Source organism: Oncorhynchus gorbuscha, linkage group LG20 (assembly GCF_021184085.1).
Source record: "Oncorhynchus gorbuscha isolate QuinsamMale2020 ecotype Even-year linkage group LG20, OgorEven_v1.0, whole genome shotgun sequence".
NCBI lineage: Eukaryota > Metazoa > Chordata > Actinopteri > Salmoniformes > Salmonidae > Oncorhynchus > Oncorhynchus gorbuscha.
Genome location: NC_060192.1, coordinates 24,386,648 through 24,458,736, shown reverse-complemented (window position 1 = coordinate 24,458,736; position 72,089 = coordinate 24,386,648). Strand labels below are relative to the sequence as shown.

General features: G+C 43.0%; 1 protein-coding gene across 2 annotated transcripts; it reads left to right on the top strand.

Annotated features, from left to right (window-relative positions):
• The first annotated feature begins 20,912 nt into the window (after nt 1-20,912).
• Nucleotides 20,913-68,126, top strand: LOC124007242 (gamma-aminobutyric acid receptor subunit beta-4-like). 2 transcript variants are annotated; one of them, XM_046317660.1, is made up of 10 exons: nt 20,913-22,028; nt 23,363-23,457; nt 41,841-41,908; nt 46,705-46,925; nt 53,963-54,045; nt 61,413-61,550; nt 64,618-64,770; nt 65,172-65,428; nt 66,067-66,156; nt 66,518-68,123. In XM_046317660.1, the coding sequence occupies exons 1-10, from the start codon at nt 21,949-21,951 to the stop codon at nt 66,869-66,871; spliced, it is 1,539 nt and encodes a 512-aa protein (XP_046173616.1). In that variant the 5' UTR covers nt 20,913-21,948; the 3' UTR covers nt 66,872-68,123. The 2 variants fall into 2 exon arrangements, with proteins under 2 accessions (XP_046173616.1, XP_046173617.1); XM_046317661.1 differs by lacking the exon at nt 64,618-64,770 and having other exon boundaries at nt 66,518-68,126.
• Nucleotides 68,127-72,089: the final 3,963 nt, after the last annotated feature.

The window sequence follows — 72,089 nt, the reverse complement described above, 5'->3', positions numbered from 1 at the left end:
AGTTTGCTGAGTAGAGTGTTGGAGGCTATTTTGTAAATTACATCGCCAAAGTCAAGGATCGGTAGGATAGTCAGTTTTACGAGGGTATGTTTGGCAGCATGAGTGAAGAAGGCTTTGTTGCGAAATAGGAAGCTGATTCTAGATTTAATATTGGATTGGACACCTAGGTATTTTGACCAGACACCTAGGTATTTGTAGTTGTCCACATATTATAAGTCAGAACCGTCCAGAGTAGTGATGCTAGTTGGGCGGGAGGATGCGGGCAGCAATCGACTGAAGAGCATGCATTTAGTTTTACTAGCATTTAAAAGCAGTTGGAGGCCACGGAAGGAGTGTTGTATGGCATTGAAGCTCGTTTGGAGGTTTGTTCTCACAGTGTCCAAAGAAGGGCCAGATGTATACAGAATGGTGTCATCTGCGTAGAGGTGGATCAGAGAATCACCAGCAGCAAGAGTGACATCATTGATACATACAGAGAAAAGAGTTGGCCCAAGAATTGAACCCTGTGGCACCCCCATAGAGACTGCCAGAGGTCCGGACAACAGGCCCTATGATTTAACACACTCTATCTGAGAAGTAGTTGGTGAAACAAGCGAGGCAGTCATTTGAGAAGCTAAGGCTATTAAGTCTGCCGATAAGAATGAGGTGATTGACAGAGTCGAAAGCCTTGGCCAGGTCAATGAAGACGGCTGCAAAGTACTGTCTTTTATCGATGGCGGTTATGATATCCTTTAGTACCTTGAGCGTGGCTGAGGTGCACCCATGACCAGCTCGGAAACCAGATTGCGTAGTGGAGAAGGTACGGAGGGATTAGAAATGGTCGGTGATCTGTTTGCTAACTTGGCTTTCGAAGATTTCAGAAAGGCAGGGCAGAATAAATATACAGTAGTTCTATAGCAGTTTGGGTCTAGAGTGTCTCCCCCTTTGAAGAGGGGGGTGACCACAGTGGCTTTCCAATCTTTGGGAATCTCAGACGATACAAAATTGAGGTTGAACAGGTTAGTAATAGGGGTTGCAACAATTTCGGAAAGTGAGGGTCCAGATTGTCTAGCCAAGCTGATTTGTAGGATCCAGATTTTGCAGCTCTTTCAGAACATCAGCTGTCTGGATTTGGGTGAAGGAGAAGCGGGGAGGGGGCTTGGGCAAGTAGTTGCAGGGGGTGCTGTGATGTTGTCCGGTGTAGGGGTGGCCAGGTGGGAAGCATGGCCAGCCGTAGAAAAATGCTTATTGAAATTATTGATTATCATGGATTTATCGGTGGTGACAGTGTTTCCTAGCCTCAGTGCAGTGGGCAGCTGGGATGAGGTGCTCTTATTCTTTGTGGACTATACAGTGTCCCAAAACTTTTTGGAATTAGTGCTACAGGATGCAAATTTCTGTTTGAAAAAGCTAGCCTTAGCTTTCCTAACTGACTGAGTATATTGGTTCCTGACTTCCCTGAAAAGTTGCATATTGCGGGGACTATTAGATGCTAAAGCAGAACGACACAGGATGTTTTTGTGCTGGTCAAGGGCAGTCAAGTCTGGGGTGAACCAAGGGCTATATCTGTTCTTAGTTCTACATTTTTTTGAGTGGGGCATGCTTATTTAAGATGGTGAGGAAAACACTTTTGAAGAGCAACCAGGCATCCTCTACTGACGAGATGAGGTCAATATCCTTCCAGGATACCCAGGCCAGGTCGATTAGAAAGGCCTGCTCGCTGAAGTGTTTTAGGGATCGTTTGACAGTGATGAGGGGTGGGCGTTCGACCGCGGACCCATAACAGACGCAGGCAATGAGGCAGTGATCGCTGAGATCCTGGTTGAAGACAGCAGAGGTGTATTTAGAGGGCAAGTTGGTCAGTATGATATCTATGAGGGTGCCCATGGTTATGGATTTAGGGTTGTACCTGGTAGGTTCATTGATAATTTGTGTGAGATTGAGAGCATCTGTCTTAGATTGTAGGATGGCCTGGATGTTATGCATGTCCCAGTTTAGGTCACCTAACAATACAAACTCTGAAGATAGATGGGGGGCAATCAATTCACATATGGTGTCCAGGGCACAGCTGGGGGCTGAAGGGGGTCTATAACAAGCGGCAATGGTGAGAGACTTGTTTCTGGGAAGGTGGATTTTTACAAGTAGAAGCTTGAATTGTTTGGGTACAGACCTGGATAGTATGAAATAACTCTGCAGGATATCTCTGCAGTAGATTGCAACTCCACCCCCTTTGGCAGTTCTATCTTATCGGAAAATGTTATTGTTAGGGATGGACATTGTAGGATTTTGGGTGGCCTTCCTAAGCCAGGATTCAGACATGGCTATGACATCCGGGCTGCTAAAGCAGTGAATAGAACAAACTTAGGAAGGAGGCTTCTAATGTTAACATGTATGAAACCAAGGATTTTACAGGTTACAGAAGTCAACAAATGAGAGCGCCTGGGGAATGGGAGTGGTGCTGGGGGCTGCAGGGCCTGGGTTAACCTCTACATCACCAGAGGAACAGAGGAGGAGTAGGATAAGGGTATGGCTAAAGGCTATAAGAACTGGTCCTCTAGTGCGTTCGGAACAGATAGTAAAAGGAGCAGATTTCTGGGCGTGGAAGAATAGATTTAAGGCATAATGTACAGACAAGGGTATGGTAGGATATGAGTACAGTGGAGGTTAACCTAGGCAGTGAGTGACGATGAGAGAGATTTTGTCTCTAGAGGCACCATTTAAGCCAGGTGAGGTCACTGAGTGTGTGTGTGGGGGGGGGGGGAACAAAAGGGCTAGCTAAGGCATATTGATCATGGCTGGAGGCTCTACAGTGAAATAAGACAATAATCCCCACCCAATTAGCAATAGACAAGGCATATTGACATTAGGGAGAGGCATGTGTAGCCGAGTGATCATAGGGTCCAGTGAGCAGCTGGACAGATAGGCTTCCGGGGACATCGCAACGGAAGAGCCTGTTGAAACCACCTCGTACGGCTACGTCGGCAGACCAGTCGTGATGGATCAGCGGGGCTCCGTGCCGGCAGTAAAGGGTCCAGGCCAATTGGCAAAAGAGGTATTGTAGCCCAAGAATTGGCTAATGGACCTCTTCGGCTAGCCAGGAGATGGACCTAGCTCCAGGTTAACTGGTGCTTGCTTTGGTACAGAGACGTTAACCAGGAGTAGCCACTCAGATAGCAGCTAGCTAGCTGCGATGATCCGGTGTAATGGTACAGAGCTTGCGGTAGGAATCCGGAGACGTGGTAGAGAAAAAGCAGTCTGATATGCTCTGGGTTGATATCACGCTGTGCAGACTAGCAGGAATTGACCAGGCTGAGGCTGGCTGATGTCCGAGTTAATGGTGATGACCGCTAGCAGTAGCTAACTGACTACTAGCTAGTAGCTAGTTAGCAGGCTTGCTTCTGATGGGGGTTCTGGTTCTAAAGTATAGAAAATAGCAGATCCGTACCACATTGGTTGAGGCGGGTTGCAGGAGAGTAAATTCAGTCCGTGGATTGAAATTGAGATTAAAAATATAAAAAATATATACAAAGGAAAACGATATATACACGGGACAAGACCAAACAGCTACGCCACAGTTAGGAATGTGGTGTGAGGTCAGGAAAGTGGAGTAAGGTTAGGATTGTGGAGGAAGGTTAGGAATGCGGTGGAATGTTAGGAAAGTGGAGGAATGTTAGGAAAGTGGAGGAATGTTAGGAATTTTTTATTTTAATTTTACCTTTATTTAACCAGGCAAGTCCGTTAAGAACATATTCTTATTTTCAATGACAGCCTGGGAACAGTGGGTTAACTGCCTGTTCAGGGGCAGAACGACAGATTTGTACCTTGTCAGCTCAGGGGTTTGAACTCGCAACCTTCCGGTTACTAGTCCAACGCTCTAACCACTAGGCTAAGCTGCCGCATGTGGTGGAATGTTAGGAAAGTGGAGGAATGTTAGGAATGTGGTGGAATGTTAGGAATGTGGTGGAATGTTAGGAAAGTGGAGGAATGTTAGGAATGTGGTGGAATGTTAGGAATGTGGTGGAATGTTAGGAATGTGGTGGAATGTTAGGAAAGTGGAGGAATGTTAGGAATGTGGTGGAATGTTATGAACGTGGAGTTCTGCAATTCACCAGAGGGATGGGTTTTTACACAGAACACACTGTGCTCTGTCCCCTCACCCACAAACCCATGCTTTGCCAGACAGTACCAGTCCCTATGGACCTAAAAAGCTTTTAAATTAATTTCAAAATATTTATGAATCCAAATACATTTATATTGCTATAAGTACTATACCAACGTTGAATGCTGTAAAAAAATATAGGGCCAGATTTGCAGATTGAAGCATAAAAGTCCATTTGGGAAGCATTAGATATGATTAACATGCCTTTGGCACTTAAAGTTGAAAACATGTGTTCTTCTGCCTAGAAATGGTACCAGGTGAGATGGTTATGTGCAGGTCTGATTCCTGTCTCTCATCTCCATTGTACAGTCCTCATCTTTCTTTGTATTTACTTGATGTGATCTATGGCACAGGAAACACACATTCAAGACTTTCAAAATCCACTCAGGACTGTCAACTATGGACTCTTTTTTTATTCAGATGAGATTTATGTAGAGCCACTATTGTTTATTTATAATGGAACCCTTAGGAGTATCCATCAAAGTAAAGAATAACAAAAAAAATGTGTGTGTGTGTGTGTGTGTGTGTGTGTGTGTGTGTGTGTGTGTGTGTGTGTGTGTGTGTGTGTGTGTGTGTGTGCGTGCGTGCGTGCGTGCGTGCGTGCGTGCGTGCATGTGTGCCCGTGCGTGTGTACATGCATGAGTGTGAAAGAGAAGGAGGGAGAGAGAGAGGGGGGGGGGTGAACGTCATCACAGCTCTCCATCTCTCCGCCCCTCTTCACTCACTCTGACCGCCAGGCACATTCCCTAACGTCTCCCTCATAGCCCATGAATTCATTTATCTATCAAGTATTCTGTTATTATTGGCCATGTGTATGAACGCTGTAATTCCACAGCCTATAGTATGCCCACAGACTATAGTATGCCCACAGCCTATAGTATGCCCACAGACTATAGTATGCCCACAGCCTATAGTATGCCCACAGACTATAGTATGCCCACAGCCTATAGCATGCCCACAGACTATAGTATGCCCACAGACTATAGTATGCCCACAGCCTATAGTATGCCCACAGACTATAGTATGCCCACAGCCTATAGCATGCCCACAGCCTATAGTATGCCCACAGACTATAGTATGCCCACAGCCTATAGTATGCCCACAGCCTATAGTATGCCCACAGACTATAGTATGCCCACAGCCTATAGTATGCCCACAGCCTATAGTATGCCCACAGCCTATAGTATGCCCACAGACTATGGTATGCCCACAGCCTATAGTATGCCCACAGCCTATAGTATGCCCACAGACTATAGTATGCTCACAGACTATAGTATGCCCACAGCCTATAGTATGCCCACAGACTATAGTATGCCCACAGACTATAGTATGCCCACAGACTATAGTATGCCCACAGACTATAGTATGCCCACAGACTATAGTATGCCCACAGACTATAGTATGCCCACAGCCTATAGTATGCCCACAGACTATAGTATGCCCACAGCCTATAGTATGCCCACAGCCTATAGTATGCCCACAGACTATAGTATGCCCACAGCCTATAGTATGCCCTCAGACTATAGTATGCCCACAGACTATAGTATGCCCACAGCCTATAGTATGCCCACAGACTATAGTATGCCCACAGCCTATAGTATGCCCACAGACTATAGTATGCCCACAGCCTATAGTATGCCCACAGACTATAGTATGCCCACAGCCTATAGTATGCCCACAGACTATAGTATGCCCACAGCCTATAGTATGCCCACAGACTATAGTATGCCCACAGCCTATAGTATGCCCACAGACTATAGTATGCCCACAGCCTATAGTATGCCCACAGCCTATAGTATGCCCACAGACTATAATATGCCCACAGACTATAGTATGCCCACAGACTATAGTATGCCCACAGACTATAGTATGCCCACAGCCTATAGTATGCCCACAGCCTATAGTATGCCCACAGCCTATAGTATGCCCACAGACTATAATATGCCCACAGACTATAGTATGCCCCACAGACTATAGTATGCCCACAGCCTATAGTATGCCCACAGACTATAGTATGCCCACAGCCTATAGTATGCCCACAGACTATAGTATACCCACAGACTATAGAACAAAGCATTATGTCCCACCTACTTCTCCACTGCCTGGACCTCGTATTGTGAATGCACTTTGGGTATCTCCATGGTTATCCCCGCATACAGCTACAGTCGCAGTCGCACACCTCTGAATCTGAAAGAGACAGAAATGGAGAGGGGGTAGGAGGGGGGAGGTAGTCACTCATGTGGCTGATGCTTCTGAGTTTTTTTCTTCTTCTTAAATGCAGTTATGTCTGCTGGAAAGCCTATGCTCACTGAATTTTAAAATACCTCCAGCACCATTGTTTTTTTCCTCCTGTGTGTACCGAATACAAGCTGCAAGCAGTCAGCAGCTGTTTCCATGGCAATATCTATCTGTGAGAGGAATTCATTAACCCTTTCTTGCAAGAATACAGTTAGGCAAACAATAGGCAGAGAAGGTTCTATTTACAGAAGCCTTCTCACATTTGATATATTCTAGTACATTTGATACATTCTAGTACATTTGATACATTCTAGTACATTTGATACATTCTAGTACAGTTGATACATTCTAGTACATTTGATACATTCTAGTACAGTTGATACATTCTAGTACATTTGATACATTCTAGTACAGTTGATACATTCTATTACAGTTGATACATTCTAGTACATTTGATACATTCTAGTAATAATAATAATAATAATAATATGCCATTTAGCAGACGCTTTTATCCAAAGCGACTTACAGTCATGTGTGCATACATTCTAGTACAGTTGATACATTCTAGTACATTTGATACATTCTAGTACAGTTGATACATTCTAGTACATTTGATACATTCTAGTACATTTGATACATTCTAGTACATTTGATACATTCTAGTACAGTTGATACATTCTAGTACAGTTGATACATGCTTAATTTTTGGACATGACACATTGCTGACTTCCTTTGATTTCATCAATTTACATTATATTAGCATATAAACACCTTGATGAATTTGCTCAAAATCAAGCTTGAACAGGAATGAGAGTATGATAACTATCTTTAGTCTAAATGTGATTGAAAGGAAATCCATTAGAATTGTCTTTATTTAACATGGCTGATCCATCCCTTGTGAAATGTGTATCAAGACCAACAGTGTGTTAAACATGCCAGCTGTGAACAGAGGGTTAAGAGGATGTCCAGATGTAGCTCATTGCCCCTTTAAGTCAGGTTCACATCACAGTTAGAGCTCAGCATGTATACTAAACAAAGGGCTGGCTGAAATTCAGCTTGTCAACGAGAGCGAGAGGAGAGAGACTGAGAGAGAGAGGAGAGAGACTGAGAGAGAACTGAGAGAGAAGAGAGAGAGAGAGAGAGAGAGAGAGAGAGAGAGAGAGAGAGAGAGAGAGAGACTGAAAGATAGAGGGAGAAAGAGAGAGGAGAGAGACGGAGAGATAGAGGGAGATAGAGAGAGACTTAACAAGAGAGAGGGAGAGAGACTGAGAGAGAGGGGAGAGAGACTGAGAGTAAAGCCCTTAAATTGAATTGAATTGAGAGAAGAGAGAAACAGAGAGAGGAGTGAAACAGAGAGAGAGAGGAGAGAATGAGAGAGAGGATAGAGACAGAGAAAGATAAAGAGAGGGAGAAAGAGAGAGGAGAGAGACAGAGATAGAGAGAGACTTAGCAAGAGAGAGGGAGAGAGACTGAGAGAGAGGAGAGAGACAGAGATAGAGGGAGATAGAGAGAGACTTAGCAAGAGAGAGGGAGAGAGACTGAGAGAGAGGGGAGAGAGACTGAAAGTTAAAGCCCTTAAATTGAATTGAATTGAGAGAAGAGAGAAACAGAGAGAGAGAGGAGTGAGACAGAGAGAGAGGGGAGAGAGACAGAGAGAGAGGATAGAGACAGAGCAAGAGAGGGAGAAAGAGAGAGGAGAGAGACTGAGAGATAGTGGGAGATAGAGAGAGAGACTTAGAGAGAGTGGGAGAGAAAAATGTTTCCACAGAAATCACAGGCACCCACACAGATAGGTATGTACACACACACACACACACACACACACACACACACACACACACACACACACACACACACACACACACACACACACACACACACACACACACACACACACACACACACACACACACACACACACACACACACACACACACACACACACACACACACACACACACCTGTCACTTCACTGATGATTGTGCAGCAGTCCCCTGCCTGTTCATCTGGGTCAATAGCCAGTCAGGTGTGTGTGTGTGTGTACACATGAGATTTGGCACTTGAGCCTGTTTGCATGTGTGTGAAGTAACTTAACATTACTTGAGTTTGTACTTATACCATTGTGCAAAAAATGTGCTCTATCGACACCACGCTGGATTCTCTGAACATGGTTAAATAATCATGGACCATTGCAAAGATTTTCCTTCTGTTTGCCCTTTACAAACACTTAATTATTTATGTATTTTGAGTAATGAAAGGTTAATAAATTGTTAGGGAACGAGTTGAGTAAAGGAAAGACCCCACAGACATACCATTCTGCACGTTTGCATTGTCTTACTCATTCTCTGTCACTAACAAGAATCAAGTGTTAGGCTGTCCCAGCTCATTTCTGGAGTAGGTCACATGTCACGTGATGCTGTGAGATGTGCAGTGTCCTGGCACAGAGGACAGCTGAGTGTTTGAGGCCAGGTAGTGAGATGCCTGGAGGGAGCTGGGCCTGTGGTCAGGCAGGTATGGGGAAGTACAGGTGGACTAAATGTTGTCTGGAGGGAGCTGGGCCTGTGGTCAGGCAGGTATGGGGAAGTACAGGTGGACTAAATGGTGTCTGGAGGGAGCTGGGCCTGTGGTCAGGAAAGGTATGGGGAAGTACAGGTGGACTAAATGGTGTCTGGAGGGAGCTGGGCCTGTGGTCAGGCAGGTATGGGGAAGTACAGGTGGACTAAATGGTGTCTGGAGGGAGCTGGGCCTGTGGTCAGGCAGGTATGGGGAAGTACAGGTGGACTAAATGGTGTCTGGAGGGAGCTGGGCCTGTGGTCAGGCAGGTATGGGGAAGTACAGGTGGACTAAATGGTGTCTGGAGGGAGCTGGACCTGTGGTCAGGCAGGTATGGGGAAGTATATAAAAATATCATTTTTAATGACTTCATGTTTTTTGTGCTCCCATTTGGAGCCTATTGAAAATAGTTAGATAGCATGGTAGTTGAATAAATTAATTAGATAGCATGGTAGTTGAATAAACTAAGGAGTGAGATAGCATGGTAGTTGAACAAATTCATTAGATAGCATGGTAGTTGAATAAACTAAGGAGTGAGATAGCATGGTAGTTGAACAAGTTCATTAGATAGCATGGTAGTTGTATAAATTAATTAGATAGCATGGTAGTTGAATAAACTAATGAGTGAGATAGCATGGTAGTTGAACAAATTCATGAGATAGCATGGTAGCTGAATAAATTAATTAGGTAGCATGGTAGTTGAATAAACAAAGGAGTGAGATAGCATGGTAGTTGAACAAATTCATTAGATAGCATGGTAGTTTATTCAACTACCATGCTATCTAATTACTTTATTCAACTACCATGATATCTAATTACTTTATTCAACTACCATGCTATCTAATTAACCTTTATTTAACTAGGCAAGTCACTTAAGAACAAATTCTTATTTTCAATGACGGCCTGGGAACAGTGGGTTAACTGCCTGTTCAGGGGCAGAACGACAGATTTGTACCTTGTCAGCTCGGGGGTTTGAACTTGCAACCTTCCGGTTACTAGTCCAACACTCTAACGACTAGGCTACCCTGCCACCCCATGGTAATTGAACAAACGAATGAGTTAGTTAACATGGTAGTTGCACAAAGAAATGTTTTCATCTGATTGAGTTAAAAGATCTTCAAAAGGCCTCATGTTCAACAAAATAAAGCAACCAAACAGTGCACTGCACCTGATGACTGGAAAGAGACACCTTTTTATTTGTTGTTCTCCGTGGCGATTTCCTTCATTACCCTTTCTGCTCACTTTTTCAAAACTTGCTCATCCATTTGGTTCCGATTTACTGTATTTTACTGTCATCTGCCCCTTATTTGGTTCCGATTTACTGTATTTTACTGTCATCTGCCCCTTAACACTCTCTCTCTCTCTCTCTCTCTCTCTCTCTCTCTCTCTCTCTCTCTCTCTCTCTCTCTCTCTCTCTCTCTCTCTCTCTCTCTCTCTCTCTCCTCTCTCTCTCTCTCTCTCTCTCTCTCTCTCTCTCTCTCTCTCCTCTCTCTCTCTCTCTCTCTCTCTCTCTCTCTCTCTCTCTCTCTCTCTCTCTCTCTCTCTCTCTCTCTCTCTCTCTCTCTCTCTCTCTCTCTCTCTCTCTCTCTCTCTCTCTCTCTCCCTCTCTCTCTCTCTCTCTCTCTCTCTCTCTCTCTCTCTCTCTCTCTCTCTCTCTCTCTCCATCAAGTGACATTGTTTGGCTCACTAAGACTATTCACAGTACTGTACATGACACTTGATGTCCAAGTAGCATCTCATAGCATGTATTAAATAACACTGTGGAAATGTGTCACTGTGGTCATTTATTTTGAATTGTAATGTTATTATTCAGACTCAGTCCTCAAAAGGTATTTCATTTTGCAGCAGTCCAAGTACATGCAGACAAGATCAAGTCGAAAGTAATTTCTCTCTGTCACTTTGCTTCAGTTCCTCTTTATTGGCACTAAACATTTTGCCGTACCATTGCATTTATAGCACTCAAACTAATGACCTGATTCTAAACCTCTTCAAAGCAGGTTTTAAGGTCACAGCTACAAGGAAGTCCCCTTTAGAGCAGAGCCCTATGGGGGGATTCAGCTGGCTGTGGCTGTCAGGTGTACTGCAGGTTGGCCTACAGTACACCACATTGTTTATGATTGGCCTTTACCATGTCTGTTCTGTCTAACTAAAGTCAACTGAACCCCTCATGTCCCATCAGGCCTTGCAACAGGGACCAGGGAGAGACTAGCGGGGTCAGTGAGTGCATGTGGAAACTCATCAGTGAGATAATACCCTGAGCAGAAAGCCCAGAGCATACATCAATTATACAACCATTGATTTTCACATTACTCTCTTTCTTCCGCCCAGGCGCTAGTTGTCAGGTGTGACTTGAGAAAAATCTGTGTTTTTCAATCCCTGTTTCAATCCCTGTTGCTCCATAGAGGTCTACTGGAACTCTCTGTTCCTTATGGAGGAGAGAAAACTGTAAGACAAATGACAGTCTAACCCTGGAGAGGTGGACTAGAGCCCTTTACACAACAATGTGACCTTGCCTATTCCTCTATCGCGCCAATGTAACCCTGCCTAATCCTCTATCGAGCCAATGTCACCCTGACTATCACTCTATCAGGTCAATGTAACCCTGCCTATTCCTCTATCGGGCCAATGTCACCCTGCCTATCCTGCTATCGGGCCAATGTCACCCTGACTCTCACTCTACCAGGTCAATGTCACCCTGCCTATCACTCTATCAGGCCAATGTCACCCTGCCTATCACTCTATCAGGCCAATGTCACCCTGCCTATCACTCTACCAGGCCAATGTCACCCTGCCTATCCTGCTATCGGGCCAATGTCACCCTGACTCTCACTCTACCAGGTCAATGTCACCCTGCCTATCACTCCATCAGGTCAATGTGACCCTGCCTATCCCTCTATGTATCCCTCTATCAGGTCAATGTCACCCTGCCTATCACTCTATGTATCCCTCTATCAGGTCAATGTCACCCTGCCTATCCCTCTATGTATCCCTCTATCAGGTCAATGCCACCCTGCCTATCCCTCTATCAGGTCAATGTCACCCTGCCTATCGCTCTATCAGGTCAATGTCACCCTGCCTATCACTCTATCAGGTCAATGTCACCCTGCCTATCACTCTATCAGGTCAATGTCACCCTGCCTATCACTCTATGTATCCCTCTATCAGGTCAATGTCACCCTGCCTATCACTCTATCAGGTCAATGTCACCCTGACTATCCCTCTATCAGGTCAATATCACCCTGCCTATCCCTCTATCAGGTCAATGTCACCCTGCCTATCGCTCTATCAGGTCAATGTCACCCTGCCTATCACTCTATCAGGTCAATGTCACCCTGCCTATCACTCTATCAGGTCAATGTCACCCTGCCTATCACTCTATGTATCCCTCTATCAGGTCAATGTCACCCTGCCTATCACTCTATCAGGTCAATGTCACCCTGTATCCCTCTATCCCTCATCAGGTCAATGTCACCTGCCTATCACCTACCAGGCCAATGTCACCCTGCCTATGTATCCCAATGTCACCCTATCAGGTCAATGTCACCCTGCCTATCACTCCATCAGGCCAATGTCACCGTGCCTATCACTCTATCAGGCCAATGTCACCCTGCCTATCCTGCTATCGGGCCAATGTCATCCTGACTCTCACTCTACCAGGTCAATGTCACCCTGCCTATCCCTCTATCAGGTCAATGTGACCCTGCCTATCACTCTATGTATCCCTCTATCAGGTCAATGTCACCCAGCCTATCCCTCTATGTATCCCTCTATCAGGTCAATGTCACCCTGCCTATCACTCTATGTATCCCTCTATCAGGTCAATGTCACCCTGCCTATCACTCTATCAGGTCAATGTGACCCTGCCTATCACTCTATCAGGCCAATGTCACCCTGCCTATCCTGCTATCGGGCCAATGTCATCCTGACTCTCACTCTACCAGGTCAATGTCACCCTGCCTATCCCTCTATGTATCCCTCTATCAGGGTCACCCTGTCATCCCTGCCTATCCCTCTATGTATCCCTCTATCAGGTCAATGTCACCCTGCCTATCCCTCTATCAGGTCAATGTCACCCTGACTATCCCTCTATCAGGTCAATGTCACCCTGCCTATCACTCTATGTATCCCTCTATCAGGCCAATGTCACCCTGCCTATCACTCTATGTATCCCTCTATCAGGTCAATGTCACCCTGCCTATCACTCTATGTATCCCTCTATCAGGTCAATGTCACCCTCCCTATCACTCTATGTATCCCTCTATCAATGTCACCCTGCCTATCACTCTATCAGGTCAATGTGACCCTGCCTATCACTCTATCAGGCCAATGTCACCCTGCCTATCCCTCTATCAGGTCAATGTCACCCTGCCTATCACTCTATCAGGTCAATGTGACCCTGCCTATCACTCTATGTATCCCTCTATCAGGTCAATGTCACCCAGCCTATCCCTCTATGTATCCCTCTATCAGGTCAATGTCACCCTGCCTATCACTCTATGTATCCCTCTATCAGGTCAATGTCACCCAGCCTATCCCTCTATGTATCCCTCTATCAGGTCAATGTCACCCTGCCTATCACTCTATGTATCCCTCTATCAGGCCAATGTCACCCTGCCTATCCCTCTATCAGGTCAATGTCACCCTGCCTATCACTCTATGTATCCCTAGATCAGGTCAATGTCACCCTGCCTATCACTCTATGTATCCCTCTATCAGGTCAATGTCACCCAGCCTATCCCTCTATGTATCCCTCTATCAGGTCAATGTCACCCTGCCTATCACTCTATGTATCCCTCTATCAGGTCAATGTCACCCTGCCTATCCCTCTATGTATCCCTCTATCAGGTCAATGCCACCCTGCCTATCCCTCTATCAGGTCAATGTCACCCTGCCTATCACTCTATCAGGTCAATGTCACCCTGCCTATCACTCTATCAGGTCAATGTCACCCTGCCTATCACTCTATCAGGTCAATGTCACCCTGCCTATCACTCTATGTATCCCTCTATCAGGTCAATGTCACCCTGCCTATCACTCTGTATCCCTCTATCAGGTCAATGTCACCCTGACTATCCCTCTATCAGGTCAATTTCACCCTGCCTATCCCTCTATCAGGTCAATGTCACCCTGCCTATCACTCTATCAGGTCAATGTCACCCTGCCTATCACTCTATGTATCCCTCTATCAGGTCAATGTCACCCTGCCTATCCCTCTATCAGGTCAAAGTCACCCTGCCTATCCCTCTATCAGGCCAATGTCACCCTGCCTATCACTCTATGTATCCCTCTATCAGGTCAATGTCACCCTGCCTATCACTCTATCAGGTCAATGTCACCCTGCCTATCACTCTATGTATCCCTCTATCAGGTCAATGTCACCCTGCCTATCCCTCTATCAGGCCAATGTCACCCTGCCTATCACTCTATGTATCCCTCTATCAGGTCAATGTCACCCTGCCTATCCCTCTATCAGGCCAATGTCACCCTGCCTATCACTCTATGTATCCCTCTATCAGGTCAATGTCACCCTGCCTATCACTCTATCAGGTCAATGTCACCCTGCCTATCACTCTATGTATCCCTCTATCAGGTCAATGTCACCCTGCCTATCCCTCTATCAGGTCAATGTCACCCTGCCTATCACTCTATGTATCCCTCTATCAGGTCAATGTCACCCTGCCTATCACTCTATGTATCCCTCTATCAGGTCAATGTCACACTGCCTATCGCTTTATCAGGTCAATGTCACCCTGCCTATCCCTCTATCAGGTCAATGTCACCATGCCTATCACTCTATCAGGCCAATGTCACCCTGCCTATCACTCTATGTATCCCTCTATCAGGTCAATGTCACCCTGCCTATCGCTCTATCAGGTCAATGTCACCCTGCCTATCCCTCTATCAGGTCAATGTCACCCTGCCTATCCCTCTATCAGGTCAATGTCACCCTGCCTATCCCTCTATCAGGTCAATGTCACCCTGCCTATCCCTCTATCAGGTCAATGTCACCATGCCTATCACTCTATCAGGCCAATGTCACCCTGCCTATCACTCTATGTATCCCTCTATCAGGTCAATGTCACCCTGCCTATCGCTCTATCAGGTCAATGTCACCCTGCCTATCACTATATGTATCCCTCTATCAGGTCAATGTCACCCTGCCTATCACTCTATGTATCCCTCTATCAGGTCAATGTCACCCTGCCTATCGCTCTATCAGGCCAATGTCACCCTGCCTATCACTCTATGTATCCCTCTATCAGGTCAATGTCACCCTGCCTATCGCTCTATCAGGTCAATGTCACCCTGCCTATCCCTCTATCAGGTCAATGTCACCCTGCCTATCCCTCTATCAGGTCAATGTCACCCTGCCTATCCCTCTATCAGGTCAATGTCACCATGCCTATCACTCTATCAGGCCAATGTCACCCTGCCTATCACTCTATGTATCCCTCTATCAGGTCAATGTCACCCTGCCTATCCCTCTATCAGGTCAATGTCACCCTGCCAAAACAGATGTATCACAGGAATCATTGAGTAGCTTGAAAGAGAAGATCAACACAAGTTAATCTGTGCTGTTTGTTGGAAAGAGAAGAAAAGTATAGCTTTTTAGCTAATCAAAGACAGCTTGTAGAAATGTCCCCTATTTTTTTATCAAGCATGATCAAGGGACCTCTCTGTAAGGAATGAGATGTAGTAGCATGTAGATGTTGCCTAGTTTGAAGGCACAGTGCAGTCAAAATTAGGTTTTGCCTGTGTCATGTATCATACTGTACAGTGTTATTTCCTCATAGTTGCTGGTTAAAAATACAATTTAGTTTACACATGACTTCTAATCAGCATGTTTTGCATGGGTGGTGTTTTGGCTTGCCTGGTTTTGGCTTGCCAGGTTTTGCATGGGTGGGGTTTTGGATTGCCAGGTTTTGGCTTGCCAGGTTTTGCATGGGTGGTGTTTTGGCTTGCCTGGTTGTGGCTTGCCAGGTTTTGGCTTGCCAGGTGACATACTACCAGGCAGTATAAGTTAATAGACCAATAACAAAGAGATAACGTCTCGTTTTCAGGTTACTATCCCTCCTGTTATTCCCCTCCAATTAGGTTCCTCGCTCAGACCACACCCAGACAGAGTCCTAGCAAAATTCTTAATGAGAAATTGTTTTTACTAGAAAGTTATTTTTCTTGCAATTTGACCATTTTAATGTAAAACTATTAGAAACATGAAAATGACTGTATTGGGCCTTTAAAAAATGATGGAGGAATTGTATTCCCCTATTCTTTACAATTCAAAAGCTTAACGTTGGAAAGCAATTGGGATGACACAGGCTAGAAAACAGATCAAAGTTCAAGGGAAGCCTTCCCCTTCGTTCTTTTTGCTTCTTCCTTCCTGATTAGGCGTTCCTGTATATACAGTGGGGCAAAAAAAGTTTTTAGTCAGCCACAAATTGTGCAATTTCTCCCACTTAAAAAGATGAGAGAGGCCTGTAATTTTCATCATAGGTACACTTCAACAAAAAATCACATTGTAGGATTTTTAATGAATTTCTTTGCAAATTATGGTGGAAAATAAGTATTTGGTCAACAACAAAAAGTTTATCTCAATACTTTGTTATATACCCTTTGTTGGCAATGACAGAGGTCAAACGTTTTCTGTAAGTCTTCACAAGGTTTTCACACACTGTTGCTGGTATTTTGGCCCATTCCTCCATGCAGATCTCCTCTAGAGCAGTGATGTTTTGGGGCTGTTGCTGGGCAACACGGACTTTCAACTCCCTCCATAGATTTTCTATGGGGTTGAGATCTGGAGACTGGCTAAGCCACTCCAGGACCTTGAAATGCTTCGAACGAAGCCACTCCTTCGTTGCCCGGGCGGTGTGTTTGGGATCATTGTCATGCTGAAAGACCCAGCCACGTTTCATCTTCAATGCCCTTGCTGATGGAAGGAGGTTTTCACTCAAAATCTCACGATACATGGCCCCATTCATTATTTCCTTTACACAGATCAGTCGTCCTGGTCCCTTTGCAGAAAAACAGCCCCAAAGCATGATGTTTCCACCCCCATGCTTCTCAGTAGGTATTTTTTCTTTGGATTTTTCCTTGTCCTCCAATCACGACGAGTTGAGTTTTTACCAAAATCTTATATTTTGGTTTCATCTGACCATATGACATTCTCCCAATCTTCTTCTGGATCATCCAAATGCTCTCTAGCAAACTTCAGACGGGCCTGGACATGTACTGGCTTAAGCAGGGGGACATGTCTGGCACTGCAGGATTTGAGTCCCTGGTAGTGTAGTGTGTTACTGATGATAGGCTTTGTTACTTTGGTCCCAGCTCTCTGCAGGTCATTCACTAGGTCCCCCCGTGTGGTTCTGGGATTTTGTGATCATTTTGACCCCACGGGGTGAGATCTTGCGTGGAGCCCCAGATCGAGGGAGATTATCAGTGGTCTTGTATGTCTTCCATTTCCTAATAATTGCTCCCACAGTTGATTTCTTCAAACCAAGCTGCTTACCTATTGCAGATTCAGTCTTCCCAGCCTGGTGCAGGTCTACAATTTTGTTCCTGGTGTCCTTTGACAGCTCTTTGGTCTTGGCCATAGTGGAGTTTGGAGTTTGACTATTTGAGATTGTGGATAGGTGTCTTTTATACTGATAACAAGTTCAAACAGGTGCCATTAATACAGGTAACGAGTGGAGGACAGAGGAGCCTCTTAAAGAAGAAGTTACAGGTTTGTGAGAGCCAGAAATCTTGCTTGTTTGTAGGTGACCAAATACTTATTTTCCACCATAATTTGCAAATAAATTCATTAAAAGTCATACAATGTGATTTTCTGGATTTTTTTCCTCTAATTTTGTCTGTCATAGTTGAAGTGTACCTATGATGAAAATTACAGGCCTCTCTCATCTTTTTAAGTGGGAGAACTTGCACAATTGGTGGCTGACTAAATACTTTTTTGCCCCACTGTATTTCCAGGGATTCTTGGCTGGACTTAGACGTCGCTGTCCATTATCTTGTGGTGCTGAACTTCGGGAGTCCCATTGTGGCGCTGTCCATGGTGCTGAATCTCTGATCGCCTCCATAAATTGTTTGTTCCCTTCAGCACCATCAGACCTTTTTCTCTTGTGACAAAGTCACCACCGCTAATTCCACAGAAACATTGCAATTGAACAGTTTATAGATGAACACACCATAGTAAAGGAGATGTTGAGAGAGAAGTGCAACATGGTTTTATGTAAGTCATTATGCCTAGGCTAAATTTAAAGTGCAATTAGCAAAACACAGAGAGAGGAATATTACATTCATTCCTCTCTCCACAGGGTGGTAAAAGCAGAAAACCGCACATAATCTACCTACCTATCTAATCTACCTTAGGTGATTCCACAGCTTCAATATTTCATTAAGATGCTGTTTGTGTTGTTTTGGTGTGATTTGAATGTTTGGAACAGATGAATAACAAGAGAAAAAGAGAGAGCAAGTACCTGGAAGGCCGCAATGCATTAAGAATGTGATTCTATTTATATCGGAGGACTGGGGTGACCCAGTAACTCACATGCCTTATGGAACATGTGAGAGAAGGAGAAAACGAGCAGAGATCATACATATCTCGAGGCTTGGATGGCCCTACCAGGTGCTGTGGTCAGGTGACCCCGGAGCCCAGGGTTCCAGCCTGCATGGATGTGCTTGCGGGAAAAGACAAGTGGACAGAAGCGTTGATTTTGTGTCCCCCAGAGACGTTGCCCAGGGAGATCCGTCTGCCACATTGTGTGAGATGCTCTCTCGCTCTTTCCACATACTAGCGCTCCAGCGATGCTGACTCTCAACCTTCCTCTGCCACAGCACACAACCCAGCATGCTGAAGACCTGTTAAGGGTTGTCTGAAAGGACATAAAAGGAAAATCAATTTAAATGTATTTTAAATAGTTATTTTCCACCTTTTCATTTTTTGGGGGGTTCAGGAGCAATATAATTTTCAATGAACTAATCATCTCCTTGCAAAATATCATGGAATAGTGTGTAACAAAATGACAAGGATATTTTCTTTTTACCGCATATAGTCTACTATATGCCAACCCTAAACATATACCAGCACATACAGTAGTAAAAAACTCATAGGCCTAAATGTAATAAAACACTTGTTGAAAATGTTTGACATAAAAATGTTTGAGATTCAACAACCAAAATGTGTGATGTTTACTAAGTGAAAGTGTGTTGACAACAATGCATTTCAGTGATGCATGTCTAAACAGCAGGCCTGACTTTGTTCATTGGGTCAGGAAAAATAAGTACCTTGCCTTCTTTCGCTCTCTCTCTCTCTCATTTTTCTTCAAGAGTGCCTCTTAAGTTGATATTTTTACAATCATATAGGAAAATGAATTAGTTAAATGTATTTTATAAACAATATACATATTCAATATCTTGGTCTCTTCAAGACTGTATAGCTGAATTAAATTGTTCATGCAACAAATATAATTAACATTTAAAATGTAAATGTAGAAGCTGAAATGAAAAGTTACTGAAATGTTTCCAGATGTATTGCCATGGATTAAGGCGGCCTAAGTGTATAAAGGCTTGCTGCTAATCAAGATCTGCGTCAGCTATTGACACATCTGACAATGCGCAGTTCACCACAGGAGGCTGCTGAGGGGAGGACGGCTCATAATAATGTCCGGAACGGAAGGAATGGAATGGCATCAAACCATGTGTTTGATGTGTTTGATACCCTTCCACCCATTCTGCTCCAGTCATTAGCCCGAGCTCGTTCTCCCCAATGAAGGTGCCACCAGCCTCCTGTGCTGTCCACTAATATTGTTTAGCTGTTTTAACATTTGTACTTGATCATCACTAATCAAGTTGATGATGCTGAGAAAGCCCAAATAGTTGCTGGTTTGACCTCAACATCCATCCATCACCACTGACAGAGTGTCTCTCTAGCACAGATCTTCAATACGAAGTCTTGTCCTACTTGGTGTGCACATAATATATATGCCATTTAGCAGACGCTTTTATCCAAAGCGACTTACAGTCAAGTTACACATACAATAGTTTGTTCTATTATTTTTGTTCTATTTCAAAGCTCCCCCCATGTATTACACCATGTTACTGTCATGATGATGAGGTGAGATGTGGAGTTACAAACTGCTTGGTAGCCATAACAGGGGAGGCCAACTAGTTTCATTATTGTGCAATCAAATAACAAGTTTGTCTCTGTTAAAACACTGACAAAACACAAAAGTCTGGTGAGGTTTGAAAACAAGCCGAGACAGAAAGGTGACTGAAACTGTAGCCATCGCAGCGAGTTTAGTCATCTCTGAAATGCAGGGGAGGCTAAATGGGGGAATTACTGCGCAGTGGGAAAACAAGTTTGTCTCTGTTAAAACACTGACGAAGAGAACAAGATGTAATTAAATGAAAATATCATTCACAAGGTATTCCTGACCCATCACATCACTGAACCCTAATTGTTAGTTCAGAAATATGTTAACATTTGGAAGTATGGTTCACACAGGGGCCTATACATCAGTCAAAGTCACCCTCTCTGTCCCAGAGACCACACGGTAGTGGCAGAGGTCCTTTAAATGAGCCTTTGCACATAGCCTTCAAAACACCACAACTGCATCAGTGGTTGCTGGGTTGCTTAGCAACTGGACAGCACATAAGATCCCTGCAGAAAGCTTACTCTTCTATATAAAATACATATTGTCTGATTGTAGCATGTGATGTGCATATGAGTAATGATATGGTTATCATTCAAATAAATACTTTATGCAATTGTTTCATGCTATTAAAAGTATTGATGCTCAAGGGGCTGCACGAGTGTGTGTTTCCTTCAGCGAGTAGCCTATGAGTGTTGCTGTGTGTTCAAATATCTGGTAACGTGGTATAAATGTATGAAAACGCATCGGGACACACTCGCAGCATTCTAATGGGTTGCAGGGGGAATATAATCATATGGGCATCATATCTCTTCATTCATTGGCGATTCAGTGGATAGGCTGCTGCTGAGATTTCTCCTTCGATTTCAGATTTGTTTTATTTCATTAAACATGAGGATTTTATACAATGCACTAGGAAGAACTTATTTCCACGAAATAGTGTAGGCTACAAGGGAATTTCAACACTTGTTTTCACCAACAATGCTCTTGTGGGTGTTTCTCGATCTGTGTCATTATTTGCTCAGCGCTTCGAGGAGAAGATGAGCGAAACATGTTAAGGTATTCAATCGAGAGATAAGGTTGGAGAACGGAGATGACTGGGCTTTTCAATAGGTTATCCTATTTGACATTAAATCCGATGTTGTGATACATGCACTGGCCGATATATATGACGGGTCATCCATATTTCTCTGGATCTAATTTTTTCACCAGAGGGGTGATATAGCCTGCTCTGACGTCTGCATTAGATATTGCCCAGTGCATTTGTTTCTTCTTCAGTGACTTTGAGTTGAGAGAAGCAACTCTACATCATCATCAACAAAAAGGGAATGAAGATTTCATTTGTCATTTTTTTTACCCTCCGCTGCCCCTCACCCCCGAACGTTTACAGCTAAAACAAATCCTTAAACACATCATAGCCTACATTGTGGAACAATCTATAGAGCCGGAGAAACGCTGGGACCATGTTTATTCCGCAGGTTTGGACTGGGAAATTGCAACTGCCAATTTAATCAACAAGGCGCTGCTGTTCTTTATAAATCGTCTCTCATTTTTGCCGGACTTTTTAGTTTTTAAGGAAGACGACTTGTTATCACTTTTTGAAAGTCTTCTGTAGGCAGTTTTGAGCAAGATGTCGGATCTTCTGGTGTTGGTTGAGGGGGTCTGTGACCTGCACGGATTTCCATAGCTTGGGAAAACAGCTGGGACCAATTACGAGGTTTAAACACACGCATGTTTTTTTATAAAGCCATTACATGACCAAATGTATTTTTTCAGCAAATTATTTGAATTGCTTTTTTAAAACTTTATTTTCACAATTTTCTTTGGACCACAGGCGGTTGGATTATTGAAACTATATAAGGATTTGTGGAAATGTTGGGTCCTCAAGAAGATAAATTATGTGGAATTTTCTCTGCTTTGGCGGCTCTGTCCTTCGTTTGCTTTGCTCAAAGGTAAGCGAGCATTCTAAGATGTATTTCCATAAGAGCAAAGGCTTATCATAAAGATGTTTTTCTATGCACCGACATTAAGGCGACATCACTCATATTGCACTTATACGAAATCCTTTTCTGCGGCGCACGCGCTTGTGTGTGGGAGCAAGAGGTGCGCGTGCATACTGTCTATTGTAAAATGCACTCCTTCATCCAAATTGTAAATAGCGGCTAATTGGCTGGGGCGAGTATCAATCCTATTAAATAGATAGTCATACTGAACATACCCGATAATTAGGCAGTATTAAGGCTGGATCTATTAAATTAGCCATATCATTGATCAATCAGCATGACTAGCTGTGAATGTTGCCAGAGGAATGTAAGCCACGTCCTTACCTTCATTTAAGACATGAATATTAACTATAGACTGTATAGGCCTACTACCAATTCATAATTGATCAGCTGGAGAAAATCAAACCAAAACGCCTGTCACTCATTTAAAGTAGGTCATCATGACTTCAACACATAAGGTGTTTTTAAATGAGATGAAACCTTTTAAATTCAATATTCACACTACTCTCCAGTCCTTCAATATTGCGTATTTTGAGCACCTGTAACCGCCCTATGGGAGATGGTAAAGTAGGCTTAGCTATAGATGGACGATTTCTTGACCAATATAGGCTTTGTCATGTTCAGTGTAAATGAAGACATACATGTAGGCCGATAAATACAAGGTCTATATTCACCACGTTACCATGGTATATTCCCAGCTGGGCTACAATGCATTATTTTTTAAAGAGACTGATAACATTCTCCCGCTAATCAAGTAGAGTGGGCCCCAAACTGGGTCTTCCATTTTGCCATTTCGATTTCATAGAGGCCTTTCATGACAGGAAATATACGAGAAGTTCGCATTAATTACACTTCACACGTGCATACAAGCATCGACAAATCTGCTCTTTGATTTCATACTTGTTATTGCCTCATGAATCATGTGGTTAAGTACATTCTTATTCAGTGTTAACAACTAACATATCAGGACTTTCGTTTAATTAGAGCTATTATCTCAAAATACTTCTGTTTTCTCATGGTCCTACTGACACTGACATGCATTTAGATAGGATAGAGGTGAATAAGAGTGGAATCTTTAGCATGCTAGGTGTTGCCAAATTCAGATCCCTTCAAGACAACAGGCCTACCAATTAGAAATGTTGAAATCATCTTTTAGGTTTGGTATTGAATATTGAGCACGTTGAAGGCTGCAAGTGAATTTTGAAACTGGCTAACTGAGCTTCGAGTTGAATTTCCACTCAAGGCTCCTGACAGGGTCTCAAAACTGTGATGTCTTTCCTCAGCACCTCCACTGGACAAACTGGAATATCTGTGGCCAAGGCCACAGTGGACAAGTTGCTGAAGGGGTATGACATCCGTCTAAGGCCTGATTTTGGAGGTATGTGCGATATACTGTACCTGCCCTGTGCTGTGCCTGAAACTGAAACCCCACTCCCCCTTCATCAACGATGTAGGCTAATGGTCATTATTTTCCTGAATCCAGTTGAAATGTTGCCTTTGGAACAGCAAAGGCAGATGCTTTGAGGTGACTGCAACCATCTCATTGCTATGCATCTATTCATCACCACGTGTGGAAGATGTATACTTCTCTAGAAGTGGGGCACACGCATAGAGAACCAGTCTAACACTATGTTTCTTGGCATGGAGCTATATTGAAGGATTGTGAACCAAGGGTTGCCCATGTACACAAAGTCTTTGGAATAGAAAATGACAACAAACTTCAGAAAGAGGCTTTGATGCAGCTCGTGCCAAGAGCAATTAATAGTAGGGTCTCGTATACTGTTATAACCATAGAGAACAACATAATGGGTTGAAACACTAGTCTCTCTCTCTCTCACACACACACTCTCACTCTCTCTCTCCTTCACTCTCTCTCCCTCGCTCCCACTGTCTCTCTCTCTCGTTCTCGTTCTCGTTATCGTTATCGTTCTCTTACTCCTTCTCTCATTTAGCCTGCTGGTCATTAGTGGGAGCAGAACCTTTGAATGATGCTTTGCTTAATGGTCTACACTTGAGATCACCATAAAACCAGTGCAGGAAGCTTTTTCTCATCCAGCTCTGTCCCTGCTTTGCAGCCCTAGTCAGTTCCTATTGCTCCTCCACACTGCAGCACACTAAGTTGTTAGTCTGAGTGTCCCGGGCAGGCAGTGGCAGCGCCTCTTCCTCCAGCCACGGCTGCCTCAGGCCAGGGAGCTGTAGTCCATCACATCCTGATAACTCCATCATCAGTCAGCCACTTCTCTCCTGACACAACTGCTGATCAACTTCAGCTCCGGAGAGCCAAAAGAACTTGGCCTGCCTTTTAACTGGTGCCCCATGCTGGACTCTGACAGTGTGGCTATTGTGTTGTAAGTCTGAACCAGAATAGAGAACTCCCAGTCCGAACCAGAACAGAGAACTCCCGGCCCAAACCAGAATAGAGAAAATTGGCTTAGAACACTATCCTTGTTGAAGATAGAGCTTGTAGTTTAAACGGTTGCCCAGGGTGCTGCCGTGGGAACCAGTTGATGTGTGGTGGCCTTAACTCTGGTAGCTCCGCATGAAAAGCCCAGGCGGCACTCACTCCACACAGCCCCCTGTCCTCTCTCCTCTTCATTGATCTCTGAGCCAAACTGGAATTCAACTGACAGAGCCCTAAAATGGTCAACACAGCCCAACGCCAGGCTTTCACACACTATCCCCCCACCACCACCCCAACAACCACCTCCCTCCACCACTATTTCATTCTCTGTGCTTTTGTTTAAGGACAAACTAGTAAACCTTGACGTTGTAGTTGAATGACAACTGAGGGGGTGAAGGGTTACTGTGACTTTTCTCTACCCGTATCTGGGTCCAATTTTGCAGTTTATTTACATACAGTCCAGAGTATGATTAGCAAGGTAAGCAAAATGGCGAGACCACAGTATGCTAAGATAGTATTATGACACAGCCTAGAAGGTCGTCATGGTAAATAAGAATTTGTTCTTGACCGACTTGCCTAGTTAAGTAAATAAAACAATTGTACTCCTTTATTTTTTTTTGTGTAGATGATTGGCTTTGGCTCTTACTTCTCAACAAATAGCCCGTGGATGTCGTGTACTGTCTGACTGAGAACGAGCCTTTGCTAAGCAGAATGCAAACCACCCTGGTGCTCTGTTGAATCTGATTATGCATTGAGGTAACTAGACAGTGCTTGATGATGATGATGATGATGATGATGATGATGATGATGATGATGATGATGGCCATGGTGGTATGGTCAGTGGTTGGTTTATAGCTGGCATTCAATTCATTGTATTGCTATATTTCTATACATTTTTCTAGATTTGGCTTTGACTAATATTACTTGACGATATATAGGAAGGAATATTTAGAGAAGGAAATGAAATAAAGCGATAGAGAGAGAGAGAGAGTTTATGATGGTAATCATCTCTTGTCTCTGTCCCTTCTTAGAGTAGAAAGTGAAGTGCGTTTTAGAAATGTTGTTCATTTCTGTTGTTTCAAGCCTCTTCATTCCCTTTTTAAAATGCTACCAAGTCCATGGGCTATTTGTTTTCACTCAACCGTAAATGCTGTTGTGTAGTCAATATGCAAATGTGGGCCATTGTCAACTGCTGTTTTACATTTAGACAAGAATCTCTTAAATCATAAAGTACACTGCCATCACTAATTGAACACATGTTTTTATGCACTTATGGACAGATATTGTATGGATTTATATAAAATTCCCATCATACAAATGAAATGGAATCAGCTATTGTCTCAGCGATGCTGCCACTAAAGTGATTACCTTCTATAAAGGCTTGATTTACAACCTCTATTATCATGTCAGCTTTCAACAACCTTGATTTTTATGAGATTGTGGTTTCTCATTTGGAGCCAGGCCTTTCAACAAAGACAGCCCCATGTGACCCCACACACGGGCGGTCTCATGATGACAGAGACCATTTAAGGTCATCTCATACACAACATATCCCAAAGTTTAATTAGTTAAACTGAAAAGGGAAGCAGTTGCCTGGATACCCAACATGTCACACCCAAGGCCAGGATACACAAAGTGGGATTTTCACCCCTTTAGTTTTGTGGTTTGAAAATAGGGTCTGTGAGAAAGGTGTGGTGTGGTTTCCACAGTGACTAATGTGTTGCACTGTAATATGTTTTAATTTCAACGATGTGAGGACACGTCACCATCCCTCTGTCACTGTAGGGACTTCTAGCGCTGGGAGCATGTGGACAGTACTAAAGCCCCTCCCACATAAATGCAGGCACTCTCTCTCTCTCTCTCTCTCTCTCTCTCTCTCTCTCTCTCTCTCTTTCTCTCTTTTTCTCTCTTTTTCTCTCTTTTTCTTTTCTCTCTCTCTCTCTCTCTCTCTCTCTCTCTCTCTCTCTCTCTCTCTCTCTCTCTCTCTCTCTCTCTTTCTCTTTCTCTCTCTTTCTCTCTCTCTCTCTCTTTCTCTCTTTTTCTCTCTCTCTCTCTTTTTTCTCTCTCTCCCTCTCTCTTTCACTCCCTCTCTTTCTCTCTCTCTCTCCTTTTTTTTTCTCTCTTTTTCTCTCTCTCTTTCTCTCCCTCTCTCTCTCACTTTCTCTCTCTCACTTTCTCTCTCTCTCTCTTTCTCTCTCTCTTTCTCTTTCTCTCTCTTTTTTTCTCTCTCTCTCCCTTTTTCTTTCTCTCTCTCTTTTTCTCTCTTTCTCCCTTTCTCTCTCTCTCTATCTCTCTCTCACACACACACAGAGAACTAACAGTCTAATTCTAACCCTTTTCATCCCCATCTTAGTCACCATACCATCTCGTTCCCTCTCTCACATAAATACATGCATGCATACACACTCCCTCATACACACTCCTGACCACTCTCTCCGTCACACGCAGGGAAGCACACACATGCATACACATACACACATATGCACACAGAAACATACAGACACACACGCACACACGCACACTCACGTACACACACACAAGCAAGCTCTGACTGAATGAGAGGCTATACCTATAACTTTGCATCAGAGGATAATTTTGTACGTCGATCTCCTTCCTAGTCGGCTACCACCAAGATTAGAATCTAAAGTGTACATCCCAGATGGCTATATCTCACTTTTCAGTCAACCTTAACCAGGGGGATAGAATGCTACTGTAGCTGCTGAAGTACAGTACATGTTGTCTTTTGGTGGTTTTAAAATATGTTATGATGAGACACACAATGCAAGTTCAATACTGTTAGGAAGCCAGGACTTCTGACAAACCATTAGGCCTGTATTATTTTTTTTAAACGTTGTGATCTTCATTGAGGACAGGACAAAAAAAAAAAAATCATTCAAAATCCATCCAAATTCGAAGCTTGACATTGTCTCATAGTCAATAATAGCACGATGACCACTTATTAGTTGTCTTAATAAAAATTCCAAACAAGGTTGTCCAGTCTGCCAAACCATCATGTGATCACAGTGGTCAGGTGGTGATATCAGGAAATAAGTGCTGAATAATTAAGGCGATGGTTAAATAGGGAGAGCCCGTAGAAATGACACCATGAACTGAAAACCGCTAATTACATTATCTTTGAGCTGCTCACCATCGGGAGCTTTAAGTGGCCTCAACGGACTGTGTGAAATCTAATAAAAACCAGTGGTCTGTAAATGTACCAGTAAGTGTTTTTCTCTATGTTAGCTACATCCTCTACCATTTGAGCGCCATTGGCAGTTACTTTTAAAAAGCTTTGTAGAGTCATTTATAGGCATTTTTGTATCTCACTCTTTTTACATGTCCATCTTCAATATCATTATGTATGTAGACAGACTTCTGTGAAACTGTGTATAGGAATGGATATGGTATTTCTCTACCGTACCATGTTTTGTCAACTTGATTCTGCTGCAGGGTTTAGCTGGAGGTTGTTGAACAGCTTGGTCTGTTGTAGTAATATGTGTGTGTTTATAGGAATGTGTTGTCGTACTATACTTCATGCTTCCATATACTGTAGATAACTGTGTACTATTATCTCAAGGTTGAATGAAGAACTTAGAACTTGGGCCATACGCATTTGTTTTATATGTCAATTTCCGTTGCAGGACCTATATAGTAACCGGAAGGTTGCGAGTTCAAACCCCTGAGCTGACAAGGTACAAATCTGTCGTTCTGCCCCTGAACAGGCAGTTAACCCACTGTTCCCAGGCCGTCATTGAAACTAAGAATATGTTCTTAACTGACTTGCCTGGTTAAATAAAGGTCAAATTTAAAAATTAAAAATATATATAAGTGGAATGGACCTGCGTGTCTCAGTCAAATGGCAGCCTGAGGGGGAGCGGAACTCATTAGAGATGTGACTTAACAGCCCTAGCCACAGACAGGGGCGGCCAGGCCACAGAACAACACTCACCCAGGGCTTCTGGGTCCTCCTGGTCCCTTCCCACCATGCATCTGTAACAGAGATGAGACACCTTTCATAAAGCATGAGTCATTTATTAGGCATTATAAAGCACATGGATGTATTCATATTTTATTCATATTTATTGTGCATTATACATGCCAAATGCAACCTATGTAGCATTTGTATTATAAAAGGTAACAAAATGGAGGGTATTGTGTAATGCTATCATAGTCAGGGAGATACCTGCTACAATGAGACCTGTTTTGTAGTATGAGGGAATCACACATTGTTCTCTATCCTCTGGTGATTGTTGTTTCACCTGTTCTCCCAATACTGTACTTCCAAGAAGTAATTTTCTTTATCACTTTGCTAAATGCTAGTTGACCGCTCAGTGAATACTTGATTTTGTTAAAGACCATGCTGCTATGCTGCCACACATGGAATTTATGGGTTGCTTTGAGATACATTCTCTCTCTCATGTTGTGTTATCTCTTTCTGTTGTGAATCTCTGTTTAGACTGCTAGTTTGTTCTCTACAGCTGTGTAATGATGCTGTTGGATGTCCTGGCTGCTGCTCTCTCCTGTCTGTGGGCCGTGTTGGTGCTTGGCTGTGGATGGGGGACGGGGAGACCGGAGCATGGCTTTGCCTCTGCCTGTGTCTCTCTTGTCTCTCCTACCGTCATTGATTTTGGTAGGTGTGCAGTGTTCTGGATCTTACAGATGGGAATTCAGTGTAATGATCTCTCACAAGAGTTGCAAAACAAAAAGCGAAGCCCCGGCCGGGTCAGTGCCAAGCGGCGAGATTGCCCAGCTTAGCACTCCCCTTCGTCCCACACCCCTCCCCCCAAGAGAACGTACTTTAAATCTAGCTGTCATCACCGCTCGTCTAGGCTTCCACCGCTAACAAAGCTTGAAATGGAGGTGACATATCACTGGTGCTGTGAACATTCCCCTCTCACCCCTGGGCCCAGAGCTAGGCATCCCTGTGTGTGTGCGTGCGTGTGTGCGTGCGTGTGTGTGTGTGCCTTCATATATGAGAGCAGACATTGGAATGAAGGTTATATAAAATGGAGTAGCATTGTCTTTAGACAAATAATGACAATATGGCATGAAAGACTCTGCTATTTAGTGGAAGTTCAGTGCAGGCCCAAGGAGGTTACTATGTTGTATTTGTCAGCATGCCCATCCTTAGTTTTCATCCCTACAACTGAAAGGTTGTGGGGATGACACGCTCTCTTCCTGTGTAGGTGCCTCTGTTGCCCGGCTGGCCTTCCTGTGGAGCCAGATTCACAAGCTGCCATGTAACAAACCTTCTTTGATGACTCCCCTAAGCATGTACTGGGGGTTGGTCTCAGTCTACTGTAAAGCTCCTGTCCTGGGGGTTGGTCTCAGTCTACTGTAAAGCTCCTGTCCTGGGGGTTGGTCTCAGTCTACTGTAAAGCTCCTGTCCTGGGGGTTGGTCTCAGTCTACTGTAAAGCTCCTGTCCTGGGGGTTGGTCTCAGTCTACTGTAAAGCTCCTGAATTGGGGGTTGGTCTCAGTCTACTGTAAAGCTCCTGAATTGGGGGTTGTTCTCAGTCTGCTGTAAAGCTCCTGCCTGTGGGTTGGTCTCAGTCTGCTGTAAAGCTCCTAAATTGGGGGTTGGTCTCAGTCTACTATAAAGCTCCTGAATTGGGGGTTGGTCTCAGTCTACTATAAAGCTCCTGAATTGGGGGTTGGTCTCAGTCTACTGTAAAGCTCCTGAATTGGGGGTTGGTCTCAGTCTACTGTAAAGCTTCTGGACATTAGTGTTATTGGTTCCAGTCCAAGGACCAGTTCCAGGATCCTGTACAGTGTGGAGCGCAGTAAGGGCCTCCAGCCATGTGGAGTAGGAGTCTGAGACACATCATTCAGCCGTAACTATAAGCACCTGGGCTCCCACTATGGGTGACCCAGGCACACACTCCAACACTCTAACACTCTCAGTGCCAGTTCACCCCTTGGCCATAGCATCAGAGACGACCACCAGTCAGTCCCCCTCCTCCACACGCAACCCTCTTTTTACTGATCTCATTCCCCATTGAGCCCAAATGAGTCCCAGCTGCAGCCTGATCTCATTCCCCATTGAGCCCAAATGAGTCCCAGCTGCAGCCTGATCTCATTTGTAATGGCAGAGCAGTAAATGTAGTAATGAAACAGCACAGTCATTGCAGTGACATTGATGCTCAGTACAGTACAGTATTTATGTACATCTCACTGACCTAATGCAAAAGTTGTTGATGAGATTCAATCGTGTTTTCCATCTGAGAAGGCGAGGCCTAGCTATCATAATAGCTGCTGTTCATCTTCTTTGCTATATTATCTGTAACAGTATCCAATAAAACACTCCCCCTCAAGTCTGTTTATGAAAGCAGAATGGCTCACACAGAACATTTACTCTTTACATATAGTGTGTACAGAGAGTGATTCCCATGCTTTGCAGTGTGTCCATTATGGGTGTGGGGGCAGGGATGGGGGCAGGGTGTGGGGGGCAGGGATGGGGCCAGGGTGTGGGGGGCAGGGATGGGGCCAGGGTGTGGGGGGCAGGGATGGGGCCAGGGTGTGGGGGGCAGGGATGGGGCCAGGATGTGGGGGGCAGGGATGGGGGGCAGGGTGTGGGGGGCCGGGATGGGGGGCAGGGTGTGAGGGATGGCATGCAGGCGATGAGGGTTGCTTCATCTTCAAATTCAGCATCTTTGAACTGGAGAGAGAAAAAAAGCGCTGATGGAAATTACACCCAAATGCATCCCAGCGGACTGCGAAGTACAGAAACCAAAAGTCACACACTGTCAAGGCATCTTGCACGCAGGGCATTTTTCCCCTTTTCGACTCCCCCCCTCATGCCCCCAGTGATTGATGGGAGATGTGTACTTGAGCGGGCCGGGAGGGACCGGCCAAGGGTGGGATGCAGCTATCCAATTGTTTAGATAGATAAACAAGGAAAGAAATGTCATTTACGGCACCCAGAGATTGATGCCACCAGCCCCAATGCCAGGAAGCATGTTTAAAAGCCCATCTCATTACTGAAACCCAGCTTTCTGGAGTCATTGGATAGTTTTGTTGGATGGGGCCGGTGTCCTTCTGCATGCTCTGTCTCTCTTCTTTCTCATGTACTCTGTCTTCACTGTGCCCTCTATGTCTGATGTCACTATATAACTAGTGGAATGATCTCCCTTCATCCATCCACAATCATGTCAACTCAGAAGGCTATTTCATTAGCATTAGTTATGTTAATTGTATGTCTGATCTCTATGGCTCTGATGAGACAATGTAGTATTTTGGTTTACTAATGCAGTCATTGGTCTGCTTTCCCAGACCCAGATTAAAGTACAGATGCAGGATCTTAATTTGGCCTGTTTCAAACAGCAGGAAAATAATCCTGCAGCAACAGGAAATGTGAATTATTGTGTGGATTATTATTGATGTACATTTTTGTAGAGGTTGATTCATTTTTGGTTTTTAGGCAAATCAAGTCTGAAATTTGTAAGCTTTTGGAAACCTCGAAAGCAGTACAAATTTGCATTTCCTGCCATGCAGAACATTTCCCGAAACAACAGGGTAATCTAATTAAGATCCTACACCTGTAGCTTGCAGATCAGGGGCTTCTCAACGACAGGTGTGTTGGTGATGGAGGAAAGCAATGAACATTGTATGAGGGAGAGTCATTTGAAGACATGTATTCCAGCGTTTAAATAGGAATACATTGAGAACTCCACTTATGTAGCACAAGTGTCAATACCAATATACCTCTGCTTTCACTACTGCATCGACTGTCACTACTGCTACTACTAATAATATTAACCAATATACCCTGATAATAACCACAATGAAAAAAGACGATGTGGACTAATTATATACGATCCCGTTGTTCGTCTCCACAGGGCTCTTGATAGTGTGGCTGCTTCTGATGACTATTAAAGCGCAACGAGCCAACCCTTAATTGTGACTCATAGCTTCCAGCTACACATGTTGGAAATGAAATCTATTGATGATGACAAATATCAGGTATGATGGATATTCAATCCCTTGGCCTATGTCTCGTGAAGAGTATGCATCAGTGCAGGCTGCTGAGGGGAGGACGGCTAATAGTAATGGCTGGAATGGAGTGAATCGAAATGGTTTCCATGTGGTTGATACCTTTCCATTGGCTCCATTCCAGCCATTATTATGAGCCATTCCTCCCCTCAGCAGCCTTCACTGGTAAGCATGTTGGCACACAACTATAAAGTCATACATTTGATGCATAAAAAGCATTGCATGGCAACACAGCCTGCAGGTTTATTGGTTTATTGTCTCAAGGAGGAGCTTTTATGACAGCAGTGGCCATTGGACACAAAAGTGAGTGCAAATTCAACACAATGTATGTAAAGCACCGTGCTTCCCTTGTAATGTTATAGTGAGAATGCTTCGCAGTTGCCATGGAACCCTCTGTTGCTAAGCAATGAGTCAATTATTCGTTTTTATATCAGAGGCAGAGTGGTATTTTTTGTGCAATGGCGTTATCCGGCAAATGTGTTTTCAGTGTTCAATTGACTGCATTCATGGAATAACATGATCGACACAAACCTCACAAGTAATGCAATTACACCAGAGTAACATGAAATGGGCACAAAGCCAAAGTGCAACAACGTCAACATCCTGATCATCTAGAAAGACTACTACTGCAGACACCACCTGACAAATAGCAGTGAGATGACACCTTTCAAAGTGATCCCCTATGTAAAGCTGTATTCCTTGTAAGGCATTATACAACACAGTCCTTTTCTGGTGATCAACAGCAAAACAGATGGTAGAAAGGGAGAATCCAGTAGAAGGCACTTCATGGTGTGTACTGTATGTGTACTATATGTGTACTGTATGTGTACTGTATATGTACTGTATGTGTACTGTATGTGTATGTACCCATGGGCTCTCTGAAAGTGGGGTGCCCCCCCCCCCCAAAAAAAAATATATATACATATATTTATTTATTATTTTTAACAATTTCTTTCAATTCTACACTGTTTATTCACACAGAATTTATATTTATGGTTTTGTCACAATCATTATTGCACACAAGGCCAGATATTATTTTGCACATTTATCTATATGCCAACAGTGCGCAACAATGCCTAATTTATCATAACCATTACAGATAACAAATCCTAATTGCTAAATTGCCCCATATACAGTATATTCACTCAATAAAAAATGAGTGTAATTTAACATTGATTCATTGAAACTGTAATATCAACTGGTGATATTATGGAACACAGTCCTCAAACAGGCAGTGGATCTTGCTTAAAGTCTATGTCTGTGCAATGGCATAGCCTTATATTGTTCATTTTGCATTGCAGACAAGACGCTATTATTTCCTGAGCCCCTATCGCAGTCAAGACACTCCTATTTTTTAAATTAAAAAACGTGATGTAATATAACAGAATAAAATATAACAGAATATTTCAACGTTGCTAGTGGCGAGTGATGCGCACCTCACGAGTCTGGACCAGTTATTCCCAAAGAGTGATCATTTGAAACGTGGCTCAATTTGTTGAGTTGAAAGACCATTTTTTCAATGTTATTTTCCATATACAGACGTTTCATTTAGTTTATTCTGCCTATTCCTTGGAATTGTCTAAATGGACAATTCCACATAGGACACTTCATGATGAGTTATGGCCACCACATCTGTTTGGTGACTAGGCCTCATGATTCTGATGTAAATAAGCTCTTTGTCTTTATCAAACTAATGTTTGTTCATATATTCAGTGAACTTTGCGAACTGCTAGTGTCTATGTTTAGGAGGGTTATAGCCTAGCCCTGGGCTAACCAATTCTAAATGGCACTAGCAGTTTGCAAAGTAGCCTTAGCGGAAAATAGACAGGATGCAATCATTCCTTCAATAATAATTACTTCAATCAACAAGTCCATTTTGCATTTGTCATGAACTGTCGTCATTTGGCAAAGAATGTAGTTGTCTATCCCATCAGTCAGATATGTTTATATCAGCATTTATTTCTGTGGGCCTAATGGGAGCTTGTGTGTCCCATCAGTCAGATATGTTTATATCAGCATTTATTTCTGTGGGCCTAATGGGAGCTTGTGTGTCCCATCAGTCAGATATGTTTATATAAGCATTTATTTCTGTGGGCCTAATGGGAGCTTGTGTGTCCCATCAGTCAGATATGTTTATATAAGCATTTATTTCTGTGGGCCTAATGGGAGCTTGTGTGTCCCATCAGTCAGATATGTTTATATAAGCATTTATTTCTGTGGGCCTAATGGGAGCTTGTGTGTCCCATCAGTCAGATATGTTTATATCAGCATTTATTTCTGTGGGCCTAATGGGAGCTTGTGTGTCCCATCAGTCAGATATGTTTATATCAGCATTTATTTCTGTGGGCCTAATGGGAGCTTGTGTGTCCCATCAGTCAGATATGTTTATATCAGCATTTATTTCTGTGGGCCTAATGGGAGCTTGTGTGTCCCATCAGTCAGATATGTTTATATAAGCATTTATTTCTGTGGGCCTAATGGGAGCTTGTGTGTCCCATCAGTCAGATATGTTTATATAAGCATTTATTTCTGTGGGCCTAATGGGAGCTTGTGTGTCCCATCAGTCAGATATGTTTATATAAGCATTTATTTCTGTGGGCCTAATGGGAGCTTGTGTGTCCCATCAGTCAGATATGTTTATATAAGCATTTATTTCTGTGGGCCTAATGGGAGCTTGTGTGTCCCATCAGTCAGATATGTTTATAATAGGCATTTATTTCTGTGGGCCCAATGGGAGCTTGTGTGTGCACTCGTTGTAGAGGGAGCGGTCAGAGCAGTACTGATTGACGCTTGGCTTGGCTTGGTTTCTTTTTTGTTGTGCCCCGCAAATGCACATATCGACCTACAAATGGAGTCAAAGCAAATGAACGTTGTGAGCGTATTCAGGGCGTAGGGTTAGGGTTAGGTGGGAGGTGTGGGCTTTGTACTGACGCGTCTAGGTCCTGACGTTTTCATTTCTTATCACCAACATGCATTCCAGCTTCACCACTGGCCCCAGCCCTACTTAGATAATTAGGATCATAAATCTTACCTGAGCTACTGCAAAACCATCACTTTTTTCTAGCACGCAGATATACTGTACCTATTGAAAGTGATTCCTTCTCCGTCCCCATCCTCCTACTGTTATGCAATTTGAGATCATTATTATGGTCTTTACCTGTATGACAGAAAACACTGCCACATCAGGGATAAAAACATACTGAGAAGGGATTGTTGGCCCTGAAGAGGGAGCCAGTCTAAACGGCCCCATCCACCTGAGGTATTCCAGGGACGGAGCCCTCTGTCTAACCCTTTACACTCCTACCCATATGCAGGTTGAAGATGTTAGATTTGGGCACTGATAATATCCTAAATTGGAACGTCGTGGCTGTACAGTATCATCCTATACATGATGTCAGAGGTCTGGCTCTGCGCTTCACAGCTCTGAATTGGTTTTGACTGACAGCTGTTCTGAACTTGAGCACCGCGCACGACAAGAAGAAGTGAAATGTTTACTTACGATCCTCTAACCAACAATGTAGTTTTTTTTAAAGAAGGAAAAAATAGGATCCCCAATCAGAGACAACGATAAACAGCTGTCTCTGATTGGGAACCAATTCAGGCCACCATGGACCTACATTTACCTAGACAATACCAACACCCCATAGATATGGAAAAAACCCTAGACAAACAAAAAAAACACATACCACCCTCATCACACCCTGACCTAACCAAAATAATAAAGAAAACAAAGATAACTAAGGTCAGGGCGTGACAGTAGGTAGAGTTATTAAAGTGACTTAGCTCGTCATGTTGGCAATAGAACACGCTTTCAAATCATGCCCACCTAAACCCAGGTTGCGATTTATAATGGACCATTTTTGTATTGCGTAAACAACAAGCGTAATTGTGTGATGGCGGGAATGCAGGGTTGTGTTCCAAATTAAACAACTACAAGTGTGCTTGCTGTAGTTTCTCAACAGCGCAGTTGCTCAAAAAAAAAACACTTATTTAGAAACTGTGTGGCCACAATCCATTTGATTTGTCTCATGCGGCACCTACCCCATATGTCCCAGGAATAGTCTCAGCGAGTTACCGAATGTATCCAGAGTCTTTTGATATTTTGTTATCGACAAATGTGGCAAAATGTATCCCACGTGTAAAATGCAAATAAAATCAACAGTGTAATGTTTTGGATTGAGTCTTGTGTCGGGTTGTGTCCTCACCTTAAGTCTACTACTTTTTCCCATTATTTCCAAACTCTTTCCTTTCAATTGCTACCATGGTTATGCATATGTTTTGCACATTTCTTCCACAAGAAACGTTTCAATTTTCGCCCTATCCACATAGGTCAATTCCCACGAGAGTAAAGGGTTAATAAAGCCCAGGCACTCCACGATGCCACCTGCTTCACCTTTGGCATTTAAATATGGACACAGATGATGGGGCCATCAGGCTGCTGAGTGTAAAAATTGAGGAAAATAACTGAAGTTTTGACGAAGCAGTGGATCTGCTCAGAGAAGCCCAGGAGCACAACATAAGTAGAGAGAGTAGAGGCAAAATGTCAAACAGAGAAAGGCAGAGAGGTGTGGAGAATCTGTGTGCTATGGCTTGGAGGGGTCTACAATGCAGCAGCTCCATTGACAAAACAAACAGGTTTTTCTCATTCACTGGTGCTGTCCATAGATGGTTCCTGTTCGGTGGCAGACATAGGAATTTAGTGCTAATATTTTCTTCCTGTTTTATCACTGTATGTTAGTGAACTGCAAATGTGTTATAGAAATGTGCTTTTTTTCAATGTTGCTGACAGGATTGGTAAATATTTTAATGTTGTTGTCTGTGTCTGCCTTCGCATCGATACTAACCTCAGGGGTGACGAATTTAAACTGAGTTACAGGCTGTGCACTTACTATGCTTCTTGCCATAGGGATATCCATTCTTCTTCTGTTCAAGATTTAAAGTAAGACTATGGCCAAGTGGTAGATTTTGTTTGGTTCCTCAGAGGGCTGTGCCCTCCTTGGCAGGGGGAATGTGCTGAGTTCAGAGGGGAGAGAGGAGACTGGCAGACAATCAAAGATCAGGAGATAAAGTGCCTGGATGCTGGACGCGGAGTTGGATTCAAGCCTGACTTTTTTTTACCCGGCAAGTTATGAGACTCAGCTGGAAGTAGTCCCTACTTTGGGAGATCAGGTCAGAGTTTGGTGTCGGCGAGCAGCATCAGGTCACAGCAGTCAGTGGCTTAGATGCAGCTTATTGGGAAAGCAGTGGAAAGTGCTGACACACTCTGATGGGATAATTGCTAATAGTAGTTTGGGTTTGGCTCTGGACATTGCTATATCCCCATCTCACTCACACACACACACATTAGCACACACAGACACACAAGCGTGCACAAATGGATGCGCACACCCACACACTAACACATAATTATCTGATTTCATATCCTGCTTGTTTTATTTTCAGATACCACATTTTCTGAAATGTGTTCCAATGAGAACACGTGAATTGATAAAAGCAGACATATCTGAGCCTCTCAGGCTGCTGTTGCTGAAGCGATATTTCCTTAGCTCGCAAAAGTGCATCTGCAGGTAAGTGCTTTCCTTTTGAGAAAGCCACGGTGGCAAAGTGGATCCCTCTGTTTCATTGAAGCAGGGTACAACATATGCAGTAAGCGAGAGAGAGAGAGATCCTGGTGCTTTCTGTTTACAACCAGCGAACGAATGTACTTTGACATCTCTGGGGGAAATTGTTACTGGTTGCCTTCACAAAGCGCAATGGAAAATGGCCCCACATTTTCCGATTTTTTTTTTTTTCTTTTCTCAGAAAGAGATGGGTCAGGGAATATGACAAAGCTGCAGGGCATTGAAGAGAGATGTGGACTGCCTTGTCATGGCAGCTGGAGTTGGAGGAGAGGGGGAAAGAGAATAGGATTACAAAAAAAGAGGAGAAATGTGCACTCCAAGTCAAGTGCTACGCTGGTTAATATTTCAGTGCCAGTATTTTGAGAAACATGGTAATTGTCAGATCGTTCGTGAGTAGGCTGGACTGGGAGTCATCTGCAGATTATTTGAAGGAAGGAAAGAGAGTACACATAAACAACAATAAGGGATTTTTAACAGACTCTGAAAATCACTGTTTTCAAGATTCATTTCACTCCCTTGAAAAATGAGCACAAATTGAAAGGCAATGAATTGAATGGCATTCTGAGATGCAGTTACAGTAGCAATATTCTTAGGCACATCTTTCCCACAGTCCTCTCTGTTTCTTTGTCTGGGTGTTGTTTCTCTGGAGGGAAGATGGAACACCTTTTGCTGGATGGGTCTCCTTTGCCTGGCGTAGTTTGAGCGATTATTTTGTTCATTGCCCAACGTTGCAGCACTTGTCCTGTTGTGTGTAAACCCCCTCTGAAATATTAATGCAACTAAAAAAAACATTGCTGTTGGTGGCCAGCCAGCCATTTCAAAAGCCCGCGGGGAGCTTGTTTCTCATAAGCAAATCTGTGACTCTGTGAGCAAAACACACCTGATGAAGTAGACGAGGCCCAGGTAACTGTTCAAGCAACTCGCCCAAGCACTGGTCTGTGGGGAAAAAAATCATTAGTGCAGATTTTTTATTTGATCAAAGAATGAATTTACTGGACCATATTGGCTACTTTGGAAGCTCTAACAATAACGAAGATCATTGAAACAAATGTTGAAGTAAAAAAACAAAATGCTTAAATTGATTGTTTAGGTCCTTACTGTAACAGCTTCTCTGCCTATTTGTAAGTGCAAGGTACATGACATGTACATAGCTACACACACTAGCTGTAGGCCTCTTTTACTTACATCACTCTTAGCTCAAGGAAATAGTAGTTTACCTAAATCATACTGTTGTAATAATTTGCATTGAACCCAGTGGTTGAGATGGTTCTTCCTTGGTCACTACTAGAAAAAAGGGGAAGCTTTTTTTTTATTATTTTTTTAAAACCTTTATTTAACCAGGCAAGTCAGTTAAGAACATATTCTTATTTTCAATGACAGCCTGGGAACAGTGGGTTAACTGCCTGTTCAGGGGCAGAACGACAGATTTGTACCTTGTCAGCTCAGGGGTTTGAACTCACAACCTTCTGGTTCCTAGTCCAACACTCTAGCCACTAGGCTACGCTGCCGCAACAAAGTGTTGGATGTCACTCCCTTTTTTTACTGTCAATATTTTTGTGCTTACACTTCATTTCTCCTTCACCTGATCATCATGATTCAGTGGTCTGCTAATTGGGAAATGGCTAATTAATTCATTTTGAGGGTGACACATTTCCCTTGTGCAGAGATTTTGGATTTTTCTTTACAGATCAAGGAGGGAACATTTGGGGTGAGGGGGGGTGTCCTTGCTTTGAGCTCCGAAGTTGAATTGTCGGCAGTTGTCATGAACGTGAAAAACCTACAGTATGAAATAGCCCAACTTCTAGAACGTTTAAAATGCTTTTTTAATTTACATTTTTTACATGTGTAGGCCTATCCATTTTAATGTCAGGTTACAGATTTAGCTACATTATTTGTCTAACACCTACTTACACCTACCTACTGTATGCAGATAAACTGTATGTTCATTGATTAAGCAGATGCTCCTATCTAGACATAGTCACATTCAGAATATATTTTTAGTGTCAGAATGTTTCTGCAGTTTTCCAGAACAGTTGCCTGCACATGTCCTCATCTTATAATATAATAATAATATCTAGACAGAGAGCTCCTAAAGTACAAATTAGTCATTTAGCAGACTCACTTATCCAGAGAAATTAGGGTTAAGTGCCTTGCTTAAGAATACATTGAAAGACTTTTCACCTTGTCAGCTCTGGGATTTGAACCAGTGACCTTTTGGCCCAAAGCTCTTAACTGCTAGGCTTTCTGCCACCTGTGGCACATTGACCATGCCACTATTTCAGCATCACTCTTTGACACAACCTATGAACCTTTTAGATGGTGCATAAAACAGTATACGGACAGGTGAATTTCTGTTAAATATGCACACATTTTCAAGTCAATTATTAATTGAACACAAGACTATACACAAGATGCACACTCTTCTTGCGCCCTGCCGTCACATGTTCAGCACAGCACTTCTTAAAACCAAAGATTCAACATTAGCTTTGACGAATACACAATGACAACTGCTATTTCTTATGGCAGCAAAGGTCTCTCAACCTGTTTGTTCTAATATCCTTGCTTTTTAACGAAGGTTAAAGCACTCCCCGGGGCAAGGCTCTGTACAGGGCTGCCTAACTCCTCACTACTAAGACAAAGGCCAAATTGAGTAAATGAGTCATGCACAGTAATAATAATAATAATATATGCCATTTAGCAGACGCTTTTATCCAAAGCGACTTACAGTCATGTGTGCATACATTCTACGTATGGGTGGTCCCGGGATGAACCCACTACCCTGGCTTTACAAGCGCCATGCTCTACCAACTGAGCTACAGAACCCCAGTAGTTGAGTATACAGTATATGTGGATAATTGTAAGCCTTGTTTTTTGACCTCCTGTTTACTATGACTAGGCCCACAGGTGCACGCACATAATGCCGTTTTAAGTTGTTATTTGAACCGACTCGACACAGATCCACAGTCCGTCATAGAATCCAGGCCACTTTATACTGAAGGCCAGTTATATCTGAATGTAACTAAAACTGAAGGAACATTTTCCTTTAATTATTCTCTTTGACATTGCTGAATATCAACACACTTTGACATCCCTTTCACTTTAATGTTTCAGTTTCCTGTAAGGAGAAAGCAGTAGGATGAGATAATACGATTACATGATTTGAGGGGGGCGAGAATATTGAGCGTGAAATTAGCATGGTGTACCTGAATGTAATATAGATTCAAATTTTATGAAGATTAAAGAAAGATTTAGTCCGATTTTATATGGCTGTTTAAACACAGTGACCCAAAGAGACACTCTTTCCGCCCAAAAAATTGGATGTTACAATTAATTTGCCTCTTCTGCATTTTAGCCTTTTTGTGCCATTTCATTCTGCCGCCCTTTTGGTTACTTTGCACATCCTGTATGAGAAAGGTAAATGGGTTTGGTCTGTTTCCTTCATGCTTTCCAATCAATGGCCTACTCCTGCTCATATGAGGCTTGTTCCCACAGTCTTCAGAGAATGTTTGATTCAGTGATACTCTCTCCCACATCAGAAATGTCCAGTTCTAGTTTCATGCATAAAAAAAGAGTTATATCATGGTTCATGCAGTAATGTCGTGATAATTCAATGAGATAACCCACCATGTGAAGAGAATTTCTTTTCCTACGTTATTTTTAAAACAGAGGCCAAAAGTGTATTTCTGGATCAGTGTAAATAATCTGTGTGAGTTTGTGTGTGACTGCACGGCCTCCTGTGTTCCCCCAGGTGCCCCAGTCATCGTAGGAATGAGCATCAACATCGCTAGCATTGACTCCATCTCAGAAGTGAACATGGTGAGTTACAAAACCCCTTCTCTCACAGTAGCAAAGTCTATACAGTACATCGACTCAATGTGTCAATTCTTATTTATAAGGGTACTGTAATGAATACTCAGGGAGAAAGAGGTGTAGATTCACACGCAGAGCGTGCCAGATGTTTATTAGGCCTTCGCAGAAGGCAGGAATAGTGGTCACAGGCAGGCAATGGTCAATACAGGTAGGCAGTCAAAAACAAACAATACCTTACAACCATATAAACAGAAAGAACTGAACTAAATAGGGAGCTGATGAGACCAGGTGAGAAGCGAACGCAGGTGAAATCAATGAAAAAAAATGAAAGGGCTATGTTCTAGAACACAAAGAAACAGGGCTATGTTCTAGAACACAAAGAAACAGGGCTATGTTCTAGAACACAAAGAAACAGGGCTATGTTCTAGAACACAAAGAAACAGGGCTATGTTCTAGAACACAAAGAAACAGGGCTATGTTCTAGAACACAAAGAAACAGGGTTATGTTCTAGAACACAAAGAAACAGGGCTATGTTCTAGAACACAAAGAAACAGGGCTATGTTCTAGAACACAAAGAAACAGGGCTATTTTCTAGAACACAAAGAAACAGGGCTATGTTCTAGAACACAAAGAAACAGGGCTATGTTCTAGAACACAAAGAAACAGGGCTATGTTCTAGAACACAAAGAAACAGGGCTATGTTCTAGAACACAAAGAAACAGGGCTATGTTCTAGAACACAAAGAAACAGGGCTATGTTCTAGAACACAGAGAAACAGGGCTATGTTCTAGAACACAAAGAAACAGGGCTATGTTCTAGAACACAAAGAAACAGGGCTATGTTCTAGAACACAAAGAAACAGGGCTATTTTCTAGAACACAAAGAAACAGGGCTATGTTTTAGAACACAAAGAAACAGGGCTATGTTCTAGAACACAAAGAAACAGGGCTATGTTCTAGAACACAAAGAAACAGGGCTACGTTCTAGAACACAAAGAAACAGGGCTACGTTCTAGAACACAAAGAAACAGGGCTACGTTCTAGAACACAAAGAAACAGGACACAAGGTTGACTAAGAAAAGAAAAGCTGAACCTTACAGGTACTTAGTTGCAAACACTCAAATTGAACTAATTAAATGAACCTTGGACCCTTTCTTGATTTCTTGATTGTTCACAAAATAATATAATAATATAATCTGACCACATAAAGATGATCTAACAATGTGCAAGAGACCATAGTCGAGTTACAGTGATATCAAGACAGGGTTCAAGGGTCTTTGAGTGTTTGCAACGCAATACCATTTCAATCAGTCATATTTGCCCTTGCCGACATTAGATAACCATAGACATGTTGTGCATCTGTTTTGCTTGATTATATTACGCGTTAACTTGTGTTCATTAGAGAGCGGTGAGAAATCAGGCACAGTCTTGTGCCTCCTTAAAGAAGACAATATGGCTGGTGTCTCAGCAATGACATCATTCTGTCGCTCTCCTCTCCATTGTATTTAAAAATATGTATATAAGTGTATTTAGTGTGGCACAGTCACACTCAGAGTTCACTCCACCCACAAGCCAGAAGGGCTTTGCTGTTGGGTTTTGGGTTTGTTATCCCTACAACATTGTTATTTGGGGTCACTAGAGGATTGTCATCCAGTTTCGACAGCAGATATCATCTGTAATTTGTTAGAGGTAGTCACTAATGTATCTAGCTGTTTTCTTTATTTTTTGAGCACATGCAAGTGAGGCCCTTTGATTTATTCATCTTGAAGTTATTGTAGAGATTCATGTTGTACTCCTGTGTTTTGAAAGACACCGCAAGCTTTAGCTTATGCTGTATGTTATTTTGGTTTCCCGGGACATTTGAGAAGGCAGCATCAAGTGCAAAGCTGAAAAGGTTGAACAAACTTCTGGTGAACAAAGACCGATCAAAAACATTTGTCAACTTGGAAAACTCTTGATAATCTCAACATGTGTGTTATGGCTAACACCATAAATTGTCTATTTTAGCTGTTCATTTGTGTACTTTGTCAGCAAGCCAAAATAGTCATAGCAAAAGAATAACAAATTCCACCCCAAAAAATTGCAATCAGACAAAAGCCATGTAAAAACAAATATTTCATTCAATTACATTTTTTTCAGGATGCTGCAAATATATATATTTTTATGGAAAATATGGACGGGCCTTTTCATAGGGTAAGACTGAGAGAATGTAGGTCATGTCCAGCTGAATAACCACTCAGATTAGCTCTCAGTCCGCTTATAATATGTGACGTACATTATGGTTCACTTGAATTTCAGACAATTACATTGAGATTTCGGGACACTGAGATTCCCAGAATAATTGGCAGCATTTATCATGCAAAATTCAGAAGGACTGTACTGTCATCAGAGGACGTATTGATCTTAACGTGGCCCTTTAAATCACTTCCCTTTAAGTCTTTCCTTTCATTATGGTTCCATTGTGTCCTAGAAAATCACTGATAGTGCTTTCTGATATTCTGTGCACATAATGATTATGATAATACATGTAATGGTACTATGTGTATGGAGTTGGATAGGGCAAGTACAGTAGAGGTAACTTGTACTTCCTGTAGTTGGAGCTTTGAGTTGGATAGGGCAAGTACAGGTGAGGTAACTTGTACTTCCCATAGTTGGGGCTTGGAGTTGAATAGGGCAAGTACAGGTGAGGTAACTTGTACTTCCCATAGTTGGAGCTTGGAGTTGGATAGGGCAAATACATTAGAGGTAACTTGTACTTCCCATAGTTGGAGCTTGGAGTTGGATAGGGCAAGTACAAGTGAGGTAACTTGTACTTCCCATAGTTGGAGCTTGTAGTTGGATAGGGCAAGTACAGGTGAGGTAACTTGTACTTCCCATAGTTGGAGCTTGGAGTCGGATAGGGCAAGTACAGGTGAGGTAACTTGTACTTCCCATAGTTGGAGCTTGTAGTTGGATAGGGCAAGTACAGTAGAGGTAACTTGTACTTCCCATAGTTGGAGCTTGGAGTCGGATAGGGCAAGTACAGGTGAGGTAACTTGTACTTCCCATAGTTGGAGCTTGTAGTTGGATAGGGCAAGTACAGTAGAGGTAACTTGTACTTCCCATAGTTGGAGCTTGGAGTTGGATAGGGCAAGTACAGGTGAGGTAACTTGTACTTCCCATAGTTGGAGCTTGGAGTTGGATAGGGCAAGTACAGTAGAGGTAACTTGTACTTCCCATAGTTGGAGCTTGTAGTTGGATAGGGCAAGTACAGTAGAGGTAACTTGTACTTCCCATAGTTGGAGCTTGGAGTTGGATAGGGCAAGTACAGTAGAGGTAACTTGTACTTCCCATAGTTTGAGCTTGGAGTTGGATATGGCAAGTACAGGTGAGGTAACTTGTACTTCGCATAGTTGGAGCTTGGAGTTGGATAGGGCAAGTACAGTAGAGGTAACTTGTACTTCGCATAGTTGGAGCTTGGAGTTGGATAGGGCAAGTACAGTAGAGGTAACTTGTACTTTGTATAGTTGGAGCTTGGAGTTGGATAGGGCAAGTACAGTAGAGGTAACTTGTACTTCGCATAGTTGGAGCTTGGAGTTGGATAGGGCAAGTACAGTAGAGGTAACTTGTACTTCGCATAGTTGGAGCTTGGAGTTGGATAGGGCAAGTACAGTAGAGGTAACTTGTACTTGTATAGTTTTGTTGGATAGGGCAAGTTAGAGGTAACTTGCTAGTTGGAGTTGGATAGGGCAAGTACAGTAGAGGTAACTTGTACTTCGCATAGTTGGAGCTTGGAGTTGGATAGGGCAAGTACAGTAGAGGTAACTTGTACTTCCCATAGTTGGAGCTTGGAGTTGGATAGGGCAAGTACAGTAGAGGTAACTTGTACTTCCCATAGTTGGAGCTTGGAGTTGGATAGGGCAAGTACAGGTGAGGTAACTTGTACTTCCCATAGTTGGAGCTTGGAGTTGGATAGGGCAAGTACAGGTGAGGTAACTTGTACTTCCCATAGTTGGAGCTTGGAGTTGGATAGGGCAAGTACAGTAGAGGTAACTTGTACTTCCCATAGTTGGAGCTTGGAGTTGGATAGGGCAAGTACAGTAGAGGTAACTTGTACTTCCCATAGTTGGAGCTTGGAGTTGGATAGGGCAAGTACAGTAGAGGTAACTTGTACTTCCCATAGTTGGAGCTTGGAGTTGGATAGGGCAAGTACAGTAGAGGTAACTTGTACTTCCCATAGTTGGAGCTTGGAGTTGGATAGGGCAAGTACAGTAGAGGTAACTTGTACTTCCCATAGTTGGAGCTTGGAGTTGGATAGGGCAAGTACAGTAGAGGTAACTTGTACTTCCCATAGTTGGAGCTTGGAGTTGGATAGGGCAAGTACAGTAGAGGTAACTTGTACTTCCCATAGTTGGAGCTTGGAGTTGGATAGGGCAAGTACAGTAGAGGTAACTTGTACTTCCCATAGTTGGAGCTTGGAGTTGGATAGGGCAAGTACAGTAGAGGTAACTTGTACTTCCCATAGTTGGAGCTTGGAGTTGGATAGGGCAAGTACAGTAGAGGTAACTTGTACTTTGTATAGTTGGAGCTTGGAGTTGGATAGGGCAAGTACAGTAGAGGTAACTTGTACTTTGTATAGTTGGAGCTTGGAGTTGGATAGGGCAAGTACAGTAGAGGTAACTTGTACTTCCCATAGTTGGAGCTTGGAGTTGGATAGGGCAAGTACAGTAGAGGTAACTTGTACTTTGTATAGTTGGAGCTTTTGTTCATACATAACAACTAGTTCTTGTCAATCTGACAGTGCTTTCTTCCCTTTTTCACAGGATTATACCATCACAATGTATTTCCAGCAAAGTTGGCGAGACAAGCGTTTGGCATACGCTGAGCTGCCCCTCAACCTGACTCTGGATAACCGCGTGGCGGACCAGCTGTGGCTCCCAGACACCTACTTCCTTAACGACAAGAAGTCCTTTCTGCATGGCGTGACAGTAAAGAACCGTATGATTCGACTGCATCCTGATGGCACTGTGTTATATGGACTCAGGTAAAGCTAACTCTCATTGGAATTCTACTGTACCTAATGTGGTAAAAGCCTGGCATATAAGACATGACTGGAAGAGACCTTGGGAACAGTGAGGCATGGGAGGAAATAGATCTCTGTTTAAATAGTCCCGCCTTTCAACGTTCCTTCCTTCCGAAAAATAAACAGTCTAGAGAATCCCTGATTTTATCTTTATTTAAAGAGGCAAGTCAATTAATAACAAATTCTTATTTTCAATGACTGCCTAGGAACAGTGAGTTAACTGCCTGTTCAGGGGGAGAAGGACAGATTTGTACCTTGTCAGCACGGGGATTTGAACTTGCAACCTTTTGGATACTAGTCCAACGCTCTAACCACTAGGCTACGCTGCCACCCCATGATGAAAACACAACTAACTTGAATTATTTTTACTGAATTGCTGAAGCCAGAATTCAATTGTCAGTAGTTATAGCCTGCCTTGACAATGACATGACATGCTAATACCTGACATACCGTATACAGTCTGGTCCATAAAGATGTGCAAAAAATACTGTATAAAATAAATTATACAAATACTGAGCTATATTGTATGCTCAAAGAATTGGGATATTATAATATTTTATACTAATACAATTGCTCAGAGAACGGGATTTTGTTTAACAAGTAATACAACAGAATCGAATAAAAGATAAGGGGGAAAATGATTGCTATCCGTTTACAGTACTCTAGTGTTCTTCCCTTGCGAGGGTAACGACACTGAGCCTTTTTCTCAAATGTGTTAGGAGATTGGAGAACACGTTGGGAGGGATCTTAGACCATTCTGCCGTACAGAATATTTCCAGATCCTTGATATCCTTTGTCTGCTCTCTTACTGTAGGTATGAGGTACTCTTTTTGCACGTGCTTCTGTTTTTCATGTCATCTGACCATAGCACCGCCTGGAGTTTAGTAAATGCCATTGGCACTTGGATTGGAACCGGTGCAATGGTCAGACGAAATGTAAATGTAGCTCTTTGGCCACACACACCAGTGGTGGGTTAGGTGTTGAAGACAGAAGCATACGCAGAAAGTATCTCATACCTGCGGTAAAATATGGTGGTGGATCTTTGATGTTATGTTTTTTTTTCTACTAGTGCTGGATCCCTTGTTAAGGTCAATGGCATCATTAACTTTGCCAAATACCAGGGCATTTTAGCCCAAAACCTGGTTGACTCTGCAAGGAGCCTGAGACACTTGGCTGCAAGCGGATCTTCCAGCAAGACAATAACACCAAGCTGTAATCAAAATGGTTCATTGAACACAAAATCAACATTTTTCAATGGCCATATTACTCTCCGGACATGAACCCCATTGAAAACCTGTGATTAGAATTGAAGAGGGCAGTTCATAAGCGCAGGATATTAAGGATTCTGTACGGCAGAATGGTCTAAGATCCCTCCCAACGTGTTCTCCAATCTCCTAACACATTTGAGAAAAAGGCTCAGTGTCGTTACCCTCGCAAGGGAAGAACACTAGAGTACTGTAAACGGATAGCAATCATTTTCCCCCTTATCTTTTATTAGATTCTGTTGTATTACTTGTTAAACAAAATCCCTTTCTCTGAGCAATTGTATTAGTATAAATAATATAATATCCCCCTTTTTGAGCATACAATATAGCTCAGTATTGTATACTTTATTTTTTACAGTATTTTTTGCACATCTTTATCAAGGGTGTTAATAATTATGGACCTGACTGTACATATGGTGCACAAGTTTGGGTTTTTAAATCAATGAATTTCCATTAACTCTATTTCTGGTGCATCATTTGTCTCTGGTGAATGGAGGCCTTGGAGGACAAGACAGAGAGTCCGTGCTCTTTGGGTTATGTAATGCTGATGTTTGTTGATTTGTTCCACAGGGCAGTCCCATTTTGAAATGTTTCAAAGCTAAAATCAAATTCAGCTGCAAATGTTAATTATAGGAAGCTTACAGCTAAATGCGCAGATGCTGCTGAAATGGCAACATGACTATGTTTTGCCACTGCTATTACCTCATTCCACTCCACAATCAGTGGAGATGGCTTTTAGCTCTTGTCATGTGCTTTCCTTATTGTCTAGAATATTAAATATATCTTAGATAAGCCTCTGGAAAAGGATGTTGTTGTTTTCAAGAATGGGGGACTTTGCACATGCCCATTGATATGAAATATGATGATAGCATTATCAGTGTCTGTAAGATATGGCAGTCGTCTCCATTCCCAAATGAACAAATAGTATAGCATACAATGGTATACATACTCTAGTATTCACTTTTTGTTTTTGCAGACTTTACTGAAGTCAGCAAAAACACTCTAGTGGATACTGTAGTATTTACTGTAGTATAGTGTAGTATTTACAGTTAACTATTGTATAAATACTGTAGTAAAAAAACTGTAGTATATATTGTAGTAATTAATGTAGTGTTTATGTGGAATGTACTATAGTATTTCCTGTAGTGTTTCTGCGGACTGGGGTATAATATTGGATTTACTGTATAGTCTTTTGGCAGACATCACTATAGTATTTGCTATAGTGTTTTAGTTACATTATCTTTGACATAGAAGTGGAGGCTTTCTCCTTGAGGAAACTTACTGAAGAAATACTAAAAGAGCTCATTTTCCATGACCTGTAGGTAGGAAGGTAGGAAGGTAGATAGGACTGGGGTCTGAACGGATAGTTCAGAGCTTCTGCTCTTTTCTATAACCTGTAACAAACACAATCTATACTTGGCATGTAGGATTCTCACTTATGTGTGGCACAAATTGGTATATTGGGGAGTGGGATGGGTGGGCTATATGCAAATGAAATACTGTACTATATACAGTGTCTTCAGAAAGTATTCGCCCACCCTTGATTTATTCCCCAAAAAATGTGTGTTACAAGGTGGGATGAAAATGTATTTAATTCTCTGTCACTGATCTACACAAAATACTCTGTACTGCCAAAGTGGAAGAAGAATTCTAACATAAAATGTAAATAAAAACACTACTATATCTTGATTACATAAGTATTCACCCCCTGAGTTAATACATGTTAGAATCACCTTTGGCTGTGATTACAGCTGTGAGTATTTCTGGGTAAGTCTCTTAGAGCTTTACGCCCCTGGATTGTACAATATTTGGAACATTATTCTGTTAAAAATTCTTCATGCTCTGTCAAGTTGTTTGTTGATCATTGCTAGACAGCCATTTTCATGTCTGCCATAGATTTTCAAGCCGATTTAAGTCAAACTGCAACTAGGCCACTCAGGAACATTCAATGACATTTTGGTAAGCAACTCCAGTGTATATTTAGCCTTGTGTTTTAGGTTATTGTCCTGCTAAAAGGTGAATTTGTCTGTAGGAAAGCAGAATGAACCAGGCATTTCCTCTAGGATTGTGCCTGTGCTTGGCTCTATTCTGTTTCTTTTTAGCCCCCCCCCCAGAAACTCCCTAGTCCTTTGCCTGATGACAAGCATACCCATAACATGATGCAGCCATCACCATTTTTTTAAATATGACGAGTGGTGCTCAGCGATGTATTGTGTTGGATTTGCCCCAAACATAATGTTTTGTAATCAGAACATCAACTTTTCAGTACATAAAGTTCATTTCTGTGCCATATCTTTTTGCAGTTTTACTTTAGTGCCTTAATCACAGCCATTAATGACTTCACCATATTCAATGTCTACTTGTTTACCCATCCACCAAAAGGTTCTTTGCAAGGCATTGGAAAACCTCTCTGGTCTTTGTGGTTGAATCTGTGTTTGAAATTCAGTGCTCGACTGAGTGACCTTGCAGATAATTATATCTGTGGGGTACAGAGATGAGGTAGTCATTCGAAAATCATGTTAAACACTGTTGCTGCACACTGAGTGTGACCATGCAACTTATTATTGACTCGTTAAGCACATTTTTACTCCTGAACTTATTTAGGCTTGCCATAACAAAGAGGTTAAATACTTATTGACTCAAGACATTTCCGCTTATCATTTTTTATGAATTTGTGTAAAAAAAATATATATATATATATATACATATATATAATTCCACTTTGACATGATTGGGTATCAATTTAAATCTAAATTTAATTCATTCTAAATTCAGACTGTAGCACAACAAAATGTGGAAAAAGTCAAGGGATCTGAAGGCACTGTACTATAGTATTTACTGTCGTGTTTTTGCGGAGTATAGTGTTTTTGCAGACATTTCTGTAGTATTTACTGTCGTGTTTTTGCGGAGTATAGTGTTTTTGCAGACATTTCTGTAGTATTTACTGTCGTGTTTTTGCGGAGTATAGTGTTTTTGCAGACATTTCTGTAGTATTTACTGTCGTGTTTACTATAGTATTCTACAGTTTACTACATAATTCTATAGTAAGTACTGTTTGTATTCTACATATATAAAACTGTATTATTTTATGTGGGGACTTTCGTATTAATGAGAGAGTTTGATGATGTTTGGAAGTGAGAGGGGGAACTAATGGGCTGGTAAATGCTTACTTAATATGTCTCTTGGTGGAATCAGCTGTGGGTGCAGGGGAGCGAGGGATGGAGAGGTGGAAGTGGTAGCAGCTTCTCCTGCTGCCCAGAGGGAGTTGGTGAAAAGGTGGAGGAATGAATTGAGGAAAGAATCATAAAGTCAGGACCGAATCCTGAATAGAGTACAGAGGGACTGTAGGGCAGTGCTGTTCAAAGCTGGGGTCATGGGGATTGCCACATTTTAAACTCAAATCAACAAAATAAATGGGGTGGGGAGGTATTAAGAGTACAGATTATTTTATGGGACAATATACAAACTTTTTGAGAAAGATCATTTGAAAAATAAAATGTTATTGAGGAAATGTATTTATTGGTTCTCTTCATTTTGATAAGCGAGATGAACATGTAATGAATTAGATTTGGGGTGAGGTGAGCCCTCTATGACTTATCGTAAAGACCATGACCCCTTTGCCTTTCACAGGAAGACGTAAAAAAGCATACTTTCTTGTTAGTTTGATTGACATCTGAGCTTCTTTTACAGTATAAGCCTGGGCTGTTTTCAGCAGGCACGACACGGGGACACAACAATGTTTTTATTGTGCAACAGAACGAATGTAGTAGTCACTGTTGTACTGCACGAGACAAACAAATATAGCACACCACTTATTCCTGGCTATTTTGTTTTGCTGGGATGTGAGGAGGAGGAGGTGGCGCACTTCCCATCCAGAATTCTGTGCCCCAGAAAAAGGCAACAAAAAACCTTATAATCCCTCACCACCACCATGTCCCAGTTTCATCAATGAACCAGCCCAGACAGTGAGTCTGCAGTGAGGTTCTCACAGGGACCCACCCAGATGACTGGGGGGCTGCTGGGGGGAGAGGAGCATCTTGGGGCCCTTTCAAAGCAACACAGCAGCCGGAGCCCCAGGGGCCACAGGCTTTGTTTCTTCACCCAGTATGTTGCAACTTTGCTTTACAGGAGTCATGTACAGTAAAGCTGTGAGATAGAAAACAATATGCAGTGCAGAGTGAAATGCCCTTTGTCTATGATATAGCCGGAGGGGAGTGATGATGAGGTTATGGTGTGTTGGGCCTTGGGGAGAGTCAGAATACATTTGCTACGGCATCATGCCTTAACACAACAAAGTGAAGATAGTCAAAAAGTATGTCATCACAAAAGGTGACTTACTGTATGGAAGTGTGTTCTGTTTTCATCATGGTTGTATAGCCCCTGCAGAAAACACTCCACGTGGTTTTTCTTTTGCACTCTATACACTTGTGTTTGACAGTAGTTGTAGTGGCTTGTATTAGCCTGCACACTACAAACCTCTTGCTATGTGCTGAATTGTCCAGCAACCTAGCAGACGGCATGGATTTAGGCATCTTAAATGATGGATCCCAAATGTAAAATAGGCTGTTGTAAAGGGTGACCTTCCCCACCACTCTCCCTCGCCTCCTAAAACACACAAACTGTGTACCTATCAAACTCTCTCTGTGAATGGGCAGTCCATCTAACACACAGGGGTGATGAGTTGTAACTCAGTTACTTTTCCCATTCAGGCAAAACAGTGAGCTCCGTATTTCATTTAAAGCAGAAGCCTGAAAACAGGCGAAAGCTCGTATGATTTAACAGAGCAGATGTAATTATTCAAATGTGCTGCACTGATAAATATATCACACACAAATCATCTGTAACCCGTGGGATTTTCCTAGGCGTCTGGATTTATTGGAATTGAATTTAATGAATATATTTATATATAGCAGTCAATCACAATTTAGTGTGAGATTAAAGCACATACTCAATGCACAGGTGCTAACATTTTACACTATTTTTTTTAGCTGATTCAATGTATCCCAGGGGAATAAAACAAGCTTGCTATATTTGACTTTCTGCATTTGGTTGTTGGCTTTGGGGCTTGAATGAATTAGATGTTTACATGAAACACTTAGAATGTACCTATGGTTTTGTTTGAAGTTAGTGGTTTAACAGTTTGAATTCATTCATTGTGTTTCTTCTATGAGTGGAAGTGTAAATATGAAGCTAATATCTCCAGTGCATGAGGTTGCTGTCACAACATAGATTAGGGCTGTCATAAGACCTATGTGAGCACAAAAAATGCTACTCACTGAGACACATTCGTTTTGTATTACAACTTCTCTCTATTTGGAATCCACTTGCCTCAGTCAGAACACATTCCCAACAACCTCACCTTCTGCTATTTCATTCATTTAAAATTCATAAAGAGCTGACCACGGCTATTATGGAAGGTCTCAAACACTTGGCCAGATTATGAGAAATGAACCCACATGTATCTTTCTCTCCTTCCCCCTTCTTTTCTCATCCCTCGCTCCTAAGAAATAGACCTTGGACAGGTCTGTATGCAACACTAGACTGCCAATGATTGCATTTCCTTTTTTCCTTTTTTCAATACGAGACAACTGCCTAACATTACTCATTTAAAGATTCACATCGTGCAGTCAAGGCTAAGCTACAATTTCTTAAAGGTTACCAAGGTAACAGCGGTTCTCTCTACCCCCCTTTTCTCTCACACTCTATGTCTCTGCTCTCCTTTTTCCTTCCCAGAATAACCACCACAGCAGCTTGCATGATGGACTTGAGGAGGTACCCGCTCGACGAACAGAACTGCACCCTGGAAATCGAAAGCTGTAGGTGGACTTAATGCAAACGTCTTCACCCCCATTCCTCCCCACTCTGGCTAAGTAACACCCCCTCCCCCTCTCACAACTGTCTGCCTGGGCTTCTCCGGGATCTCAGCAGGAATGTCACCCTGCCACTTTCACTGGATAACACAGCTAGGGACAGCCCGTGATCCCAGACAGTTAGTGTTTAAAAAATAATAATCTCAAGTCTCTCTGTACATTTAAAATAAAAGCCAACCTTTAGACCTGTCATACGGTACTGTATGTCTCTAGTAGCCTATTGAATTTCATGTTGTTTACTTCATGTTGTTTCTGTCAATATTTACAAAACATATTTGCAATTTAACCTTTTGCAGTATAGGTTGCAGCTGTGTAATTCACATATTTTCTGAAATGACTAGGTCATACAATGCATTTTAACTGCATTATTATGTGTTATGCCTGCAGGCTTGAGGTGTTACTGAGAGATGAAACCCAAGTAATTCGACCAGAATTCTCCATACAGTCTAACTTCACCCTCTAGCTTAGACTCCCTGGTGATCCTGATGTAGCTTAGACTCCCTGGTGATCCTGATGTAGCTTAGACTCCCTGGTGATTCTGATGTAGCTTAGACTCCCTGGTGATTCTGATGTAGCTTAGACTCCCTGGTGATCCTGATGTAGCTTAGACTCCCTGCTGATTCTGATGTAGCTTAGACTCCCTGCTGATTCTGATGTACCTTAGACTCCCTGGTGATTCTGATGTAGCTTAGACTCCCTGGTGATTCTGATGTAGCTTAGACTCCCTGGTGATTCTGATGTCGCTTAGACTCCCTGGTGATTCTGATGTAGCTTAGACTCCCTGGTGATTCTGATGTCGCTTTGACTCCCTGGTGATTCTGATGTCGCTTTGACTCCCTGGTGATTCTGATGTCGCTTTGACTCCCTGGTGATTCTGATGTCGCTTTGACTCCCTGGTGATTCTGATGTCGCTTTGACTCCCTGGTGATTCTGATGTAGCTTAGACTCCCTGGTGATTCTGATGTAGCTTAGACTCCCTGGTGATCCTGATGTAGCGTAGACTCCCTGCTGATTCTGATGTAGCTTAGACTCCCTGCTGATTCTGATGTAGCTTAGACTCCCTGCTGATTCTGATGTAGCTTAGACTCCCTGGTGATTCTGATGTAGCTTAGACTCCCTGGTGATTCTGATGTCGCTTAGACTCCCTGGTGATTCTGATGTCGCTTAGACTCCCTGGTGATTCTGATGTCGCTTTGACTCCCTGGTGATTCTGATGTCGCTTTGACTCCCTGGTGATTCTGATGTCGCTTTGACTCCCTGGTGATTCTGATGTCGCTTTGACTCCCTGGTGATTCTGATGTCGCTTTGACTCCCTGGTGATCCTGATGTAGCTTAGACTCCCTGGTGATTCTGATGTAGCTTAGACTCCCTGGTGATTCTGATGTAGCTTAGACTCCCTGGTGATCCTGATGTAGCTTAGACTCCCTGGTGATTCTGATGTAGCTTAGACTCCCTGCTGATTCTGATGTAGCTTAGACTCCCTGGTGATTCTGATGTAGCTTAGACTCCCTGGTGATTCTGGTGTAGCTTAGACTCCCTGGTGATTCTGATGTAGCTTAGACTCCCTGGTGATTCTGATGTCGCTTAGACTCCCTGGTGATTCTGATGTCGCTTAGACTCCCTGGTGATTCTGATGTCGCTTTGACTCCCTGGTGATTCTGATGTCGCTTTGACTCCCTGGTGATTCTGATGTCGCTTTGACTCCCTGGTGATTCTGATGTCTCTTTGACTCCCTGGTGATTCTGATGTAGCTTTGACTCCCTGGTGATTCTGATGTCGCTTAGACTCCCTGGTGATTCTGATGTCACTTTGACTCCCTGGTGGTTCTGGTGTCGCTTTGACTCCCTGGTGATTCTTATGTCGCTTTGACTCCCTGGTGATTCTGATGTCGCTTTGACTCCCTGGTGATTCTGATATCGCTTTGACTCCCTGGTGATTCTGATGTAGCTTTTCCTGTGTAGTTTTCATTACAATTATCTTAAGCCATCCCTTTAAATACGGTGTACCTTTTAATTAGAATTTTGTCAACAAACTCATTAGAATACACCTAATATGATCTATTAATGCTAGCGACCCTCAGGAACAACGACACAGACATGCCAGAGGAAAGAAAGGTAAACGGAATGGAATGATACAAAATGTTGGCAACAAATTGAAGGAAACTAACACTAAATTATAAATATATGTGGGTATTACTTACGGTGACTCCCGATAGTGGCTGATATTAAACATGATACAAATTGTACAGAAGCCTGTAGCTTGGGTCTCCAAATTTCATCCATGCAAATTATGAGGGGATACAATTAAAATTCAGGATAACGGTACAGCTGTTTATAGCTTACTACACTGTGGTAAAGGGTCCACAATAAATGCCATGTTGATATGATTTTGAGTATGCTTCTAAATACATTCAATTGATTGGACATGATCTGGAAAGGCACACACCTGTTTATATAAAGTACCACATTTGACAGTGCATGTCCAGGCAAAAACCAAGCCACGAGGTTGAAGGAATTGTCTGTAGAGCTCCGAGACAGGATTGTGTCGAGGCACAGATCTGGGGAATGGTACCAAAGAATGTCTGCAGCATTGAAGGTCCCCAAGAACACAGTGGCCTCCAAGGCTCTTCCTAGAGCTGGCCGCCCGAGCAATCGGGGGAGGAGGGCCTTGGTCAGGGAGGTGACCAACAATCCGATGGTAACTCTGACAGAGCTTTAGAGTTCCTCTGTGAAGATGGGAGAAACTTCCAGAAGGACAACCATCTCTGTAGCTCTCCACCAATCAGACCGTTATTGTAGAGTGGCCAGACAGAAGCCACTCGTCAGTAAAAGGCAGCCCACTTGGAGTTTGTCAAAAGGCACCTAAAGACTCTCAGACCATGAGAAACAAGATTCTCTGAAGCATCACGTCTGGAGGAAAAACCTGGCACCATCCCTATGGTGAAGCATCATGCTGTGGGGATGTTTTTCAGTGGCAGGGACTGGGAGACTAGTCAGGATAGAGGCAAAGATGAAAGGAGAAAAGTACCGATATATCCTTGATGAAAACCTGCTCCAGAGTGCTCAGGACCTCATACTGGGGCGAAGGTTCACCTTCCAACAGAACAACGACCCTAAGCGCACAGCCAAGACAACGCAGGAGTGGCTTCAGGACAAATCGCTGAATGTCCTTGAGTGGCCCAACTTGAACCCGATCGAACATCTCTGGAGAGACCTGAGAATAGCTGTGCAGCAACGCTCCCCATCCAACCTGACAGAGCTTGACATGATGTGCAGAGAAGAATGGGAGAAACTCCCCAAATACAGGTGTGCAAAGCTTGTAGCATCATACCCAAGAAGACTCGATGCTGTAATCGCTGCCTAAGGTGCTTGAGAAAAGTACTGAGTAAAGGGTCTGAATTCTTATTTAAATGTGGTATTTCTGTTTTTTATTGGTAATAAATGTGCAAACATTTCTAAAAACCTATTTTTGCTTTTCCATTATGGAGTATTGTGTGTAGATTGATGAGGGGAAAAAACTATTTAATCAATTTTAGAATAACATAACAAAATGTGGAAAAAGTAAAGGGGTCTGAATACTTCCGAATGCACTGTAAATCTATCTCATACTTCTCACTTTGATTCCACTGGCATTGTGATGGAGCCCTGGAGACACTGGTGGACTCACCATAGGCAGTAGAGCCCCTAATGGGGCCCCTTGATGATACTGTGTATATTGATGATACTGTGTGTGTATGTATATATATATATATATATATATATATATATATATATATACACACACTGCTCAAAAAAATAAAGGGAACACTAAAATAACACATCCTAGATCTGAATGAAAATGTTCTTATTAAATACTTTTTTCTTTACATAGTTGAATGTGCTGACAACAAAATCACACAAATTATCAATGGAAATCAAATGTATCAACCCATGGAAGTCTGGATTTGGCGTCACACTCAAAGATGAGATGAGGTCTGTGGATCTCATCTCGGTATCTAATGGCAGTCAGGCTAGCTCTGGCGAGCACATGGAGGGCTGTGCGGCTCCCCAAAGAAATGCCACCCCACACCACGACTGACTCACCGCCAAACCAGTCATACTGGAGGATGTTGCAGGCAGCAGAACGTTCTCCACGGCGTCTCCAGACTCTGTCACGTCTGTCACGTGCTCAGTGTGAACCTGCTTTCATCTGTGAAGAGCACAGGGCGCCAGTGGCGAATTTTCCAATCTTGGTGTTCTCTGGCAAATGCCAAATGTCCTGCACGGTGTTGGCTGTAAGCACAACCCCCACCTGTGGACGTCGGGCCCTCATACTACCCTCATTTGAGCAGACACATGCACATTTGTGGCCTGCTGGAGGTCATTTTGCAAGGTTCTGGCAGTGCTCCTCCTGCTCCTCCTTGCACAAAGGCAGAGGTAGCGGTCCTGCTGCTGGGTTGTTGCCCTCCCATGGCCTCCTCCACGTCTCTTGATGTACTGGCCTGTCTCCTGGTAGCACCTCCATGCTCTGGACACTACGTTGACAGACACAGCAAACCTTCTTGCCACAGCTCGCATTGATGTGCCATCCTGGATGAGCTGCACTACCTGAGCCACTTGTGTGGGTTGTAGACTCCGTCTCATGCTACCACTAGAGTGAAAGCACCGCCAGCATTCAAAAGTGACCAAAACATCAGCCAGGAAGCATAGGAACTGAGAAGTGGTCTGTGGTCACCACCTGCAGAACCACTCCTTTATTGGGGATGTCTTGCTAATTGCCTATAATTTCCACCTGTTGTCTATTCCATTTGCACAACAGCATGTGAAATGTATTGTCAATCAGTGTTGCTTCCTAAGTGGACAGTTTGATTTCACAGAAGTGTGATTGACTTGGAGTTACATTGTGTTGTTTAAGTGTTCCCTTTGTTTTTTGAGCAGTGTATATATAAAATATTAAAAGTACTTCTCCGCTTCAGCCCCCCCCCCATGCTCCGTTCGAGGCATAATAATTCAAATAAATCCACGTCAAAGTCTGTCTCTTTAAGCTAGAGATATCTGATTTGCATGGGCTGCGTCTCAATCCACCACATCCACAAATGTCGGCCTTCCAAATCTCCGGTGGAAGGTGGCAGAGCTACAACGGTGATTGTCATACCAGGAGACATCTCAAAAATCAGTCTTCTCATGGTAACATCTGTAGCGTCCAAACGGTCTTGAAATTGATATGACCACTCTATGGAAAGATGGGACTCTCACGGACACGATGGAGGTAATCCGTTACTGGGCCAAAAAATGAATGGAAGTAAATAGGGTATTTCCACATCAAAATTCTACAGGTAATTCCACAGTAAAAAAAAATAAAACATTCAAATCTGAGCTTTTTTTGTATCTCTCAGATATAGGACACAGTTCAAAACATACTTCCTTTTGATTAAATGTTTTACTGTCGGTTTTTCCCTGGATTCATCTGTTATTCAGTGTGTTTCTATGGGCTAATCTGACCGTAACTCTATCCCCCTGATTCCTGCTTACAATGAAAAACTCAAACAGGAAGTACCAGTGACTTACTCAATACAGAAGTGGACCGATGAAGCAAATGCCTAGCTACAGAATTGTTTCGCTTGCACAAACTGGAATATATTCTGTGATTCATCCGATGGTATTGAGGAGTTTACCACATGAATATGTGCTTCGACGACGGCTTCGACGACGTCGTCCCCACAGTGACCGTACATACACATCCCAACCAGAAGCCATGGATTACAGGCAACATCCACACTGTGCTAAAGAGCTGACGCTTTCAAGGAGTGGGACACTAATCCGGACGATTATAAGAAATCCCGCTACGGCCTCCAACAAACAGGAAAAGCGTCAATACATGACTAAGATCGAATCCTACTACGCCAGCTCTGACGCTCATTGGATGTGGCAGGGTTTGCAAACTATCACGGATTAGCGAAACCCGGATCAAGCTGCCCAGTGATGAGGCTACCAGACAAGCTAAATGCCTTCTATGCTCGCTTCGAGGCTAGCAACTCTGAACCATGCATGAGAGCACCAGCTGTTCCAGTTGACTGTGTGATCACGCTCTCAGTAGCCAATGTGAGTTAGACCTTTAGGTTTAGCATTCACAAGGCTGCAGTGCCAGACAAATTAACAGGACACATACTCCGAGCATGCGCTGACCAGCTGGCAAGTGTCTTCACTGGCATTTTCAACCTCTCCCTGACCCAATCTCTAATACCTACATGATTCAAGCAGACCACCATAGTCCCTGTGCCCAAGAATGCCAAGGTAACCTGTCTAAATGACTATTGCCCCGTAGCACTCTGTAGCCATAAAATGCTTTGAAAGGCAAGTGGTGAGGGTGGGCAACAACACATGTGCCACGCTAACCCTCAACACGCAGGCCCGTCAGGGGTACGTGCTTAGTCCCCTCCTGTACACCCTGTTTACCCAAGACTGTGTGGCCGCAAACGAATACATCACCATTGTTAAGTTTGCCGACGACACGACGGTGTGTAGGCCTGATCACCAACAACAATGAGACCGCCTACAGGGAGGACGTCAGAGACCTGGGAGTGTGGTGCCAGGACAACAACCTCTTCCTCAACGTCAGCAAGATGAAAGAGCTGATCGTGGAATATAGGAAACGGAGACTGGTGAACAGTTAATCACATGGCTACCCTGACTATTTGCATTGACCCCCTTTTTATTTACACGGACTCTCTTGCACCGGCTCTATGCACAATCACAGGACTACCCACACACTCACAACATATTACACTAACACTCCAACACACACACATACACTACATACGCTCACACAAAACACACACACACATGCACATTGACGCCACACACTCACACATAGACACACTTTTTATTATCTATCCTGATTACCTAGTCACTTTTACCTCTACCTACATGTACATATTATCTCAATTACCTCGACTACCTTGTAACCCTGCACATTGACTCGGTGCCGGTGCTCCTTGTATGTAGCCCTGTGTTTGTTCATTTATTGTGTTACTATTTCATTTTTAGCAAATTATTCTTGCTTTTCAACTCTGCATTGTTGGGAACGGGCTCATAAGTAAACCTTTCAAAGTAAAGTCTATACCTGTTCTATACGGCGCATGTGACAAATACATTTTGATTTGTTGTCATACAGTTCAGCTAAGTGGGTGACCATGTTACCAAGGGACGAAGGCTTATTCTCCTCTGCTTTGGTCCATTCTGCTTCCCTAATGTCAAAGGTGAGATATTCTACCAGTACTGAACCTGTTCATTCTCCTCTCATCCCCTCCACCTATTCTCTGTAACCTGAGACAGATGGGTACACCACAGACGATATTGTTTTCTACTGGCACGGAGGTGACACTGCGGTGACGGGGGTGGATAAGCTGGAGCTTCCTCAGTTCTCCATCGTAGCACTTCGCCTGGTGTCCAGGGAGGTCAGGTTTACCACAGGTAAGGCCTCCACACCTCATATCTGTGCTGAAGGGGTAGTAATGCCATAACAATACATTCTAAGAAATATGCAGAAATACATTTTAATGGTCCTGTATGTACATGTTAGTTATTTTTCAACTTAACAATGATAGAATGTAGGCTTGCTTGTAGGATTAGTTAAACTGTCAGTCCAGTTCCACTCACTGTTTTGTGTTATTAATGTTATTCCAATGGGTAGCACCTCCAACTCGCTGCTTAACACTTCAGAGAACGTTTCCTGCAGAATATTTAAAGTAATCTCCATGTGACAGCTAACTTGAGTTAATTTAGTAGTCTAGTCTTTAAGTAGTCTTGCCCTTGTGTGTGCACTTTGTTTATTTATATTCACGAGGTATAGCAGAAAGGAATAAAATATGTATGCCCGGATATTGATTCATTAAAAGATTTACCAGACCAGGGAGATGAAAGGGTCATTTTTCATTGTGTGTAGCACACAGTCGATTGCCTTTTAAATTAAAACCATCATGACTATCTTAGGCCCTTTCTCTCATTTTGATAAAGTGGTCATACAAACTCCCTTGAGGGAATTAGTTATGCGTTCATAGCGGTAAACATTTCTCTCTCTCGCTGAAGTAGGGGAAAGTCAAAGCCACGGGGGAATCTATCTTTCTCATTAACAACTTGTTGTTGAGCTTGTTTGAATAATCAATAGATTCGATGCAACCAATTAATGTCTCATCATAACGAGCTGACATTTTTCTCTGCAACATGCATTAATGTTAAGCGCCATAGGTTCACCCCACTAGCTACACCAGTCTCATGTGGGTTCCTCCTCCTCACTTAAGTAGTGAGAAGACATGCTCTCCAATTACGGGCCTTTTTAAATCCCCTTTTGGTGATATTTAGAGGACAGAGAAAGTGCTAAACAGAGAAAAACACAGCAGCTCTCCATGACAATTCTCAGAGGGATGCTGGAGCTGCCTGCTGAGATGGGGGGCTTGCAGAAAAATCTGCTGTGCTTGCGACTTTCTGCCATGTTTAATTGGAATCGAACTTGTCCCTGGAAAGGAATCCATTGCTTTGGGGAAATGAAGTGCTCAGTCTGAACGAATGGAGAAATGACTACCCCGCGCATTGTCAAAGTGCAGACTTTGGAACTCATAAATTGTGCCAGCGGTTCATCCTTTTCTGCACTGATGTGTTTCCTCTGCCCCTCTCCATCACTCCATCACGCCATCGCTCCATCGCTCCATCACGCCATCGCTCCATCGCTCAATCACTCCATCACGCCATCACTCCATCACTCCATCACGCCATCACTCCATCACTCCATCACGCCATCACTCCATCGCTCAATCACTCCATCACTCCATCACGCCATCGCTCCATCGCTCAATCACTCCATCACGCCATCACTCCATCACTCCATCACGCCATCACTCCATCACTCCATCACGCCATCACTCCATCGCTCCATCACGCCATCGCTCCATCGCTCAATCACTCCATCACTCCATCGCTCCATCGCTCCATCACGCCATCACTCCATCGCTCCATCACGCCATCGCTCCATCGCTCCATCACTCCATCACTCCATCGCTCCATCACTCCATCACTCCATCGCTCCATCGCTCCATCGCTCCATCGCTCCATCACGCCATCGCTCCATCACTCCATCACTCCATCACGCCATCGCTCCATCGCTCAATCACTCCATCGCGCCATCGCTCAATCACTCCATCACGCCATCGCTCCATCGCTCAATCACTCCATCGCGCCATCGCTCAATCACTCCATCACGCCATCGCTCCATCACTCCATCACTCCATCGCTCCATCACGCCATCGCTCAATCACTCCATCACTCCATCGCTCCATCACTCCATCGCTCCATCACGCCATCGCTCCATCACTCCATCGCTCCATCGCTCAATCACTCCATCGCGCCATCGCTCCATCGCTCAATCACTCCATCGCTCCATCACGCCATCGCTCAATCACTCCATCACTCCATCGCTCCATCACGCCATCGCTCCATCACTCCATCGCTCCATCGCTCAATCACTCCATCACTCCATCGCTCCATCACGCCATCGCTCCATCGCTCCATCACTCCATCGCTCCATCACGCCATCGCTCCATCACTCCATCGCTCAATCACTCCATCACTCCATCGCTCCATCACGCCATCGCTCCATCACTCCATCGCTCCATCGCTCAATCACTCCATCGCTCCATCGCTCCATCACGCCATCGCTCCATCGCTCCATCACTCCATCGCTCCATCGCTCAATCACTCCATCACTCCATCGCTCCATCGCTCCATCACGCCATCGCTCAATCACTCCATCGCTCCATCGCTCCATCACGCCATCGCTCCATCGCTCCATCGCTCCATCACTCCATCGCTCCATCGCTCAATCACTCCATCACTCCATCGCTCCATCACGCCATCGCTCCATCGCTCCATCACTCCATCGCTCCATCACGCCATCGCTCCATCACTCCATCGCTCAATCACTCCATCACTCCATCGCTCCATCACGCCATCGCTCCATCACTCCATCGCTCCATCGCTCAATCACTCCATCACTCCATCGCTCCATCACGCCATCGCTCCATCGCTCCATCACTCCATCGCTCCATCGCTCAATCACTCCATCACTCCATCGCTCCATCGCTCCATCACGCCATCGCTCAATCACTCCATCGCTCCATCGCTCCATCACGCCATCGCTCCATCACTCCATCGCTCCATCGCTCAATCACTCCATCACTCCATCGCTCCATCACGCCATCGCTCCATCACTCCATCGCTCCATCGCTCAATCACTCCATCACTCCATCGCTCCATCACGCCATCGCTCCATCACTCCATCGCTCCATCGCTCCATCACTCCATCGCTCCATCGCTCAATCACTCCATCACTCCATCGCTCCATCGCTCCATCGCTCCATCGCTCCATCACTCCATCGCTCCATCACTCCATCACTCCATCACTCCATCGCTCCATCGCTCCATCGCTCCATCGCTCCATCACTCCATCACTCCATCCTCTCTCCATCTCTCTTGTTCTCTGGGAAAGGTTCCTATCCCAGGCTGTCGTTAAGTTTCAGGATTAAAAGGAACATAGGCTACTTCATCCTGCAGACATACATGCCCTCCATCCTGATCACCATCCTCTCCTGGGTATCCTTCTGGATCAACTACGATGCCTCTGCAGCTCGGGTGGCCCTGGGTAAGACTCTATCTCCACTGCAGTGTTTCAGCAACAATGTATTCTCAGTGAACACAGAGGGCAAGGTTGTCTTCAACGTTTCTCACAAGTTTGCTCTAACATGTTGCCGCACAAAATGCTACGCAAAGCACAATTTTGAATCGCCATAAACAGATTAGTGACCATCTCCCACTTACAAAAAGTAGCCATTACTACCACTCATAATTTTCACTTTCCATTGAAAACAGAAAGCTATAAATCGACCCAGAAGGAGCAACTTGTCAAACAATGTTTAGAGGCGCACAAACTTCCCACTCAAAATCATTACCTTGCACTTTGGACCAAATAATTTACTTTAATGGTGAGGACTACTGATTTATATCTAATAATAATGTATTTATGTTTGTGTTTGCAATTTCCAGGTGTTACAACGGTGCTCACCATGACAACCATTAACACCCACCTTAGGGAGACCCTCCCAAAGATCCCGTACGTGAAAGCCATCGACGTCTACCTCATGGGCTGTTTTGTGTTTGTGTTCCTGGCCCTGCTCGAATATGCCTTCGTAAACTACGTCTTCTTTGGCCGGGGCCCCCAGCAACAGAAGAAAATCCACGAGCGGCTGAACAAAACCAACAACGAGCGCCCGCGATACGAAGAGAAGCGCCTGAGGGAACAGGTTTGCATCTTCAGCTTCCTTCTTTCTCTCTGTATCAGAATCCGAATCCTAGCGTAAAAACAATCATTGTTTGTTTTTTGGAGAATCCCTAGCACAGACATCACAAGACTGCAAAATACGCATTCCTTTATGCTGGTTTGACGCAAGGCAGTACTTTCACAAACCTGAAGATGCCACCTCCACCAGATACATATACTCTACAACAGCCATCCTCCATTGTTTTTTTCTCCAGCACTGACTCTTTGATTTGAATGAACATTGTTTTTTGGCATTGAGATATACTGTAGCTGTTGATTTAACTACATTCCCATTCTCCTCTCGGGTTGTTGTCTTTGTTTTGGCCGTGGACTTGATTCAGTCTGTGCTGTCCTTGGAGTTGCATTTTTACCAACATTCACCCACTTTTGACAAATTTGAATGGGTATGCAGGCAGAAACATTAGTATTCAGGGGAAAATGCTAAAACGGTCCGACTGAATGAAGCCCCTTGTCTCTGTGTCTGAAATATGACATGCCATGCTTATGCAAAGCTGTTCTTGTTAACCTTATGTTTATGCATCCTGTATTTTTAAGATGTGCTTAATTGTCAGTGTTTTATAGGCGTTTAATGTTGATTTTTTTTTTTTTTTTCATTGCAAGGACTCCATTGCCACGCCGTTTCAAACCAACACCCTCAGGTCATATACACAGAGAAGAAATCTGTACCTCGAGGAGCAAAGAAAAGTTGGGGTACATGCATTTAGAAATCATATGAGCTGTGGGACTGCAGCCTAATAGAGGGCTGATAAAATGGTTGATAGAGTGATGGCAATTAATTTGTGTCAATTTACTCTCAGTGAAAAAGCACCGTAAGGCATCAGCTATAAGGGAGAAAATGGGGAAAGTGCATAAATTCAGAATTCTTTAAAGAGGCACGAAAAGATTACATTTCCTTCCACATCATCATTACATTTGCTTTAGCTTGAAAATTGGAAATGAAAATGAAATGGGTGGGTGCGTGTAGATTATTATTATTAGGGCAGTTTGGAGTAATGTCACCGTGTTCTGCTTCTCCTTGACATTCTCCCTCTCCCCTCCTCTGTCCTCCAAGGTGGATGCTTATGGGAACATCCTGCTCACCACATTGGAGATGAATAATGAGGTGATGCCGTCAGATGTGGGAAGTAGCGTCAGTGACTCCCGGAATTCAGTGATGTCATTCGACAGCTCCGGGGTCCAGTTCAGGAAGCCCATGGCTCCCCGGGATGGCTTCAGCCACCACTCACTGGACCGCAGCGCCATGCGCAGCAGGGCCAACTGTCGGCTACGACGGCGCTCCTCCAAGCTCAAGCTGAAAATCCCTAATCTGGCAGATGTCAGCACCATTGACAAATGGTCCCGGGTCCTTTTCCCCATCATGTTTGGATTTTTCAACCTAATCTACTGGTTGTACTATGTGAATTGATGTGCATCCCACTAGGAATCATGGGCCATATTTTGAGAGCACATTAAATTGGCTTTGATACAGTTGAAAATATGTATACACATGTACAAGTTGATACATATGTATATGCATATTTCTATATATTATATTTCTATATACACATGTGTGTGTGTAAATCTGAAGGACTTTTCTCCTGTATAAAGCATTATTACAATGACTTGAATGTTTAAGAATAATTGCAAGAGAAACATTTCAAGCCTTTGAAATTTCTCCTGAAACAAACAAACAAACGAACTAACTAACTAACAACCATCAAATCCCTTTGGGGGATTTTGGAACTAAAGACTGCATGATATTTTTGCTAAAAAGAAAGCGAAAGCTCTTGAGAGAAGAGATGTCTCAGAGTCTCATTGGCTTTTTATTGATACTCTGTAATCAGCGTCCTCTACTGCAGCTCATCAAATCAGAGGTGGATTGTGTGTTCAGGCATCGGCAGAGTCCCTTATATCCAGCTTTACCCCCCCCCCCATCTCCCATGGATAACATGCAGGAATTCTCCACTTCTACTCTGTACAGCAACCTTGTTTGGATTATGTGTCATTCCTTGGATTCTTTCGAGTGACATTGTTCTCTTTATGGGACATCAGCTCTGGTACAATGCTGGTCTACATTGGGGCCCATCAGGATGGGATGTTAGATCACTGTGTTCCTGTCCAGAGTCAGTGCAAACTTATCTTAATTTCTCTTCTCATGTTTGTTTTTAGAGCAGTTCTTTGGGGTGTTTTCATTATGGTTACAAATATGATGATTATTGTAATTATTTTTTTTTACTTGAAAATATTGTGTTTTTGGGAGAGTGTCACTTGTTCTAGAGTTAGCGCATTATTATAAAAAGACTCACAGGTATGAATTACTCATTTTGTTTGAGAAATAGACATATACAGTACATTTTGTCATCCAGTATCCAACATCCAACATAGTTGGAAAATATAATTGTACTCTTTCTTTAACTTCCTGTGCTTGATTCATCTGTAGATACAGTATTCATTGCCTCATATCCAGATTTGTGTTCTGTAAGGAAGGAAAGACAACTATAGTGAATTATTTAAAGTTATTCCACTATAAAGATGTGAGAAAAAATACTGTGCATTAAAAAGAGATATCGCCATTGTTTATTTGTTTGATATTGAAATCAACATTTCATCACATTGTGTGACCTGTTGTTGAACTACTCTCACTGTAAAAAAAAAAAAAAAAACACCCTTAGAATGTTGGGTACTGATATTATAGTTCCTATGAAACATGCCTGTCTTAAATTCAAATTGACTCTATTTATTTAAGGGTTGTAGCAGGGGGGTGGGATTAGCAAAAAAACTCAACCTCTCACACTCGGTACCTCTGAAAACACTGCAGACCCACCCACCCTTCAAATGTCACGGAGGATCAAACCCAGAAGATCAGAAACATCATTAGAATCTGAAGAAAGGGTTTTAAAGTTTCTAGAGGCAAGACAAGATGTGTGATAAATAGCCATGAACTAAAGAGACAACCAAAAAGGCCTATAATCCCCATTCAATTTTTTTGATTTTGCTCTTAAAGTCACTCATTTCCATCGGCTCAGATCCACTAACCAATGATATGTCCACTGCAGGGTTGATGCCATGTTGATCCAAACTGTAACTTTACAGGAGAAAAACAATAGCTTTTTTGTCATTATTTGGTTCTGTCTAGAGTGAAGAGGAGAGCAAATGCATTCATACATTAAAACAGGTATTTACAGACTATCTCCATGTTCAAACTAGTATCGCCTTGATTCAACAATGCAATGAAGTGCAGTGCATTTGATATTCATGCTAGGGAATGACAAATTCCTTTCAGATTCCTCCAAGATTTAAATGAAGAGAGCAGAAGACACATTTCCGTTGTTGGCTGTAACTATGGACATTAAAGTTGTATTGTAAATGTGGTTATGACTGAAAGATCTAGAGCATTGTTGAATCAGAACCTACTGGGTTTGCATGATAGTCAAATGGCACTGGATGACCGAGGGAAGCAATGTCACAGATCAGATACAGAGGTAGCCAAAAAAAAAGAGATGGGGGGGTCCTTTGGACATTCCAGAGGATAGGAGAGGAGAAAATGTTGAGAGCATCACAGTTAGTGCCTTGCACATTGCAGTGACTAATCTCCTCAGAGCTCACTGATGGGCTCCCCTAAGTTCCAAGAGCTTCTCTCTCCAACGTCTCCATCCCCTGGCCGGGCTGGCACCAGACAGGCAGGATACGGACCTCTAATTGGGAGCGCCAAGCCCCATGGAAGGCAAGCATAGGACAGGAGGCACCGCGGGGCCGAGAGAGAGTGAAAGATGCAGAAAATACAGAACAAGAGAGAGCGTACAGATGTAGGATCTTCATTTGAGTCTGTTTGCTACAGCAGGACAAAAAAAATCCTGCAGCAATAGGAAATGTGAATTATAATGTGGATTATGATTAATGGACATTTTTGTAGGGGTTGATACATTTTTCAGAAGGGAAAATCAAGTCTGAAATTTCTAAATTGAAATGACAAACTTCAGGAGTCTTTTTAAACCTCAAATACACTACACACACTGCAGGAAAGTTCTCATGCAACAAAGTGATCAAGTTAAGATCCTACATCTGTAGTATGGAGCAGGGACGAGATCTTGGATCTTGACACTTTTCACCCCAGTAAATTGGATGCATAAGAATTAAGAATGGTAAAAAATATATAATAGGATCTATATGGTTGGATGCCACTCCAATATTCTACCTGTCACAGTGGTAGTTGTGCCACCGATGACGATTAGCCTCTGCAACACATTTGAGAGAAAGTAACCAGAGTTTGCACTAAATCTAACCTGCAGTGCCAGGTTATACTACAGCAGAAAATGAAGCAGTACAGGGACTATAGGTTTAAAAGGGGAGTTTCTGTTTAATCTAAAGCAGAATCAGTGGATGATACTAATCTGTAGGAGGCCGAAGTATGACGTCACTCGCCGTTACTCAGGAACCTGGCGTCAGACTTGAAGGAGCTTCTGCACCCTATTGATCTATGTCAGATTAGTCTACATAATACTTCATAAACATGACATAACTGTTGTTGTAACCATACATCTCCTTTTGGCAAACGACCCCCGTGGTGTCACATATAAGGATGCAGGTTTGATAGTGTCGTTAGGATTCCCATGAATGGTTTTAACATGGATCGTGTCATGGTTACGATGGCATTGTATAGGCTTTAGCCAAACAGAATTCAGAATGAACCCAGTGCCATGTTGCATTTACTGTAAGATATTGTTCACTTTGTCCTTCATTTCTCATTGGAGACATCGAAAGATCTGATCATATCGTCAGAGTAGCCTCAGATGTCCAAACAGATCTTAGACAGGAAGCATCTAGATCTGGCACCATCTTGCAGTTTTTGTTATTTTGTTATTGTCCACAGCCTGTAGATAAAATGTTGAGCTCTATTGATTTTCATCTCTCAGTGGTCAATACGAGCACTACACATTTTTCCCACCAATTGTGTGTTAAGGGCTGGATGGATGGAGCCCACTGGATGTCAAACGTCATGCTATACTGGACACAAATAGAGACCCAACATGCAACAATTTCTAAGATTTTACTGAGTTACATTCATATAAGGATATCAGTCAATTGAAATAAATGCATTAAGCCCTATTCTATCTACTGGAAATACAGATATACTGTTGGACACAGATACCTTAAAAAAAGGATCTCGTCACGGTATCTCTGTGCATTCAAATTGCCATTTGTAAAATGCAATTGTGTTCATTGTCCATAGCTTATGCCTGCCCATACTATAACCCCACCGCCACTATGGGGCACTCTGTTCACAATGTTGACATCAGCAAACCGCTCGCCCACACGACGCCATACACGTGGTCTGCATTTGTGAGGCCAGTTGGACCTACTGCCAAATTCTCTAAAACAACGTTGGAGGCGGCTTATGGTAGAGAAATTAACATTAAATTATCTGGCAACAGCTCTGGTGGACATTCCTGCAGGCAGCATGCCAATTGCATGCTCCCTCAAGACTTGAGACATGTATGGCATTGTGTTGGGTAACAAAACTGCACATTTTAGAGTGGCCTTTTATTGTCCCCAGCACAAGGTGCACCTGTGTAATGATCATGCTGTTAAATCAGCTTCTTGATATGCTACACCTGTCAGGTTGATGGATTCTCTTGGCAAAAAATAGAATGCTCACTAAAAGGGATTTAAACAAATTTGTGCCCAACATTTGAGGGAAATACGTTTTTTGTGCGTATGGAACATTTCTGGGATCTTTTATTTCAGTTCATGAAATGTGTTATTTCAGCTCATGAAACATGGGACAAACACTTTACATGTTACGTTTATATTTTTGTTCAGTGGAGATAAACCTCCCCACCCCCAATTGGCCAAGTAAGTCATTTTGGGAAAATGTTCAATGGCAACACAATGAATTCAATTGTTTAAAGTGCCAAACAAGTCTTACAAAAGCATACTATACAAAGCTTTGAAAAATAAGAAGAAAATACATAAAGCTATCCGACTCAACAAACAATTTAGGGGAAGATGTACTGGCTTAGCATTTGCATTTAAACGGCATAGTGAACATTTCAAGTTAAGGTAGAAGATTTTGCCCTTTTGATTGGAAATAATCCAAATAATCCATTTGATCTGAATTTCACTTAAATGCACTAGATAACTCATGCATTTCTTTCTTTTTCACACATAACGACGGGTAATTCTTTCCTGTAACATACAGTAAAACATGTTTGAATTTGACAGATAATAACTAATGATTGGTCCGTATGGAAACCCTCGCATGCTTGCCGTAAATATCCTCATTACATTGAACTCACGCCTACTATCTGTAAACCACGTGCATGTTTTTTGAAAGCTTGGAGGAAACACATTTTCCATGTGATGATTTATTTTGCTTATGACACATCTATTTTGTTGACACATTCATGTACAAGGAGTAGTGGAGGTAAAAGGAAACTGTTGAACTCATTCCAATGGGAATTGTCTTGCCTCTTGTGTATATGTGTAATTACATGTGAATTGTGCTGTAAATATGTTATCTTTCGCTTAATATTTCTTAATGCACGAACAAAAAAAACAGGGATGTTCATAAAAGCAGCTAGCTTCACTGCTAATGGCATGGACAGCTTCTATAGCATTGGCATATTTCTGCAAACAAAACCTAC

What these genes read in the sequence shown, in the direction of transcription:
- LOC124007242 (XM_046317660.1), top strand. Translation starts at nt 21,949, where the DNA reads ATGTTGGGTCCTCAAGAAGATAAATTATGTGGAATTTTCTCTGCTTTG. An exon ending in TTCGTTTGCTTTGCTCAAAG is followed by an intron (nt 22,029 to 23,362) that starts GTAAGCGAGCAT and finishes GTCTTTCCTCAG; the next exon opens with CACCTCCACTGGACAAACTG. An exon ending in ACTGTGTTATATGGACTCAG is followed by an intron (nt 46,926 to 53,962) that starts GTAAAGCTAACT and finishes TTTCCTTCCCAG; the next exon opens with AATAACCACCACAGCAGCTT.